This window comes from Condylostylus longicornis, unplaced genomic scaffold (genome assembly GCF_029603195.1).
Source record: "Condylostylus longicornis isolate FDR11 unplaced genomic scaffold, ASM2960319v2 ptg000152l, whole genome shotgun sequence".
Lineage (NCBI taxonomy): Eukaryota > Metazoa > Arthropoda > Insecta > Diptera > Dolichopodidae > Condylostylus > Condylostylus longicornis.
In genome coordinates, this window is record NW_026578120.1 from 642,201 (window position 1) to 714,289 (window position 72,089).

The 72,089-nt window shown below is 30.9% G+C and overlaps 1 protein-coding gene across 2 annotated transcripts; it reads right to left on the minus strand.

Annotated features, from left to right (window-relative positions):
- Positions 1 to 2,592: 2,592 nt before the first annotated feature.
- LOC129615851 (endoplasmic reticulum metallopeptidase 1-like) lies at positions 2,593 to 38,967 on the minus strand. 2 transcript variants are annotated; one of them, XM_055531234.1, is made up of 14 exons: positions 38,705 to 38,967; positions 27,844 to 28,526; positions 27,698 to 27,782; positions 24,008 to 24,283; positions 23,547 to 23,930; positions 23,266 to 23,449; positions 23,025 to 23,209; positions 22,809 to 22,949; positions 22,648 to 22,750; positions 14,966 to 15,059; positions 14,867 to 14,902; positions 14,683 to 14,809; positions 2,979 to 3,104; positions 2,593 to 2,914 (listed from the first exon to the last, which is right to left on the minus strand). In XM_055531234.1, exons 1-14 carry the CDS (start codon positions 38,717 to 38,719, stop codon positions 2,747 to 2,749), a joined length of 2,607 nt encoding a protein of 868 aa, XP_055387209.1. In that variant the 5' UTR covers positions 38,720 to 38,967; the 3' UTR covers positions 2,593 to 2,746. The 2 variants fall into 2 exon arrangements, with proteins under 2 accessions (XP_055387209.1, XP_055387210.1); XM_055531235.1 differs by lacking the exons at positions 2,593 to 2,914; positions 2,979 to 3,104 and adding an exon at positions 14,183 to 14,601.
- Positions 38,968 to 72,089: the final 33,122 nt, after the last annotated feature.

Below are 72,089 nucleotides of genomic sequence, written 5' to 3' on the forward strand. Positions count from 1 at the left end.
CGCACATTTCAATGGCGTGCAACTCAGCCCGAAACACACTCGGAAAAGGAGAATCCCATAGACTCTGACCCATCTGTGTACCATCTTATAACGTTTGTTCCCACTAGGCGACTCGGACATACGAATCGGACCACACGGATCGGACATACGAAGTACTGCCGGGAAAATGCGCCTCCGGGAGAAAAGCCCTTTGCTCCTCGTTCTCTGTGTAGCCGCCATCCGACCTCCTTAAAGAAGCAGTCACTGGCACCCTGTCTCTATCCAGAGCTCTATGCAGCCTCGCAGCGGACGGCGTCTCCGTTATGCTCCCGCAAAATGATCCAAAGCTTCTGCGATTAGCCCTGCGGAGCTCCTTGCTGTAGACTGTCAAGTTCATCTTGTACTCTTCCCAAGTACCTTCCCGCTTAGCCCTATTGAAAAGCCTGCGAACCCTGATCCTCAGGTTTTCCTATCGCGGGGTCCACCAAGGTGCATCTGTGAAATCCCTTGGCACACCAAAGGGGCAGTTCGAGTCACAAGTCTCGACTATAATTCCCCCGAGCTCCTCCAAACCCCTTTCCAATACCAGAGGCGGTTCTAACCGAGGCCCTCGACAATTTTGTCTCGAGGTCCTTTTTGTATCCCTCCCAGTTTGTCCGCCTCGGATTTCTCCCCCATCAACCCACCCAGACAAAACTGGTTGATTCATTGATCTGACATAGAAATCTCCGCTGATACCTTCCAGTCGCGTACCAGGAACCCCACATTCGGGCTGCCGAATGTGATATCCAGTACCTCCTCTCTAACCCTAGTTATAACAGTTGGAGAATTCCCTTTAACTACAAATTCTAATAGACTCATCTCTAGTGTTGGTGTCGCTGGTTCCACATGCAGCGTGATGTGCATTCGCATCACAGCCCATGATGCTTGCTTTATAACATTAATGTGGGCCCTGACAGGTGTGAGGTCCCTTGTCATGTACTCTGAAAGTGCAATAAAATTAATATTTTTTTCTAATTAGAATGTTGGTCCTGGGGCGGTCCTGCCCATAATCCAATATTACCTGTGCATCTTTAATTGACAGTCCTCTGATCTGCCCCTTGTATACCCAGGACTGCTGTATCATCCTTGCCAGAACAGCCGAAGCTGCTCTGGCGTGGTAGACATTCACCTGGGCGACCCTGGTGCCTTTGTTCCTCATTTGTTGAGTTGACTGGCAGGGTGATCTTCCCCTGCCATCGGGACGTCATTTTCTGGAAAGGACTCCCTAAGTCTCAGAAGGGTTAGCTCCAGGTCTTCCACCATCTCCTCTGTTGTTAATTAAGAGGGACGCCCCTCATCCGTGGTTTCATATCCTTCGGAAAGATCTCCCCCCCGGTCCACCAATTCCTTTTTGGGACCATTTACCTCCCGTGACGATTCTACCCAGCCCGTCGAGGATTCCACCCAACTCGTTCTTCCGGGTACGGCAGAATATAACCGCCCCGCTTGATGGCTTTCGCGGAAGAGTTATCGATCCCTATTCGGAGAACCTCTCCGCCACCGTCCTCTCGCTGCCCCATCAGCTTCCAGACCTGGGTGTGTATTCCCCCGTTTTGGGCCTGGAAAATGGCCAGTGTATTTTCCCAGGCTTCCCCGACGCTCCTGGGGACGAAGACGGTGATTTCACAAGGCTTAGAGATGTCATCCCCCTTCCTTGCCATCAATTCCGGTCCGCTCCGTGTGCCCAGAACTGGCGCCTGCTTGATCATCCATTTCGCTGTCTCCTCACCTGCACAATTGATGAATACCATCCCGGGCCTCAAGTGTACTCCTTCAAATTGGATGATGTTGTCCCAGCCCTTGGCTACCTCGTCGATTATCGCCTCCTCCAGCTGGATCAGCATTATGGAGGGGTATTCCCTCGACAAAACTGTCACCATCACAAGTTTGGCTGCCGCGGCATAGCTAGTGCCCGGTTCCGTATTCGAGGTGGAGGGTATAGGGTGCATTCCCATATTCCTATTTTCAGCCGTTTTCCTTCTTTCGGCCTGCTCTTCTTGGGGAGTCAAGGACTCACGTCTGCGCTTACCAGTGGAGGCACGTTTTGAATAGGCCTCTTCTTTTCTTCTGCCAGTTTCCTGGTCTCATCAGGTGATTTTCCCTGCTCCAGGCAGTCCTCGCCTCTTCGGTTCATCCAAGCCTCCAGGTTGACCCAGTGATGGTAGATAGGAGGGCTTCCAAGTTCTAGTATCATACTTATGCGTATATGATTACTAGAACAGTGCATAGACGTAATAGTATCACTTAATGTGATATTTGCATGCTATATGACTACCAGAATATGAATAATTATATAGATGCGTACATATTTCAGTGTGTATTATTTAAGGACTACATATGTTTACATATATATATCTATAAATACATGTGCAGGTGTATAGTTAGTTATTTGAATACGTTGAAAAATTTCCATGTGTATTAAAAAAGCACATAAAACCAAATTGTTCCAGCAAATTGCAATACTGGTGAAATACCATTATCTTGCACATTAGAATTAACGAGGAAACTATATGAAACCATTTTGAAAGCATCTTTATTGAAAATGAAATGATAAATACAAAACAATTTTGTCTAAAATTTTATTTACTACAATAATTTTTAGCAAATAAATTTCGGTCCATTAAATCATTGATAAAAATTATAAGTTTCTTAAATTACTTTCGTTAACAATAGAAATAAATATGTTATAATCTTTAAGATTCATGAAAAATACCAAAACTTCATCTTATGCTGTAAAGCTTTCGTATGAGCTCATCCATGCTGTTACGTATGTCCATTTTGGAAAACTGGCTAAGAATGTTCGAAATTCGTCAGTTCGGTATATTGAATGATGATCCAGATGTCCAGTAACCGCAACATTAAAGCACGGTGCGCTAAGTTTGTTAATATCTTTCTAAAATTTATTAAAAATAAGCATGGCATAAAAACTAAACGCAAGTGAAAGTGCATATACATACATCAAATTCAAGCCAAAACAATAGCGTTGTGTCCTCAGAGTTCGTTCCATAATGATATGATATATAAAAACTTTGTGAAAAAAGTGATGTATTTACATTGAATGACCAATTAACAAGTTTGCAGTTCTAATTTAAAAAGAAAAAAACATTGAAGAAAACCTGGCAAACTATTGCTGCAGTAATGTGGTTTCCTGGGAAACCAGTGCTGCAGATTCGAAAAACATATATAGTTTTGACTGTTACGTCTGTAGGGATGTTAAACAATATGTACAAAAAAATTTAAAAAAAAAAAAAAATAAAATTTCTCGTCCCTTGAGCATTTTACACAAGGGTGTTATTCTGTTTCAGTTACCTTTTTAGTTCACATTTAAACTTAATTTTAAATTATTGAGAACCTCACTCGTAGAATTCTACGAATTTCAAATTAATTTACGCGCAGACTTCTGAGTAATTATAAATCTCTTTGGTAGAGATTATGAATGTGCAATGGCAACATTATTTTTCGGAGTGTCAAAATCTAAATTTTATTACAGGTGTCAAGTGTCAATATTTAAATTTCTCGAATTTCATAGAAGACATTTAAAAAAATAACAGACATTTCAAAAAACAATATACAATCAAAAAAGAAAAGTTTAATTAGAATGAATTCGTTTTCCTTTAAGAAAACCTTTAAGAAAATTTTGATGAAATATAAATAAAATAAATTGTACTAAATACTTGCATTTCCTTCTTTTTCATAAAAAAAATTAAAAAATAAACAAACTTAAAAAAAATAACCGTTATCATTAATAAAATTTTGACATTATTTTCATTACGAGTGGGATTAAGAATTATGTATTCTATTACGAATTTCGGATTACAAATCGACCACTTGGGAATTCACAATATGAAGTTCGTAATTTCTCCATTTCAGTGCTACGAGTGAGATTTACATTGAGGGTGTATATTTTAAATTAAGTACTAATGTCAAAGCCTGGACTAATCCAATATATCAGACCACCAAGCTCAGAGAGTAAATTAAAAATAATTTCCAAATTTATATGGAGTTTCAATAAAAGGGGTGCCAGAAATTGTTTGTGTGAAGGAAATTGACTTATATTTTTAACTCCAATGATTTTATATATTTTAATCGGTTGGCTGATTCCGTCTGAATAATACAATAAAAAAGAGGGAAAAAATACGAATTTATTTAATCGAAATTATAGTTAAAATTTGGAGTTGAAATTTGAATTTGTTGCTCAGAAAATTTCAAATTTTATTTTAATTTTTAGGTTTTAGTCAATTTTTCTCCTAGAAAACTCAAAATGACAATAGGCAAAAATCATAATTTTTTTCAAAAAAAGAAAAAACGAGAAAAAATAGAGTTGACCTTGTCAACTCTTTGATACCCGTACAAATTTGTTATCCTATGTGCAAATAAATATGCCATAACTGACTGTGGGACAGACTATGGCTTTTTGCAGTATTACCATATTTCAGTACTATGTGTTTTTCAAAATACTTTGTGTGCCAAACCACTATTGAAGTTGTATGGCAGCTACCAGAAAGAGCCAAGAAATTTTAACGAATTTCATCAAGCACATCGGCCCTACTAATATATTCGCTTGTGTGAAATTTCAATACCATAGCTTTTATAATTCCTGAGATATAGCCAAATAACTTTTGAAGTTGTATGACAGGTATCAGAAGGAGTGAAGTGATTTCACCAACTTTTATCTAACACATTGGCCCTACTAATATATTGGCCCTACACATTGATATTTTTGCTATAACAAGGTACTAATTAAAGAGTAAAATTTTTAAACAAGAAACAAAAATTTTTAAAATTTGAGTCAAACCAATAGTTTGCAATGTAGCAATTTTCCCTTCAAGAACTGAAAATACTGCTGATAAAAACAATATACTACATTATTAAAATTAGTTTTATTTTTACACCAACATTTTTCAAAGATTGCATACATGTAGAATGAGGCAAAAAACAAAAAAAAATTAAAGAGGCGTTAATGTTCAAACTTGGGGGTTAGGTTAAGTTAGGTTCGGTTGTACGGCCCCTCGAAGGGTACACTTAGGCCACCTCTCTCCCTCATTAGAACCAGCCCGAGTTCTTCAGAAACTGGCCAAGGTCCCTAGCATTTACAGTCGCTAGGTCCGTAGCCCGCCCAAAAAAGTGGGACCCAAGAAACCTCCGCCTGAAGTTCGCCAATGCCGGACACGAGCACAGCAGGTGGGTCAACGTTTCCGCCTCCTCCTCGTCACAGCAGCTCCTACAGAGATCGTTTGCGGGGCGGCCCATACTCGTGGAATAATCGCCAATCAGACAGTGCCCAGTTAAAACCCTGGGCGTTAATTGAGGAAGAAAATTTAGAATTTATATTTTAAGCTGGTGAAAAAATCAATTTCGCAGAAGAATTTTTATAGGAAATATGGAAGTTTTAAAAAAAAAGCGTTCCAAAATTTTAGAAAGGTGATACATTTTTTTTTATACAGTGAATAAAAAAAATTGTGCCTAGCATATTCTTAAAAAAAAAAATAAATTTTTGATGCAAAATTTATTAAATAAATTTTTGATGCAAAATTTATTTTTTTCATATTAAAATAAAATTTAAAAAATATTTTAAATTAGATTTTAAGTTTTATAATTATAGTGCTTTATAATATATATCATTATTTTATTGATATATAACTTATTGTAAATAAACAAATAGATTTATAAAGAGTTTGTCTGGTATAAAACTTCAAACAACTTTAAAAAGAGAAAACAGTGACGTAATTTCTGGAAAAAACAATAAACCAAACAAAAAAGCTTTATAAATTGGTAGTTAACGTCAAATTTTAAAATACAGCAATCCCTCCTATAACGTAATTTTTGGGACCGAAAAATTTTTACGTAAGTGAAATTACATTATAGGAGGTCCAACTAAACTAATATGACTAATATGTATGTACATACATATGTATGTATGTACTTGATATTTGCCTAAACTAGTAAGTTGCCTGTTGGTAAAGAAAGAAATTTAAATGAAAAAAAAAATAGATTCTTGCATATTAAATTATTTTAAAATTAAGTAAAACGAGGTAAAAATTACATTAAGTGAAAATAGGTAGGAAAAATAAAATTTACATATATCGAAATTATATAGAAAGAGGTTACGTTATAGGAGGGATTGCTGTACTGTGTGTATAAATTTTTTTTTAGTTTTGAACGAAAATTAATTTTTTTTTTTACTGCGAGGAAGGGTTAAACCCCTCAAAAGACACTGCCAGACGAAAAGCAGTAGTGCGGAACTTTAATCCACTAAAAAACACTCTCCTTAGAATAAACTATAAAACTAGTCGGAAACGACTAACCAATAATTTTGCTCTAACCTTTTTGATTATTTACAAGCTTTTGATCTGGAACAATAGCGTACTAAGTACTCATTGTTCCAGATAAAAAACATTTAAACAAGCTCGAGATGTCACGTACGTTTAAGTCTCCTAACAAAGTTTTTATTGTCAACCAATCGAGCCGTCTCGATATTGACATGATTGGATAAACGCATTTTATGATTGGCTGCTTGCTTTTTAATTTCGTCTGTGACACTTAAGATCGTGAGATGCCTGTGTATATCGGCATTACGGACATACCAAGGGGCGTTAACAATATCCCGTAATACCTTATTTTGAAATGTTTGTATAGATTGGATATGAGTCTGCGCAGCGCAGCCCCATAACTGAACACCGTAAGCTCAAACAGGCTTAAATATTTGATTATATATCAAAACTTTGTTGTATATCGTCAATTTACAATGCCTCCTCTGTGTTTGAGATCTCATTTCTGGCCCTTTGCTATTTTTGCGTAGATTCATTTTCGTCCTATTGCGATAACTGCTGTATCATCAGCAAATGTAGCTGTTGTCAGTGCTTCCGATTCAGGAATATCACACGTGTATAGCAAGTATAATATCGGGCCCAATATACTTCCCAGTGACACCCCCGACCTGATATTCCTAAGCGAAGAGTACTCCTCTTCCTGTTTAACTCGAAATACCCTATTAGCCAGGTAAGATTCGAGCAGGACAACATACTGCCTTGGTAGTATTCGCCTTAGTTTTTTTATTAATCCACAATGCCAAACCTTATCGAAGGCCTGGGCTACGTCCAAAAATATGATAGAACATATTGTTTTTTCTTCCAGTGAATTTTCTATTAGGTCAGTTGTTCTATGAATCTGATCTATGGTTGAGTGGTTCCGGCGAAAACCAAATTGATGGTTCCGGCGAAAACCGAATTGATTAGGCTGAAGTCTTCTCAATAAAAGTTTCTCTAGCAGTTTTGAAATCATCGGCAACAATGAGATTGGTCTATAAGAAGTCGGCCTGTCTATAGGTTTGCCAGGTTTGTGCAGCATAATTATCTCTGCAACTTTCCAAATGTCAGGCACGTAATTGAACCTTATACACGCATTTCCTAGGCGCGTAAGCATCGTTATACCCCTTTTGGGTAATTCTTTCAAAATATCGGCCGTTATTAGGTCAAATCCTGGGGCCTTTTTATTTATTTATTTATTTCAATAATTTCTCAAAAGAGCTTTAAGCTCGAACAGAGTATATAATTCAGAAATTTACAAATGTTTTTAGTTAAAATTTGCCTAAATTGATAATATAATATCGCAGGAATAAACCATTCAACATTCGAAAAAAGAATATAAAAAAGATAACATAACTACATTATAAGTAATATAAAAAGATTAAAATTAATGTAATAAAAAATTAAACAATTAAATTAAAAACGTAAAAATAAAAATTCAAATTGTAAAAAGTAAAAATTAAAAATTAAAAAACTAAACAGAATTCAACAAAATCAAATACTAAAATATTTAGAAAAAAACAAAAGATTAATTGATTTTAAAGGTATTTACAATAAAGTGACAATGACATAATTAATATTTTTCTAAGTATTGTTTTCTCAAAGCATTTTTCAATACTCCTGTTGAAGATTTTTTTAGTGTTGCTGGCAACCTATTGTAAGATTTGACAGCTGAGTTAATGACTGGCTCAAGTCCATTTAGATTATTTACTGAATGACTGCGCATGTGAGTTGCCGTTCTGGTACTATAATTATGAAAATTATGAAATTTAGGTTTAAGAGTCCTGATTTCTTTTATAACATCTCTCTCCTTGACAATTGGAATAGTCACGCTATCCCCAACAAAAGCAGGTTCGTCCTTTTCATACACGCCCTGGCTGTCATGCGGGCAGAATATATCGGCCAAATGATCTGCAAACGCATTTGCCTTGTCCTTGTCAGTTTTTGCCCACGTTCCATCTTTGTTTTTAATAGGAGCGAGATGTTTGATAGGTTGCTTCATTTTTTTTGTTGCCCTACACAGTGAGTAATTTGTTTTCTCACACGCCGTCAAATTTTGAACATATTTGGAAACCGAATCCTTTTTGTCTTTTCTAATACAGCGTGTTAGTTGCTGCGATTCACGATTATATCTGGTTTTATCAGTAGGATCACGCGTTCGCTGCCACCTCTTTCTCGCCCGCTCGCTTCGTCCTACTTTTGCTAGTATATGTGGGGGACAGTTAATGCCAACTTCTAATAGCATTAAGTTTAGAACTACTCTAAACCGCGTTTTGAATAAATTTAGTAAAGTGCGGCCTCCTCATCTATGTGCTGGGTCGTTCTTATTCTTTTCCTTAGATCAATTTGTCGTTCAATCTCTAAGCAAAATCTTGACCAATCCGTAGTTCCATTTGTCAACGCAGGTTTCGCTCTTTTCATAACTTTATTTTCCTTAAGTTCAAGAATAACCACCGAATGATCGGTTAAGATCATAGTTATCATGTACCTCGATGAAATTTTTCGCAATCCGTTTTGTTATGAAATCTATTAAATCTGGGCACTTATTAACATCGGTTGGCCAATACGTTGGCTTCGCAGTAGAGTGAAAAAGGTACCCCGTGCCGCCCATTGCTGTCCTAGGTTCTCTTCCTCTAGTTGAAGTATGCCTTGAACCCTAATCAGTGGCTTGGCGTTAAGGTCACCCCCCAATATAAATCTATCGCCTAGGTCTGTCAGAACGTTTTGAAACATTTCTGCCGCAATTTTAAATCTGGGGTGAAAATATAATGCAGCCACTCTAAATTTTTAATCGAAGTGATCTGAACAGCCGTCATTTGCATTCACTCGGTTTGCATCTGGTGCAGATCGCAATGCACGACATTTTCTTTTATTATTATCGCCGTTCCGCCTTTCGCTATATTTCCAGGGTGGTTCGAGTTGTAAATTCTATAACCTAGAAACCGAATCCTGCTTCTTAAGGTCATATGTGTTTCAGTTACGAGGCACACGTCTATATTCTGTGTATGTAGAAAATCTTCAAGCATGTCCTTTTTATTAGCAATTCCATTGCAATTCCATATTGCTATTTTAAAATTACCTCGTGCCTTCATTTGCCAGATCTTTTGGTACTCGATTTTTTCCCTTAGCTCTCTAAAATGATCAATCTCTGAGAGATTTTGTCCATCATACCTAGCATGTTCTGCATCATATTTTGCATTTTATACAAAACATTCACGTCACTGGCCCTTGCTTTATTGCTCGTGCCACCGTCATCAGTTTTCGTTTGGAGAACGTCCTTGCATGTTACATCTTTTGAGACTATTCTCGAGGTGAATTGCCTCGGTGGCGGTTCAGAATTCTTCTTCAAGTTGTTGTTGCTGTTCTTATTTCTACATTTTTGCAGTTCCTTAGCTAGAAGGCATCCCCTATAGTTTGCTGGGTGGGCCTCCAAGCAATTGGAACACTTCGCTGCAGTATTCTTTGGCTTACTACAATCTGATGTTAAGTGCCTGCCTGCACATTTAACACAATTCGGTTCTCTCTGGCAAAATTGTTGTGTATGCCTATACCTTTGACACCTTTTAAACTGCGGAATGGTCCTATCCTTTCGAAGTGCCTCTATCCTAACTTTTATCTTGTTTATGTGATCGATTTCATAAATTTTTTTCATCTCCTCTTCATTTGAGAATGTTAACATAAAAAGCGGTAGAGGCACCATAATGTTTTCTCACTTTTTTTTATTTTTTTAATTTTATTGGTTACATCTAAGATCTTGTAACCCCAAGAGCTTAGGTCTTCTTTTATATCATCCGGTTTACAACTTTGGTGAAGATTTCTTACCATGACTTTTATTGGTCTGGCCTGCTTGTTTTCATAAGTATGCCATTCTACTCCAGATCCATTCATGGCCCTGGTAAGATTCCGGTAGTCCATTTCGGAATTAACAATAAGCTTAAATTGATTGTTATTCATCAATCATTCACAATGTTGACTCTATTTGAAAATGGTCAACCACATTAGTCAAAAGGAAAGAAAATTATGACGTTATACATTTTCTCATTGTTCAAAGTTTTTTTAAGTTTTGTAAAATAAAATATTCTGTTTTAAAAACTTTTAAAATTAGTGATTGGCTCCAGCAAGTGATTTGGACTATTGAGTGTTTGAATATTGACTAGTTCTGAGTATCGATATAAAATATATTTCAAATATAAAATATATTTGACTAGATCGACGAATATAAAATATATTTCAGTATCCAATATATTGAATAATATTTGTATTAATATATTAAAGAATATATTATATATTAAATTAAATTTGTATTAATACTTACAAAATTATACCTTATACTACTTATTTAGAATATTAAAATTTAAAACTCAACTTATAAAGTACTTAAACTAAATAAACTTAATTCCAGATAGAGCATACAAATGAAAATAAGACAAATTTATTTATAAATATTATGTATATATAAATAAACCTTTTTTTAGTTGTACTCTACTTTGCGACAAATCAATAATATTTTTATATTCATTAAAGTTAATAAGCATTTTATTTATTAGTTCGCATTTCTCACAATTTGTCGAATGAAAGACCTTATTAAATATATTTTTTGACCTTTTGGGAAGGGGACTTAAAGAATCATGCTAGTTTGGACCTAACAAAGTTTTTCTGAATCGCCTTAAATATTTTTTTACTCGAGTAATGAGAAATCCATTAAAGAAATCGGCAAATTGGAAAACTTTGAAAATGACTGAAACTATCACAGTTAATTCTAAAGGTATTGCTAGAACATTGAGCTTGAAAAATTTTGCCGAAAGAAATTTGTAATATCTATTGAATTATTAGAAAACAATCCCTTATAATTCATAAAAGATGGATACTGATCAGACTTTCTCTTGAAATTAACATAACAGTTTAAAGAGATATACAAGTACATTATTCCTATATCCATTTCTATGCCTTAAATACAAGTTCCTGTGCCCTGTTCTTATTGTTTCTCAATTTTTATACCCTGCACTTCGTGAAGGGTATATTAACTTTGGTATGGTCATCTGCGGTATGGACATATATATATATTCTTGCTCAGCGTAAAATTCTGCGTTGATTTAGACATGTCCGTCCGTCCGTCCGTCCGATCGCACGATAACTCAAAAACGAATAATGCAATCGACACCAAACTTTCACAAGTTGCTTCTTTTGTGCCAAGGACGAACCCTATTGTTATTGGACCAATTCGGACAACGGGTTCGGGTAGCTGCCATACAACTCAAAGAGTTTATTTTAATTATTTCAAAAACTAATAAAGGTATAAATATAAAATTTTGTATATATGTGTCCAATTATTTTCTACATATGCTCTAAAAATTTTAATGAGATAGCTGCACCGGTTCGGGTGGCTGCCATACAACTCCAAAAGCTTATTTTAAATATTTGGAAAAATAATAAAGTCAGATTCATGAAACTTGGCAGTTGTGTGTCCAATTATAGGTCAAAGATATTTGTGAAGTTTTGTAGGAATTGCTTGACAGGTTCGAGTGGCTCCCATACAAGTCCAAAAGCTTATTTTAAATATTTGGAAAAATAATAAAGTCAGATTCATGAAACTTGGCAGTTGTGTGTCCAATTATAGGTCAAAGATATTTGTGAAGTTTTGGTGGAATTGCTTGACAGGTTCGAGTGGCTCCCATACAAGTCCAAAAGCTTATTTTAAATATTTGGAAAAGTAATAAAGTTAGATTCATGAAACTTGGCAGTTGTGTGTCCAATTATAGATCAGATATATTAGCGAAGTTTTGGTGGAACTGCTTGACAGGTTCGAGTAGCTCCCATACAAGTCCAAAAGCTTAGTTTAAATATTTGAAAAAATAAAGAAGTTAGATTCATGAAACTTGGCAGTTGTGTGTCCAATTTTAGGTCAAAGATATTTCTGAAGTTTTGGTGGAATTGCTTGACAGGTTCGAGTGGCTCCCATACAAGTCCAAAAGCTTATTTTAAATATTTGGAAAAGTAATAAAGTTAGATTCATGAAACTTGGCAGTTGTGTGTCCAATTATAGATCAGATATATTAGCGAAGTTTTGGTGGAATTGCTTGACAGGTTCAAGTAGCTCCCATACAAGTCCAAAAGCTTACTTTAAATATTTGAAAATATAAAGAAGTTAGATTCTTGAAGGAAAATGCTTGACTGAGAACGATGTAAGAACTTCTCACCATTTCATCGAGGTCTAAATTAGAAAAAGAGAAACGAAATTCGAAAATAATTATTTAAAGATGTGAAGGTGGTTCATGAAAAGTTAGATTTGAAACAAGTATCCAATAAATTCTCACTCTTAAAATTATAAAAGTAAGAGCAACAAATTGGAGGATGACAATTATCGGTATACTAAAGTCATTAACTATTAAATTACATCAATTAGTACTAAAAATCCAGCTGTTTGTTTTGAAAATTAACTTTGTTAGAAATTTGTTGGGGGAAATTAAAGTTTAAACTATCTATAAAAATTGCTTCGGAATCATTTGCAATATGATCAGGTATTAAAAAATATTCCTCATCATAAGGCGTTCAGGAAATATTTGAAATATTAAAATTTCCAAACACAAGTAATTCCTTATCTGAACTTATGAGAGAGATAACATAATCAACAGCCTCAACATAGGTCTCAAATATTCAGCTAGGAGGAGTGCAGTAATTCCAAAAACGAATATTGCTGCAGATCTATTTGATTTGTATGGAAGGTATTTTTAATCAAAAATAGGACTCCCCCACCTTTTGTGATCAAAGCTCTATATACAAATAGTTCAAGAGGATCCTGTGACAAATATCACAATCTAGGACAACTGAATTGACAAAAACCTCAGATGTTTTAGTACGTGAGCCTCTAACATTTTGATAATGAATAGAAGCAGCAGTGGATTGAACATTTATGTTAGTTTATAGTTACTGTTATAGTACTATCTACGTTTACCGTGTTGTAGCTAGGAATGAAAATATTTGCTATGGTCTTCTCTGCTTAATTGAAAATGATTCATTCTCTTATTAGCAACATGACCACGGTAAGGCCTTGGATCCGTTTGGCTTTGGAACATACCCATTTTCTCATGGAACTTTATGTAGAAATGTTTTCAACTTTGAACATCATATGGCAATCCCTCCTGCTGCATCACGACCTTAACATTGGTCTTCGTTTCCCCATCAAAACAAACGTAAATGTCTCGGCCATGCAAGTAAGACAAAAATAGTCCAACGTTCTCATAAATCCTATGATCTCTTAGACGAGAAAATACGTACTTGTCATCACCCTCCTCAATTATTGAATAAAAATTATCACAAGTGTTTTTTTTTAAATTTAGGTTTTCACAAGTATTAAATTCCAATGGACTTACAATATATCAGATAGACCAAATATAAGAATACATGAAATTTTAAACTCATATCTATTGCTTTCATACAATAGAATGTTTTTACCTAACTTTTCATAAAAGTTATATAAAAATTGTTCATAAAATATGAAAAATAAAATATGTTTTCATTAAAATAAAAATAAGAAAAGTTTTACATAACTAATGAACTTACCTAACTTTTAATTTAATTTTTTTTGATTTCGCTATTTTTGATACCCTCGTTTGCTTACAATATTTTGCGCTTTTCTTGTTGACACAAGTCTTATTACCGTTTATTTCTGAACAAAAATGGAATATTTTGAGCATAGTGAAGTGAAATGCAAAAGAAAACTAATGGCTTGGAACGAGTCGAACTATTTCTTAAATAGATATACTTCGCTAAAAATGCTTGATGAAAATAAATAGCAAAAAGAAAAAAGATTGCTTTTATCATCAATATTTTCTTCAAGTCTTTTCATTCCTTACGTAATGCTTTAACGAAATATATTGGCACATAGTATACCTATGCATATATTCAACTTTACATAGTAAATTCATGATTTGTACAAGCATCAGATCAAAATACTTTATGTGGGGTATTAAAATTATATTTATCAACGACAAATATTTTGTGGTATTAATACTTAATCTTTTCCAGTCATTAGACTTGTACTGCTTAGAATTTAAAACTCATCATCTGCCTTTCGTATCTAGAAATTTACGTTACTTCACGTGGTGTTAAAATAATAAACTGCCATCAATTTCTATTCAATTTTCTTAGTGCATTTTAAAATTTAACCTACTTAGCATAAGGCCTAAATAATAATATTTGGGAAAATACTTAGTAATTAATCACCTTGTAAGTATAATGTGAGAATTGCTTTTTACTTACATTAATACCTTAGTAGCTATTTGGGAAACATTAATATTTATATTATTATATAAAACTTATTATATTATTTTATAAAATTAACATAAAGACAACTTACTGGGAGAGTTTTAATGAATAATTTCATATGATCTGGGCCGGTTAAAGAGTATTCATATCGAATCCTAGTAGCATTCTCATATTCACTTTTTACCAATTTCCTCGATTTTGTTTTCAAAAGTGGAACTCTGAAATATTGATACAATTAAATTCCAAGCATTTTTCAGTGTGTAAATATGTTTCACCTGATTAGTAATGGAGGATTAGCTGGTATCCATAAACTAAAATGAAAAAAAGTATGTAATATATTCGAATTGAAATGCGATCTTATTGAATTGGTTTACTCGTCTTTTTTAGGATAGTTTGGACTACCACAATTGATATGAGAATCGCAAAGTTTATCAGCCGTTTCTACAAAAGTCATATTTAAAACTGTGTCTGAAATGGAAGAATAATGATCATTTATTATCCAGTTTTATTTTTTCCAGTACTTATGATATTTTTCAACATTGGGTTAAAAACCTTACTGAAAATAAAATTCTGGCTGTTTTGAATTTAAACGTTATTAATAGAAATTAGTTTTTCTAAACTTTTTCAATGTTGCTTTTTTGAAATGTAACACATACTAAGCTGTTTGGGTGGTTCTATAAATATAAGAGATATGGGCACACACAGAGGTTTTGCCAGCGTCTAGCTCAATGTGTCAAGTGTGCTGGTCCTCATTTGAAGATAAATTGTAGTAAACAAAAAATTGATGCACCAAAGTGTGCAAATTGCTCTGAGGCTCATCCTGCGAATTACAGGGGTTGTATAGTCGGAAAGGAATTACAAAAACGGAAAAATAACCTTACAAAACAGAAACAAATAAAAATAATACCAAAAAATACTCCCAGAACTCCAAAAAGCCCAAAAACAACTACATTGAGTAAAAGAGTGCAAGGAATACAATATGCCCAAGTGCCGAGGGGTGAAACATAAACCATACCAAAGAACGGAAAGATCTACCACCTGAAAAACCTGCTGAAAGCAATATAAATACGAGTATAATGCAAAATAAGATAAAAGCTATGAAAAAAATCTCATTGGGATTGAACAGATTAGAAGACAAGCTTGATAATGTTTATATATGTACGCTAAAAAGAATAAAACATAACGGACGCAGATAAAACAAAAATTGCGACGTGGAACGCAAATGGCGTTCTTAATAGAAAGCCTATGTTAGAAATATTTCTAAGGACCCAAAATATTGATATATGTTTAGTAACAGAGACACATTTGAAACAGCAAACAGATATAAAAATAAATGGTTACATAGAATATAAAGAGGTGCATCCTAATAATGAATCAAAAGATGGTTGCGCAATTTTAATAAGGAATAATATAAAACATAATGAAATAAGTAAAGTAGAAAGAGACGATAGCCAATTTATTCTGGGAGATGATTGGGGTTCTAGATTGACCTCAACAAGAGAAACAGAGCTAAGAAAAGCTATTGAAGAGATTGATTGTCACTATCAATCCACTCGTAGACCAACATATTGGCCAAGTGATAGAGGTAAAATACCAGATCTGCTAGACTTCTTTATTGTCAAGAAAATCTCACGAAATTTTATTAATTTAGAAAATAATTATGACTTGGATTCTGATCATTCTGCAGCTATATTAAATTTAACTGAGACAGTTACCAAGAAACAAAATAAGCTCATGTTAATCAATAAATCCACTGACTGGATTAGTTTTAAAGAAGAGATAGAGAATAAAATGAACTTAAGAATCAAAGTACGAACCCAAAATGATTTGGATTCTGAGGTTGAGAATTTTAATAAAATCATACAAAGCGCTGCCTGGAATAATACAAAATAATATCAGCATAAATCCGTGGGTATGGCTTGCCCAAGAGAAATAATAAATATGATAAGCGAAAAGGGAAGAGCTAGATGCAGATGGCAAAACTCACGAGATCCGGCAGATAAAATTTGCACTCAATCGAATCACTCAGAATCTAAACTCACGCAGAATCTAAAAAGAAAAATAAGAAAAATTAAAGAAGATTCATTTGATAATTACATTAAAAATTTGTCAGCCGAACAAGAAAGTAATTATTTCTTATGGAGGGCTGCAAAAATATTAAAAAGCATATCTTACATATCCCCCTATTAAGGGAACGGATGGCAAATGGGCAATAGAAAATAAGGACAAGGCTAATATTTCAGCAGATCATCTTGAACAAATTTTTAGGCCAAAAGGCATACGTTTAAACATAAATATTGCAATGAAAAATGTGCAGAATTTCAAAAATGAGCAGAAAACGTTATCGCTCAATTTGCACAAAGAGAAATAGTGAAAAAAAAAGTTTAAAGTCAAAGAAAACACCGGGTTATGATTTATTTACCTCTGAGATACTGAAGCAATTACCAAAAAAGGGTAGAACAATGTTGACTTTTTTAATGAATTCTGCATTAAGATTAAAATATGTGCCTAATGCTTGGAAGGTGGCAGAAGTTATAATGACACCAAAACCTGGTAAACCATTAAATGATATCAAGTCTTATACACCAATTTCTCTGCTACCAATTTTGTCGAAACTTTAGGCCTTTTAATAAACACAGTATATCGCGATATATAGAGAGAACTGCGCTATATTTGTGTTCATAAACAAATGTTGGTAATCAAGTTTGTTCACAAACATTGTTAATCTATCATAAAAATATTTAAATTACCATGGCTAGCGCAGTTAAATCAGCTGTACTTTTTTTTTTATTAGTTTTGGTATTTCTTTTTTTAACATTTTTAATTGTTAATTGTTGTACTTAAATATAACAAAATTTCTATTTGTTTCAGTTTTCTTTTTTTGTTTTTCCAGAAATAGAATTTTTCACTATTTGACCCAAAATAAATGATTGTTTTTTGTTAACGACATTTTTTGTTCATGAACACAATACTGCAAATTCAAAACAACAAAAATTTTTATACAACTGTTAAAAATATATTGCGTATGTATCACATTACTGCTTTGCACTATCGAGTTTATGAAAATACCTTTTTTGAAAAGTTATTACTGAAAAGAATGGGACCTATAATTGAGGAGAGGTCATTAATTCCGAACCACCAATTTGGGTTTAGAGCAGAACAATCAATTACTGATCAAATTCATAAAATTACAAATATTATTGAGAAAGCCCTAGAGGAAAAGCAAATTTGTGCAACAACAATATGTAGATATTCTCTCTTCTTATTTAACCGACAGATCATTTAGAGTCAAACAGGAGGGGACTATTCCACACTTAGAGACTTAAGAGCTGGTGTGGCTCAGGACAATATTTTGGGTCAAATAATATATCTGCTCTTTACGAGAGATATGCCTCAAATAGAAAATACAATTGTGGCTACATATGCTAACGTTACTGCAGTTATGGCAGTAGCACCAAATATTGACAATCTATATTAAAGAAAATTTGATGGTTAGTCTAAGGGGACTAGTATCAGAATATAAGGAGGAGGTTTTTATGATAAAACACATAACTAACTATGGGTTAACAGGGAATGGCATGTTAGTAGCATTCATGCTTTCCTCCTTCCTTCGATGACAAAAAAAAAAATTTCATGCAAAATCTTGAATGGAAATGACCTTAATTCTTTATGTATTGATTAATTATTTATTGCTAACATAATTATGAAAAAAATATGAAACAGAATTTTATAACGTAAAATTTAAATCAAAAATGTTGTAAAAGGATTGACACAAAAATTTAAGAAGAAAAATTGAAAATGAAATTGACACAAAATTTTGGAACATAAATTGAAAACTGTAGAATGGCGAAGATTACACGCTCAGTGTTCATTGCGTTTCGAAATTTTCTTTAGTAATTAAGTATTCAGTTAAAACATAAAGTGTTACCATTTGACAGTTTTTCAACAGAAGCACTGAGCTTAAACCCTTCGTCAATGAATTTGCAATATTTATAATTTCTTATTCACTACAAATTTTCACATTAAAAATACGAACTATGCTTGCAATATTTTGTTTTTCTTTTATACCTTTCGAATTTCTGCAAAAAAAGTTTCATAATAGTTGGATATTATGTTAATAGTTAGAAAAATTTCATAATGTCTGCTGAAATGTCGAAGTTGATAGAAACTTTGACCACAAGCGGTTGTCACAAAAAGTAATTTTGCAGCAACAATGTGTGGTGTAGATCGTGAAAGGCGAGCCAAAAAAGTGCTATAATTAAAACGGTCGAAAGGTCGTTCTTACGATTACCAGAGAAGATAACGATTACTGGCAACCTTTTGCCCGTAAACTAAAAGCTTTTAGACATCGAACTTCAGTGGAATTAAGATATCCCATCTGAAAAGAAGGTCATATATGGCGCCTATGCTATAAAATTATTATTATTATTATTCGGCTCAAAATTCACACTAGTTTAACAGACTAGGAATTTGAGAACGGTTAGATTATTATTCTAAATACAGCCATATCTGACAAGATGAAGAATTAACGACCCCATTTTCTTACTAGAGTGAAAAAAATAACAGCAAAACTGCTGGGATGTCTGAGAACGTTAATCAGTATACTAATCAATAAAATTAAAGAAAAGGGGATTTTAAATAATTCAAATATGCACTAAAAGTTTTAAATCAAATCTCAAATGTCCTTTCACACATACAAATTAGAACTGAATTATCGAACTTGTACAAGTTAAATAAACTTGTTTTAAAAGTGTAAATAAACTTGTATTAATACAACTATGACCTCTTGAGAATGATTCCTTCCGACGGGTGGTGATCATGAAAGCCAAGGCAGTTTTACATATTATTACAGTATGAACATATTAGTTTTAGATCAGCTGAAAATAATTCAACGTCAAATGTATTCTGTACTACTTCAGAAAATCGTTAAGCAAATGGAGCAAATCTCTAAGTCGTTGTATATCTGGAGGCAGTTAATAGGTTGAAGATTTATTTTGCTTAATTTGTCTTGTTCTGATAGTAATGGCCTAAAATTCAATAGACTTACGATCCAAAATGCTTTGTTCTTCAAATCTATAAACTCTACGCACCCTCTGAAATAATTCAAATCTTGGCAGGTGAAAGCAAGCTAACAACAGCACTTCAGATGAACAAAATGTGAATATTTTTTTTCTTTAATACAGCTGTTGAAAATCATCGAAAGACAAACATAGGCGGACCCAAATTATCATTAGGCCTATCAATAGTGGGGAACTTTAACCCAACCTAAAACACAACTGGATTGTCATAAAGTTGCAAAACTACTCAAACTTGTTCTATCGTGTTTTCGCAGGAGGAAATCACGGTAGTGTTGTCACAAAACTTAAGGTTAAATCGAGAGGTCTCGTTTGCTTTAGTCTTTTTGTCTAAACCCCCTACCCTATAAGCCTCAACATTTACATGCCGTTCTAAACACACCTTATGTTTCATGGCGCAGTCCCTGATTTCCTCACTTACTAGGGGGACACCCAGATTCCTACAAATGCCGCTATTGCACACATGCCAGGTATTTTGTGTTTTGGATCGATATTATAACACTATTCAAATTCAATTTTGGTGAGTTTACTAAATTTTTGTTTGAAATTCGCATAAACAAATTTACATTTATTTAGCTTTATTTTCCATAAGTATGTCCATTTACGCATATTGTCAATTGCTTCCTCTAATTTTTTGTCCATTCGCCAACATTAGATCCTACTGCCAATATTGCCGTATAGTCGGCAAATGTAGTCACAGTAATATCCTCTAAATCGCGCATAGGACATGTATAATATAGAATCCAGAATATTGCCTGGAGTCACGCCAACCTTAATTTCCCTAAGCTTGGATACCTATCGTCCTGTTTGATACGAAAATGCGTGTCATATAAATATGATTCAAGTAACTCCAGGAATTGTAATGGTAATATCAAAGTTTAAATAGTAAACCGTCGTGCCAAATCTTATTGAAGGCTTGGACTCAACTTTTATCCTCATGTGCTGAAGATGTTATCCTCTACAAATTTCATGTCTTCGCTATAATCGAAGGACAACATGAAAAGGAGCAATTTTTAGTTTTTCTAGAACTTTTAGTTTTTCTCCTCTTTGAGTTTATTTTTTTTTTAAGAATCCAATCCGTTTCTCTAACCAACTGTTCGTCATCTGTTTCGAACGCGACGCCATCTATTTTGTCTTTTTCGGTGCCATTTGAAATTGCATTTTGCTGTCTCAATAATGTTAAGTTCCCCGGTGGGTTTGGGAGTAGAAATTCTCACAGCAGATATGCTTGTATGCAAACAAAGTCCGATATAAATGCGGTAGGGAAGCCTATCAAAAAGTCGACGGAAACAACGGCTACCGACGAGGATTTAATTGAATGTTTAAAACCTTCAGAGAAATCGGCAGTAGAAAAAAATTTCTTAGCGAAATGACAATATTGCTGTTTGGCAAGATTACAAAGGTTGTAAAGTCTGCTCTTATGGGTGAAGTTCGATATCATCACAGAAGTGGCTAAGAATATTACTATAGCAAAGAAGGAAAATGATCTAACCGAGGTTAATCCACAAACCACCTTCCCACCAGATTTTGAAAAGACTTAGTCAATGTGCTCCAAGTAGTTCTTAGATAACAGTTTTCCTGAGCCTCATCCAAACTAAAGCAAATAAGATGTATCCCTGTTTAAGCTTCTTAACATTCATGCAGAACTATGGCGTAGCGCACTACCCTTTCCCTAGTTCGTGGGATCAAACATAAATACAGAGAAACAAAACAAAACGCAAGAAACACCAGGACGAGAAAACACCGTCACGAAAAGTGACAAGGTTGCAAGGGAAATTGGGATTAACCTGCGTGATGCTTCCTTCAGTAATGAAAAAAGGATAGGAAAAAAATATCAACGCATGTGACCGTTGGCGGAAGTAAGCCTTCCTTGGTCAGATGCTACCTGCGTTTTTTGGAGCAGAGAAAATCACCTGACGAGGCCAGGAATCTGGTGATAAACGGAGGAGGTCTATTGGAGACGTACCACCACCGGCTCAAGGGGCAAGCGCGGATGTGAGTCTCTGACACTCCAAGAAAGGCAGGTCTCAACGAAACTCGGGACAAGTTATTTTTGCTGAGGAAATACTTGTAATGTTGACGAAGCAGGAACTCACGGTTGGAAGAGGCGATAATCGGCGAGCTAGCCAAGGACTGAAACCAAGAGTGAGATAAGGGATAAGAGGGGCTGTTGGCACTTTCCAAATCTTTAAGAGGCCGGAAAAGGATAAGGTTTCGTCAGAAAATTGCCTTTCTTAATAAGAATATTTAGGAGCAGCTTGGTTCTTGGGTGCAGTATCCTAGGGATGCGCGTAGATAGGATAAATGACTTATTAACTAATGAATAATTTTTCCACTTAAATTGTTTGTGGATTAACAACATACGTTTCAGTGCTTTATTATGATCAGCGAAGCGAATGAAATTTTCGGCGAATATAAATTTTTGGTATTATGAATTAAAATTCTGTGTGGCAAGCTTGGCGAATGTAACCAAAAATCAAATTAATATGTAAGTGTTTTCTTTTTATTTAATGTTATAGTGATATAATGAAGAAATCTAAACCATCTGTAAAGTAAGTTCGTTAAATTCTACAAATAATTGTTAAAAACAATTGATTGTTTAATATTAATTTAAGCGTAAAAAAAACGAACAGAAAACAATTCGAGCATTCAAATAAATTAATAGACAACAATCCCGCAATTGTTAAAGGATAGAAAAGTTCAATTGTTTTTGCAAAAAAGCAAAAAAGCAAAAACAATGTACATATGTGTGGTGTTTAACCTTATTGTTTTCGGTAGTTCTTCTGGTGTCTTGTGGTAGCAACATTTTGGATCTGGCGAATGAAAGCATTCGGCGATCATAATTTAAAATATCAATCGATTCGCCCAGTCTATTCGACTCGTCTAGCCATTTGTTTCGCCGATCATAATAAGGGTAATAACTTAAGAGTTTCGAACGAAACTATTCGAAAAAATGCTATATTTCAGTAGGTTTGTAATACCTTTAATTGTTCGAGTGCCTCTTCGGTCTAGAGATTGTATTAAATAACCAGATTCGTTAGTCATTATTTTATTGTTTCGATCACGAAAAATTCGTGTGGTGTGCTTAAAAAAAAAAAAATTTACTTTGTTGGACGCAAAAAAAGACAAAATAAAACCTTACTATAACATCAAATCTTTGAAATGATGATTTTGTATATGGAAATCCAATAGGAGTAATTGTGCATATTATAAAAATCACACTCGTAATAGCAAAAATAGAAACCAAAATTTCAGATTTACGAAAAACGAAAAGCAAAGGAATCTGAAAATAACATTTTAATTAATTAAGAAAAAATAGGTAATTAACGCCATTTAGGCAGTAAAATATCTAAAATACCAAAAATCCTCCTATAAGAAATGCAAAGACAAATGATATTGCTGATATAAGCAGCTCCGGATTCGAATTACTAAAGCTCCTTCCGGTCATTGGAATAAAAGTTGTCAAAATGATGATTACCAAGTATGTGTAAAACATGAATGGTAAAATTTGTGATAAAACAGGAAAAACAATCCACGAAAGAGCTGTTGACGATTTTTAAAATTTAAACTATGTTTTTAATTTGAATAATTTTTCTTACATTTTCCTTGTAAAGTTGTTATTACGTTTAAAATTACAGCTATTGTGTAAAAAAGTATAGATAGCATAACAAGAAATCCTGAATGAATTTTCACAGCTGTTAAAATAAGTAGAAATATAACTTGGAGCAAACAATGTGAGTGCATGAACATTTGAATCTTATAATTAAGAGGAAAAAATTCATTCTGAAAAATAACGAAAGAATATTTCACAAATTAAGTTCAATTAGGAATATTGTTTGTTCAATAAAATTTAGTATTAATATGTATATAAAGAACATACCTCTTCAGTTAATTTTATGTAAATTAATGGCACTAAACTAAGTCCAAAAAATATTGTACAAAAATAAAGTCCTAATATTAACCAACTTTGTGAATACCAAGCCATAGAACAACCAATTATATCTAAAAAAAACGCAACTCCGATACCCAAACCAAAAGCGATCAAAACTGAAGCAACTTGTATAAGTAAAATTATAATAAACCTTGTTAGAATCCTTCGGCAGAATAACCCAGAACTTTTCTTCATTAAGCAAAATGATAAAATAATAGTAACAATAGCAATTGCCGATACACAAAAATTTATGATAAATGCTTCTGTTTCAGTGTAATTAATCAAAAACAGACCTAAAACATCATAGAAGATTGCTTGACTTGGATGTTCAATCTATAAATATTTTGTTAAATTCATTAACATGATAGATGAAATAACTTCTAAATTTTTTACATGGTAGTATTACTTACGGTAGGGTCTTTTAATTCATTCGAATTAGTAATAGCCATTACAATCGCCAATATGTTGTCACCTGTATTTTGTAGTGTACCTCTTGGAATTGAACTAATTTTATCATATGCTGTGTGATATACATAACCATTTTGTGAATGAGCGAAATCAAGTCCAGGGATGTTTCCAAAATCTCTGAAGATTCGAAAATCTGTATCTGACGGTATGAGACCGTTCTGAAACATTTCTTCAGCAATAGTTGATGCAAATGGGTGTTTAGCGACATTTCCATAATGCTAATTTAACAAAAATATATGTTAACTGTTTATGTATATTAAATACAAGACGATTCTTTAAAAAAAAAGTGCTCATTTTATTGATTTGCCTTTTCAAAAATTTTCTTTTGAAGGTCGAAGGGTTTCCTTTTAAAAAATTTTCTTTTTCTTGGAACGGAAAATACAAACAAAATACTTGGAATGGTAGAACTTTATGAAATTTTCTCGCATTCCAAAAACCGTTTGAGAGCTAATTTTAAGCAAAATCTTTACTTATTTTCCATATTCTAAAATCGTGTTGCTCAACCTGGGGACTGCGGCGCTTTCAGTCTTATAAAGGATTTTCCGTGTAATTATATATTTAAATAAAAATAAAAATATATACAAACTGAAACGTATGTATTATTATTTAATTAATACTCAGGCCTTAAAGCTGGAGGAAGGTGGGAGTAGTATTCATACCGAAGGCCAATCACATCGTTTCTTTTGAAGTTGATGGAGAAGATGCTGGATGTGCACATGAGGGCCACACTCGAAGGGGCCTCACCATTGCACGCAAAGCAAGTCACTTACCGGGCGGGAATGTCTACCGAAATTACTCTGCATCGCGTCACTCAGGAGATAGAAAGGACGTTGGAGACCAAACAGGTGGCCTTTGGGGCCCTCCTGGATATGGAGGGGCCATCGACAGTACGTCTTTTGGATCAATAATGAGGGCGGCTGCAAGAAAGGGAATTGAGGCACCCACCTTTTGATGAATTGGGACCATGCTGCGCTTCCGAAAAATTACGGCCAGTACGGGGGGCGCCAGCATTACTATCCGGGCCATGCGTGATTTCCCGCAGGTGTGGTCTTGTCTTCTTTCCTCTGGTGCATGGTGATGGATGGTCTGCTGTACAACCTGTCTCATAGCGGGTATAATATGCAAGGCTACGTTGATGATTTGGTCGCTATTATGAGCAGATGGAAGATTATTAAGAACTGGAGGCAAGCTGAGGGCCTTGGCATTAACGCGGGAATGGCAGTTATTGTACCATTTACTAGACGGTGGAAATTTAATTTGCGTCCGACATCGCCTGGGGGGCACAATCATTGAGCCCTCCAGGGAGGTCAAATATCTGGGAGTAAAATTCGATCAGCGACTGAGCTGAGGGCCCCATTTTGATGAAGTCATCGGTAGAGCCATCCGGATTCTATAGGCTTCGACGAAGTTGTATGGAAAAAAGAGGGGTCTTAGAGCTAAAATGGTCTACTGAGAGACTAAGAAGATCTAAAAATTTTAGTCCGAGGGAGAGAAAAATAGTAAAGCCTTACGTTGTGCATCTACTTGAAAGGCAGACCCCGTGTAGGATTTCGCAGTTTGATGATGCCTATCTGCGGTTTATTTTGGGGGTATGTATAGGGCTAATGCAGATGGGGATGAAAATCAGAAAATATCCTATGGGTCGACGTGAGAAGGACCTTAGGGTTTTGGTCCCGGGGAAAAAGAGAAAAATGTATTATTATGACAACATATCAATGTGATAATATACATACATAAACAGATATTGGACGATTTACTATAATATGTGATATTTGGAAGTAGTAAATGTTATGCGTTATAACAAAAATAAACATAATATGCAAAAGCTATGGTAAAAAGTGTGGTATAAGATATCAATCGCCTTCAAAATGGTAGCTAAAAAAATACCTAAAAACTCTTTTGTATAAAATTTTCTGTGTAATATATTTATATCTAACAAATCCCAATGATAAGACAGAAACTTGAAAACGCGACCTTATTTTATATGGGTTTTTTTTTTAAATTGAAAAGGTTATTTTTTGAAAAGAAATAAAATAAAGCAATAATTATTATAAAGTAGGTGAAATTCCGAAGTTGTATTTCAAATATGTATCTATTAAATATAATATTTTAATTCATAATTATTTAAAATTCCTAAAATACATCTACAAAAAAAAGCGGAAAAACTACCTCTGGCTTCAACATTTACGTGGTACTGAAAGCATTTCATTATTTTTAAGTGAATAGCCTTTTTTCTTAAAGGGTAAGTTAATTCAAGATATGACATGTAATTGTAATGTCAAGTTCAAAATATAATTAAAAAAAGAATTATTAAATATTTATTATTAATTATCAATAATAAAGAAACTTTACATTTTTGCATTAGAAAAAATAGAAGTTTTTTATTTTTAGGGAATTAGAAAATAATATCTAAAATAAAATTAAATATTATTTTACCAATACAAATTTGAGAAATTTCAAAACTTAAACCAATTACTTAGGTAAAAAACAAATTTTAAATGTTTTGAAAAATATAATCATATATTTTTACGACTTGTTTTGTTGATATTTTTTTTATTTTTGAAATAGCAAAAAATAGCCTAATAGTCTCATAGCTGATGACTCAAAAAGTTCGATTGCAAAATGACGGGTACTTATAAAAAATTTTGTCCGATTGCGTTTAGAATTAAAGTAGATCACACAATTACTTGTGAAAATATACACACATATACATTTTGTAAATAGATAACTCCCCTTTACTTGTTAAGAAAATTTATTAACAGGTTTCCTTCATATTTAATATGAAAGAAGAACACAAATAAATTTTGCAAGTGCAAAATATAATATGTACAAAAAAAATTGTTTATAAGTAGGTACATACATATGTATATATTTATTTTTAATAATTTAAAAACTAATTGAAATTATTTGAAAAAATTCTATAAGTATCGCTCAAATAACTGAAAGGTGTAATAACTGAAATTGCTGAAATGTACTGCGTTATATTACTTTCACTACCATTCTTGTTAACAGACAGTACTTAAATTACTTTATTGAAAAATACAAGATGCCCATAGAAAAATCATACATCCCTCCTTATTAATATTTGAAACCATACTGAAATATGAAGATGAAAAATTTTTTCTTTCTTCCTATCTTTGTTTTTCTCGTTCAACAGAATTTGAATAGGAAGCTTTTTAAAAAATGTGTATAAAATTTTTTTTTATTTAATAAAAGAAAAAACTAAAAAGAAATATGACACGATCAATGGAATTTAAAAACAAACGCAAGAACGAAGGGAATACTTCAACAGGGCAATCGGAATACTTAGTAAAAAAGATTAAGCGTTAGGACTTGTTAGATATAAAGACATTATTCTATATTTAAAAAAAAAGACGTTAAAGCTTTTTTAAGTAGATATCTTAAAGCAAATTTTATTGGCGGGTTTGTTTATTATAATATTTTAGTTCGTGTATAAGTGTTAAATGGGTGGCACAAATGACTTGAAATGAAACAATTAGGTTCTAAAAGTTGGTATGTAACAAAGTTTTTGGTTTGTTTGGTCAAAATTTGAATGCTTATTAATGAGTCTTCTTGTATAAATAAAAATTTGAATAAACTCATAACTTTAAAATTTAAAAATAAAATTATACTTTAATCAACCACGGAGCTGCCGGTCCTGATTGAAATAGAATTTCTCTACCTCCGTTTCCAGCCGAATCTAGGTTTATAAAAGCTCTAAAAAATTTTTTTGAGAATCAAAAAAAAATATTACAAAATATATGGTATGACGTCTTACTTAACATCTTTTGCCCAAACATGTTGTGTTATGAATGCATGAGACGCTTGCAAGCCAGTTTCTTCGGCACCATTAAATAAAAAAATAATTGGATGTTTTAATAATTCTTGACTATGTATTAAAACTCTTAATATTTCTAGCATGACAACGACCATTGTACCATCATCACCGGCGCCCGGACTTCCAGGTCGACTGTCAAAATGGCTATTTATTAATAAAGCTGAAGTACTTGTTGAATTAACTGGTGTTAATTTTACTATTATATTTTGAATGTTGCGATAAATATTGACAAAACCAAAAATGTAAAAGCTTCCATTGCCGAGTTGCTTGTTTACCTCGATTTTGAACTTGTTTGAAGCGGATATTTTAATTTTTTCAATTGCATCTAATAAAAGTTTTACAGTAGCTTGTTCATTATTTGCACTACCCACAACTCTCGGACCAATTCTAACCAAATCTTGAAGTCGCCTTTCAGCTCTTTCAGCTATAAATTCATTTTGCAAGCTTGTTTCATTGTTGATTGAGTAGGGTTTCGGTAAAATATTTTTTAAATGCCACCACACAAGGAAAATCAAAAAACCCCACAAGGTGAAATACAAACCTGACCAAAAGAAATTTAATTTGTTTTTTGAATACGTAATTTTAAGGGTTTTATATTTTGGCGCGAAAGTTGATGATGATCCCTAAAATAAAAATAATATAATTTTTTATGAATTTTTATGCGTGCTATGAATTAAATTACAAATATTGTTAAATCACAAAAAATATTATTACAATTAATATGAAAGTTACACTTAGTAATTCAGTTAAAATTAGCGACAGAATAGAACAGCTTTACACATAATTTTCATAGAAAAAGGACTTCAATAAGGCGCTTACGACATAAACTTTACAAAGTATCACATTCCAAAAATTTTACTAAAAGCTCTTAACATTGTACACTTTTCCTAAATGCGTTCTATACGTAGTTGGGTATCATGTCATATTCTTTTCTTTTTTTTACGTAAAAAAGAGTTTAATATTTTAAAAAATCTCAGGATATTATACACATTTTTTGAAAAGCTTCCCATTTAAATTCTGTTGCACGAAAAAGAAAGAAAGGTGGGAGGAAAGAAAAAATAAAAAAAAATTTCAAATTCATATTTCGGTATGGTTTCAAATGTAAATGAGGAAGGATGTATGATTTTTCATACACATGTTACCCAATAAGGTAAGTTGAGTAGTGTCGGCTAACAAAAATGTTAATAAAAGTAATATAGGTTGACACATTTCAACAATTTGAATTATCTCATTTCGGTTATTTATACGTTACTTATAAAATTGTTTCAAATAATTTCAGTTAGTTTTTAAGTTATTAAAAATAAATATGTATGTACATACTTCCAATAATTTTTTTTTAAATAATTATTTTAAAACTATTTCAAACATGTTATATTGAGTGCTTCCAAAATTTTGTTGCGCCCTTCTTTCATATTTTATTAGCAGGTAAACAAGAGCAATGTATTTATAAAATGGCCCTGCCTGAGTCTTAATAGTAAACGCAAACGGACAAAAATTGACATCAGTACCTACTACCTGTCATTTTACAATCGGAGTTTTTGAGTCAAGTTTTAAAATTTTTTTTCACAAATAGAGGTAAAATTTAAAAGTGTATATAAAATTTGTATTTAAAAAATAATATTTGATTGTATTTTAGATATGATTTTCCAATCCCCTCTTCAAATTTTTTCTTTACAATGTATTCATATCAATATTTAATAATTATCTTTCATTAATTATATTTTCAACTTGACACCACAGTTACTTCCCATATCTTGAGTTAACTTACCCTATGAGAAAAAAAAGCTTTTCACTTAAAAATAATGAAATGCTTTCAGTAACATATAAAACGTTTAAGTGGAAAGTTGTGCTTGTTGTTTTTGCGCTGTTTCAAGAATTTTAAAATAATTATGAATGAAAATATTAATATATTTTATTGATTTTTCAAATATATTTTCGAAATTTTATAATATAAATTCGAATAAGTGTGAATTTATTTTAATATTTCTTCTCAAAAAATAGCCACTTCGATTTAAAAAAAATCCATATAAAGTAAGGTCGTGCTTTCAAGTTTCTCTCTGAGCATTGGGATTATAAAGACATTACATGTCATATAAATGTTGCCAAAAATAACCAAACGAATGAACTAGCACATATTTTCAGCAATAAAGAGTTTCATTTGAAAACGTTGACCTTGTCAACTCTGTGATACCCGTACGAATTTGTTATCCTATGTGCGAATAACTAATGTGCCATAACTAACTATGGGGCAGACTATGACTTTAAGTTGCCGTATTACCATATTAATTTATGCAAAATTTCAGTACTATGTGTTTTTCAAAATACTGATTGTGCCAAACTACTATTGAAGTTGTATGGCAGCTACCAGAAAGAGCCAACAAATTTTGGCGAATTTTATCAAGCACATCAGCCCTACTAATATATTTACTTGTGTGAAATCTCAATATCACAGCTTTTATAGTTTCTGAGATATAGCCAAATAACTTTTGAAGTTGTATGGCATATACCAGAAGGAGCCAAGTAATTTCAACGACTTTTATGAGACACATTGGCCCTCCTAATATATTCGTTTGTGTGAAATTTCAATACAATAGCTTTAATAGTTTCTGAAATATAATCAAATAACTTTTGAAGTTTTATGGCAGGTACCTGAAGGAGTCAAGTAATTTCAACGACTTTTATGAGACACATTGGCCCTACTAATATATTCGTTTATGAAATTTCAATACCACAACTTTTATAGTTTCTGAGATATAGCCAAATAAATTTTGAAGTTGTATGGCAGCTACCCGAACCGGTACCCCGATCATGTCCAATTTAAATAGGGTTCTGGCACTTACTACAATAAATCATTTGTGAAAATTTGGTGAACTTAGCTGAATTAGTTTTTGAGTTATCGTTCGGACGGACGGACGGACGGACAGACGGACAGACAAAGCTAAATTAACTCAGAATTTGACGCTGATCAGAAACATACACTTGAGTCTATATCTAACACCGTTATTTCTTAGCGTTACAAACGGTAAGGCAAATTTAGTACACCCTTCGAACATACGTTCGTACGGGTATAATGACAGTCATATGCAAAAACAACTAATTATGTATTGTCAGCTTATGTACGAGTACTATAATTTATAAATAAAAAATACTTTTTCCAAAAAGCGATAGTCATTGGACTTAAATGACAATGAAAAACAAGAATTCATGACCTAGCGTTAAAAAGTATTAGAATTCATGATCTTTACAAATGCCATATATATCTCAGAGAGAACCTTAAAAATAAATTTCAAATTTATGTATATGTTTAAATAGAAGGGGTGTCGAAAATTATTTGTATGAAGGAAATTGATTAATACTTTTAGCTCCACTAGTTCCACATATTTTTTTTTAATTTAAAAATTAAATTTCAAAAAAATCGGTTTGTAAATTCTATCTTACAAATGCATTAAAAAAAATTGCAATTTTAAGCATGTATCACGGCTGACAGAAATACAGGCCTGGACCCTAAAAGAGAATGACACTTTACAGCCAACTAATTTACACGTATTCTTATGAGATTTATAGGGGGCCCTTTTTAACATCATAAATCTCCGACAAAATCAACTTTTCCAAATTTTTAATTAGAAAAACTTAATATTCAATCGTTTTCTACTTTACTAGTGCTTATATTTTTAAAGCTCTGTGTTATTAGAACATTAAAAAAATTTATTTAAAAAAACCTTTCAGGCTCTGTTCATTTTTTAAGATCTCAATAAATGCTACACTACAAGAAAAAACAGTGCGTCTTTTCGAAGAATTAAGTTGATTTTTGTGAATTTTTTAAAATTTGAGAAAATGTACATTTAATATTCACAAATTTGCTAATTAGGTATGAAATGTTTCCCACAATGCGTACTTCTTATATAATCACATATATATTTATATATTTTCCATGTGTATTATATTAATTAAATCGATATGCTTCATAATTCATAAAATTGCCAACTATTGCAACAAGTACCTGTCGATTCGATAGGCAGTAGGAGTAATCTTACCAAACGTACTCCACCAGAAAAAACAACCAATGCTAAAAGTGAAAAATATATTGCACTAGAAAAAAAAGTAAAAGAAAATGAAGAAGTAATAAAAAATTTACTCAACGAAATAAAAGAACTAAAAGCTGCTAACATGAAACTACAAGAGTCGATGACCAATGCAAATAATGAAAAAAAACCCAAAAACATTATTAGAACAATATCAACAAGTGAAGAGGACTTCTCAGGATTTGATACAGATCCTGATTTAGTGTGAAAAACTAAAACACAAAAATATAACTCAAAAAAAAAGGAAAGCTAATTCATCTCCGGACGTCAATATTATTACAGAGCCTGTCAAGCCAACTTACAACATGCAAATTAGTAATGAAAAAGAGCCTGCTCATATGAGAACAAGAAAACCGCCTCCTATAAACATTACTGGGATAGATGAATATAAACAGATCCAAGACTTAGTATCATCGGCTATCAAAGAATTCAAGATAGTGTCTCTAAGTAATAACAACTGGAAAATTAACCTACAACAACCAGATGACTACCGTGCTCTAGTTAAAAAATTAGAAACAGCTAAAATATCATGGTATACCTATGAAGATAAAAATGATAGATACATAAAAGTAACGGCCAGAGGCTTACACGGCTCTTGTGGCAAAAATGAAATAATTAAAGATCTAGAAGCCCAAGGTCTAGACATAAAAGATGCTGTCAATATCCTAAAAAAAGAAAAAGCACAAGATAAAAATGGCAATCAAATAACATATAATCGAAAACTACCTCTATTCATGCTTATCTTTGGCAAAAATGAAAATATTCAAAAAATATACAACATAAAATCAATTCTAAACTTAATAATCAGAATTGAACCCATACGAAAAAAACCAAACGAAATACCACAATGCAAAAAATGTCAAGGTTTCAACCACACAAGATCCTATTGCAATAGGGAACCTAAATGTGTTAAATGTGGAGGAAAACACCATAGCACGGAATGTAAAATAAGCAAAGACACTCCCCCAAAGTGTGCAAATTGTGACGGCGTTCATCCCGCAAACTATAGGGGCTGTGAAGTTGCAAAAGAATTTCAAAAAAAGAGGAACCAATCAATGAAAGATAGAAATAAGAATGTGCGCTTTCCAAATAAAGATGCTGTGATAAGAAACGAAAATAAACAACCTGTGATACAACCTGTGATAACCAAAAATAATAACCCAACTGTGATAACCCAAAGTGCAATAAATGATAAAAAATCAAATTTGAATAAAAAACCCCTATATGCTGATGTTGCTAAAACTGATGCGCGGTCAAGAACTTTAGAAAACACACTTGAATTGATCCTAACAAAACTAGAAGAGCAAAAAACTAACCATTTACAACTATGTTTAAGAATAGACAGATTAGAAAATATAATTAGCACAAACACATTTAAAAAATGAATCAAACACTAAGAATTATGACATGGAATGCTAATGGCTTGTTAAAACAAAAACAAGAGCTAGAAGTTATTCTAAACGAAGAAAAAATAGATATATGCCTGATTTCAGAGTCACATTTTACTTCTGAAAGTTACCTGGAAATAAAAAATTTTAAATGCTTCAAGGCCGTGCACCCAGAAAACCGAGCCCATGGAGGCTATTGCAGCTATATATATCCCTCCAAAACATAACCTAAAGACAGATGATTACCAATCAATGCTTGAAAACCTGGGTCACAACTTCATAATAGGAGGAGACTTCAATTCAAAAAACACATTCTGGGGATCCAGATTAACAACTCCAAAAGGGAGAGCATTATACGAAGCTGGTTTAAAAATGAAGTGTGATTTCCATTCATCAGGTAGACCTACATTCTGGCCAAGCGACCCTAATAGATTACCGGATCTTGTAGATTTTTTTATCACCAAGGGTATTTCTAGAAACTACATCGGCATATCTGAAAATTGTGATATCTACTCAGATCACACGCCTGTAGTAATGACTTTTAGTGAATCTTTATTACTGAGGCAAGAACCACCTAAGTTGGGTAATAACAATACAAATTGGGATCAAGTAAGGATAGTGTTAGATGAAAAAATTAATCTGCAAACTCCACTGCAAGATATATTCCAAGTAGAAAATAAAGTTGATATATTCGTTAACGACATCCATAGTACAATATGTACCAACACGCCGGATTCCCAGAATAGTACATTTAAAAATAATGTAACATGCACTTTGGAAATTAGAAAACTATTAAAAGAAAAAAGGAAAATAAGAAAAGTGTGGCAGCACTCCAGACATCCTGATGACAAAACCAAACTTAATCAGTTAAGTAACAGATTAAAGAACCTCATCAAGTCTACTAAAAATGCAAACATATCAAACAAATTACAAAATCCAACAGCGTCCAAAGATAGTGATTACTCCTTATGGAAGCTAACCAAAAGCATATGTCGTCCTAAGTTAGAAATACCTCCCTTACAATCACAGGATTTAAGTTGGATTATCTCTGACCAAGATAAGGCAGATTCTTTTGCTAATTATCTAGAAAAAGTCTTCGTACCATTACCTAGGCAAACATGGCAAGAAAATATTATCTATAGAGGTGAAGAATCTACTGGAATTGAAAGAATTAACAAAATAAAAATGGGTGAATTAAAATTAGAAATAAAAAATACAAAGAATGATAAGGCCCCTGGTTAAGACCTAATTACAGAAAGGATATTAAAAGAATTACCATCTAAAGCCATTAAAAAATTACTATGTATATACAACGCCATGTTACGGTTACGTTTTGTACCTAGGCAGTGGAAAGTGGCGAAAGTACTAATGATTCTTCAACCGTCAAAACCTGCTACCAAAATAGTTCATACAGACCAATATCATTGCTTCCCATATTGTCTAAAATATTTGAAAGATTGTTGCTCAACCGAATCGCACCTATAATAAATGATAAGAGGCTGATACCCGATCACCAATTTGGTTTTCGTCGTCATCATTCAACAATTGATCAAGTTTAGAAGAAAAAGAAATCTGTTTAGTTGTATTCCTAGATGTTTCCCAGGCTTTTGATAAGGTTTGGCACAAGGGTCTGTTATTCAAAATTAAGAGAGACTTACCGAAGCCGTATTATGAAATACTAGCCTCCTATTTAACAGAAAGACATTTTAGAGTGAAGCAAAATAATGAATTTTCGGCTTTCAAAGAAATAAAGGCAGGAGTGCCCCAGGGTAGCGTCCTAGGTCCTATATTATATTTATTATACACCAATGACATTCCAAGAGATGATACCACTCTCATGGGAACATTTGCAGACGACACAGCTATCATGGCTACTGGCATCACCTCTGCTGAGTGTGTAGAAAAGCTGCAATCGAGCCTAGACAAAATTGAGCTATGGACCAAGAAGTGGAGAATTAAATTAAATGGAAATAAGTCAATGCATGTATTTTTTACTAATCGAGAGTTTCAACCGATAAACGTACACTTAAGCAATGTAATAATTCCTATTTCCAACAACGCTAAATACCTAGGCATGAATTTAGATGCAAAGTTAAAATGGAAAAAACATATAAAAAAAAAAAAAAGAACAAATAAACTTAAAAGCACGACAACTAAACTGGCTTATTGGAAGAAATTCAGAAATCAATCTACATAATAAACTTTTGATATATAAACAAGTAATCAAACCCATTTGGACCTATGGTATTCAACTGTGGGGATGCCCGAAAAAAACAAACACACATATCATCCAACGATGCCAAAACAAAATTTTAAGAACCATCACCAATGTACCATGGTTTATCCGTAACGATACTTTACATAGAGACCTGGGAATAACCACAGTAGAAGAAGAAATTAAAATCAATGCTACAAAGCACCGAAATAGACTTCAAAATCATCAAAACATTAATATGATCCAGATTATCAATGAGAACAATGAAATTATGAGAAGACTAAAAAGAACAAAGCCACTGGACTTAGCGCTTTAACTAAATGAAAGTTTAACAACTTACCTACATTGGGACAGCTCATCAATGGATGGAATCCCACAAACCGTGATATAATTTTAAGAAAACTAAATTGCTAGATAAACCCTTTGGGCTTAGTTGCAGTATACATATATAATTAAAAAAAAAAAAAAAAAACTAACTTTTCAATCGTGTATTCTAGACCAAAATATTAAACAGCAAAATTATTTTTCAGAAATGTCATTTCGCCAAAAATACATATGCAATTTTAACAAATACATTCACAGAAAACCAGATAAAGAGGCACATAACCAACCGGAATGTATATTGTCTAGCTTAGTAAAAGTATTCCAAAAGATTATGAAAATGCATCTTAAACTCTTCTTTACAATTTTAATAAGCTTACAATTTACTAACAAGCTTTTAATTAACATATCTAGAAAAATGTGAATTTGACTAGAGTTTCAGTTTGTTTAACAAGCACTGATCTTTCGTAAAAGCTTTTAGATTCATTGTTTTAACATCTCGAATTTAAATAATAATTTTAATGAAATAGTTTGATTATTTTTCTTTATATACGCAATAATGTATATTTGGCCCATAGTAAACGTCCAGTTGCTGACACCTGATTTCTTAAAAAAGTTGGGCGGTTTTGCGTACTGTCAAATGAAGCTTGTATTAAAATTTCAAGTCAATTTGTTACATATTTTCTTCAGAATAATCAAAAATGTAAAACACGCCTGTTAAAGGGTCCACTATATTTTCTATTCTATACTTTTCATATTCTACCTTTTATACATATGAATACATATATTCATATCATTTCATTACAAAATTATGTTCAGAACTTGTTCTTAAAATTAAAAATATTGCGCAAAAATATAACATTGTCTTCGTAAACAAAATTTCATATGAAATCCATTTTAAACAAAACTGAATTCAAAAAGCGTGTCAATTTTTGAACGACAGGTTAGATAAGACCTTTTATCTTTTATACAAATGTAGTAAAGGAGTGTGAATGCATTTTTAGCGGAATGTCTATTCCAGAGCACTTTTTTCGAAAGTTAAGTTTTTTTTTTCATAAAAAAGTTGACGGAGATCCAAAAATATGTTTTTATGTAAATTTTTCTGTTTTTCTGAAATTCAAAATTATTTTCCCAAAAAGTTTATGTTGTTAATTTTTGAGTTCGCGCTTTACATAATATGTGAATTGACAAAAATCAGATAAATTTAACATTAGAAAAAAAAAACAAGCAACAAATAGAAAAAAATATATCTACCGTTGCCAAAGGCCAAAATATCAATACGTTGCGCAGACGCGTAAGTCATTTGCGTGACCTGATTTTACATGTACGGGCCTAAAAACATTTTTGTACAAGCACTTCCTGCTACGCCTCTATTTAGTCAAATGCCTTTTGTTTGTTTGTTTTTCATGTTAACCCGCTAAAGCTCTCAAATTAAAGCAAATTAGCACGCTAAAGCTCTCCACACCACTTTTTTGAGACAAAATGCTACTGAAAAGCAAGTTGAAATTAACACTGCAATCGAGTCAACTTCGACATAATTCGTATGTTTTTCCTCAATTAATTTTGTATTGAAATTATTTTCTAGTTTGAAAAATTCTTCTTGTTCTTTTATAACTCTACAGTCCGGGATGGACCTTGGCTTCCTTCACTTTCTCTTCCAATATTTCAAACTTGAAATATTTTTGTTTCATATATAAACAAAATTTTTAACAATGCTTTAGAAATTTAGAATACATACAACGATTTTTGAACGTACTTTTTCTTATCAAACATCCTATTTTTGCAGATTTAAAGTTTTAATTTGTCGTATATTAATTTTAAGTTAACAGTTAACACTGATTATTTAAAATACCCAATGTTTTCATCAATATAAGTATACAAAAAAATTTCAGTAAAATTTCCTAATAAAAGCAAAATTTGTTTAGAATTTGGTGAATTTACCCTATAAAAATTTAAAATTTATTTTTATTTTTTTTTTCGTAATTTTACTCTAGGCACTATACTTATTAATTAAAGCAACTACACGTTGTATCAGCAATTCAGTTTATTTGTATTGCATAATTTTAATGCAGAAAGAAATAAGAAAAAATATAAAATGTATATCAATTACCAATTGTAAATAAAAAATGTACATATATGCAGTAATTTTTTTTAATAACCCTAAAAAAGAATTAGAATTTATAGTGAACGATGAAAGATTCATTTTTAAGGAAGCGAACTAATCATCTAAGTTGTGTGAAGTGATTCGTTCTTTAAGATTAGTTCGTTCGCGAATGACAAATATTTAACTCCAAATGTTTTTTAAAGTACCTTTTTAAATTTCAATGGGGAAGGCCTGTATCGATAGGTTTTCTATAAATTTTAGGACATATATTTTTAATAAAATTTATGTTTAATGCAAAATCCCTTCTTTCGACAATTTTACAAACAGCAAAATAAAGCTTCCAAATTTATTTAAATAAAAATATTTTTAGATGTAAGTTTCCAGTTTATCATCATGTAACATTTTTTTACTATTTTTTGTTTAGATCCAAATTACCAATCTATCTCGTGTATACCTAACATTTTAAATTGTCTAATTTATACCTTACCTTACGTTATTCAAACATGTACATATGTACATAACCACATATGTATGTATATAACTTTTCTGATTTTTCATAATTTGCCTTTTGTATAACACCACTATTTTTTATAATGCAAAAATGAGAGTCAGATGCTGAACATTTTGAAATAGCGTAGACTCCTATAATGTCTGTGGAAATAGGCTTTAAGGGAAAAATATTTTTATTTACCTTTGTAAATTCCATTTAAACCCAACTCAATTTCGCATCAATAAACATCGGAAGTTCAATTGCTGTATGCGCGTTGTGTTCTTCTCGAAAAAGGTAACTAAGAATTTTCTATTATGAGTCAGTGATATCTATTTTCTTCAAATCAATGCGGTTAAGTGTCGATAACCTCACAATAATCCACTATATATGTGTGTATGTACATATATAATATCTTCCTCTTACTTTTATTTTCATACAAAAATTAAGCATTTTTCGCAATTGTCAATATACATACATATGTATTTAACTTTAAACAAAATTACAAAATTATGTTATGTATGTACATACAATGTATATATGTAATTTGTGATGCATATATACATAAATATATGTAAATTTATTATTTACTTTTATAGTAATATATATACACACACACATATATATATATATATATATATATATATATATATATATATATATATGTATGTATGTAGCCGCATTAAATTATGAAAATTTGTATTTTGAGCACATGTATGTACATATATTATTAACTTCTCATAAAATTTTTTTTATATAATATTCATGAAACACATTGTTTACTCTTTTTTTTGTAAATTGCACCTAATTAAAATTAAAAAATTTAAAAAGCAGAACTTTTTTGTAAATTGCACTTAATTTAATTAAAAATATTTAAAAAGCTGTCACAACGCTGGATAAATCCGTTACAAGCACAACATATAGTTTACAAAAATAACTAATATTTTAGTTTTTAATGATAAAAATTATATACACCTTTGCAACATACATTATTCTTCAACAGCTATGCTAATGAAATGTGTAAAAGACCTACATACTCAAATTGAAATGATCTTGTCTTATTTGTTGAGTGTTGTCAGATGTGCAACATTGTAAAAATGATGGAATTTTTCTTATTTATTCCCACAATACAAAATCTTCCCATATAAAAAAAATAGATCTAAATACATATTTATGTTTATGCTTTTGTTTAACGCCATTTTAAACTAAAAAAGAAAGCAAACTCTTAAAATCAATACAAAAAATATCAAAAAGTACATGATATGGGTTTTTGCTTTAGATGCATTGTTATTTTAATAGCTTACCCATTAAAACTCAGTGGCATGCAAAACAGGGACTAATTAGGATAAGTAATTCATTATGCATTATTATAGATCTGTCTGGTATGTATAAGAAATTTTTAAAAACGTGGAAGAACTTCAAGTTTTATTAAACAAAGCGTCATCATTTTCACAATACAAAATAAGACGCTTTGCATAATAAACTATAACTGCCTTGTCCCTTTGTGCTTTAATAACTTCTAAAATCATAAAGCTGTCAAAAAACATGTTTGTCTGGGTTACATCAAAAGGTTTTAGTTTTCAAAAAACTGTTTTTCGTCAACCATAAATTTTTACAACAACTGCATTTAAAATTCGTTCTTTGCTCGATATGTTTGTTTCATATAAATTTCACACTTTTTTAACCCAAAATTAAAACTTTTGTTTTTTGGCATAACTAAAAAATATTTGTTTACGTTTGATAAATATTTTCAGTTTTGACGTTTATTGGCTAATTTACGTACATTTTTGAAAGTGTTTTCAAGTTTTCGGTCTGTTTTATATTTTTTGAAATGAGAATTCTTTTTCTCCTGCCGACATGTGATTTGTTGTCTCTCTTTTTAACATTTTTTCAAATATTTGACTAGAGAGATCTAATGAAAAACGTTTAGTGTAGAAATGTAAATAACAACAAAATTTTCTCAATAAATTTTTATAAAAGAAAAATAAAGTCATATAAAAAATTAATGTCTTTATATTTAACAAGTCCCAATGCTCGATTTAAAAAAACCCATATTTTATATGGGTTTTTTTAAATCGAAGTGGCTATTTTTTGAGAAGAAATATTAAAATAAATTCACACTTATTCGAATTTATATTATAAAATTTCGAAAATATATTTGAAAAATCAAGAAAATATATTAATATTTTCATTTATAATTATTTTAAAATTCTTGAAACAGCGGAAAAACAACAAGCACAACTTTCCACTTAAACGTTTTATATGTTACTGAAAGCATTTCATTATTTTTCAGTGAAGAGCTTTTTTGTCTCATAGGGTCAGTTAACTCAAGATATGGGAAGTAACTCTAGAGTCAAGTTGAAAATATAATTAATGAAAGATAATTATTAAATATTGATATGAATATATATCTGACCATTGGTGCAGTGGTTATGGCACCGGTCCTTTAACCGAAGGGTCTCGGGTTCAAACCCCGGTCAGGTCACTATAAAAACTATATTCAATATTATTATAACTTAATATACAATACTAATAAATATTATACAAGTAATTTTCAAATATTCGTAATATTCGATATTAAAAACCTAAGAAAAATAAACAGTAAATATTAATAACCTCAAATAATTAATATAAATAAAACTCCGGCAGGCTAGTCACCTACCTAGTTAAACTCTATGACGCTATGAAACTAGTGCATTTTTTTTTTCCTTATTCACTAGGAGTGAATAAGGAAAAAAAAAAATATGAATATATAGTAAAGAAAAAATTTGAAGATGGAATTAGAAAATAATATCTAAAATACATTCAAATATTGTTTTTTAAATACAAATTTTATATACACTTCAAAATTTTACCACTATTTTTGAGAAAAATTTTTAAAACTTAATATACATATTATCTAAGTGAAAAAATATTTAAAAGGTTTTGTAAAAGACAATAATATATTCTTTTAACCGGATTCGAATATCTTTTTCATTTTTGAAATAAATATTATCTTAGCAAATGTCTCAAAAACTCCGATTGTAAAATGACAGCTAGTAGGTACTGATGTCAATTTTTGTCCGTTTGCGTTTACTACTAAGCTCAGGCAGGACCATTTTATAAATACATTGCTCTTGTTTACCTGCCAATAAAATATGAAAGAAGAGCACAACAAAATTTTTGAAGCACTCAATATAACATGTTTTAAATAGTTTTAAAATAATTATTTAAAAAAAATTGATCGGAAGTAGGTACATACATATTTATTTTTAATAACTTAAAAGCTAACTGAAATTATTTGAAACAATTTTATAAGTAACGTATAAATAATCGAAATGAGATAATTCAAATTGTTGAAATGTGTCAACCTATATTACTTTTATTAACATTTTTGTTAGCCGACACTACTCAACTTACCTTATTGGGAAATACAAAATGTACATGAAAAATCATACAAAATGTATATGACATTTGCTAAGATAATATTTATTTCAAAAATGAAAAAGATATTCGAATCCGGTTAAAAGAATATATTATTGTCTTTTACAAAACCTTTTAAATATTTTTTCACTTAGATAATATATTAGATTTAAAAATTTTTCTCACAAATAGAGGTAAAATTTAGAAGCGTATATAAAATTTATATTTAAAAAGTAATATTTGGTTGTATTTTAGATATTATTTTCTAATTCCCTCTTCAAATTTTTTCTTTATTATGCATTTATATCAATATTTAATAATTATCTTTCATTAATTATATTTTCAACTTGACACCACAGTTACTTCCCATATCTCGAGTTAACTTACCCTATGAGAAAAAAAGCTGTTCTAATGTCTTTATATCTAACAAGTCCCAATACTCAATTTTTTTTACGAAATGTTACGAATTTTTGGCCTCGTTGTTGGTTTTTTCTTTAAATGCCACTGATCGTGTCATATTTTTTATTATTTTTTTCTTTTTTTTTACGTAAAAAAGAGATTAATATTTTAAAAAATCTCAGGATATTATACACATTTTTTTAAAAAGCTCCCCATTTAAATTCTATTGCACGAAAAAGAAAGAAAGGTAGGAGGAAAGAAAAAATGAAAAAAAATTTCAAATTCATATTTCAGTATGGTTTCAAATGTTAATGAGGAAGGATGTATGATTTTTTATGCACATTTTGTATTTCCCAATAAGGTAAGTTGAGTAGTGTCGGCTAACAAAAATGTTATTAAAAGTAATTGGGTTGACACATTTCAACAATTTGAATTATCTCATTTCGATTATTCATACGTTACTTATAAAATTGTTTCAAATAATTTCAGTTAGTTTTTAAGTTATTAAAAATAAATATGTATGTACCTACTTCCAATAAATTTTTTTTTAAATAATTATTTTAAAACTATTTCAAACATGTTATATTGAGTGCTTCAAAAATTTTGCTATGCTCTTTTTTCATATTTTATTAGCAGGTAAACAAGAGCAATCTATTTATAAAATGTCCCTGCATGTGTATGTATGACCTATCTTAATTCTAAACGGAAAGAATTTTAAAATACCTGAACAAAAATTTTAAAATACCTGTTATTTTACAGTCGGAATTTTCGAGTCATTTGTTAAAATACCATTTATTTCAAAAATAGAAAAATATTCAAATCCGGTCATAAAAAAATATGATTGTTTTTTCCAAACATTTTAAATATTTTTTTTTCTTAGGTAATTGATATAAATGATAGTAAGTTTTTAATATTTTTTCAAATAAAAATAGAGGTAAAATTTTGAAGTTTATATAAAATTTGTATTTAACAAATAATATTTGATTGTATTTTAGATATTATTTTCTAATTCCCTCTTCAAATTTTTTCTTTACTATGTATTTATATCAATATTTAAGAATTATCTTTCATTAATTATATTTTCAACTTGACACCACAGGTACTTCCCATATCTTGCGTTAACTTACCCTATGAGAAAAAAAAGCTGTTCACTTAAAAATAATGAAATGCTTTCAGTAACAAATAAAACGTTGAAGGCGAAGGTTGTGTTTGTTGTTTTTCCGCTTTTTTTTAAATTTTAAAATAATTATCAATGAAAATATTAATGTATTTTTTTGATTTTTCAAATATATGTTCTAAATTTTACCTGCTTTATAATAAGTGTGAATTTATTTTAATATTTCTTCTCAAAAAATAGCCACTTCGATTTAAAAAAGGCCATATAAAATAAGGTGTGCTTTCAAGTTTCTCTCTGAGCATTGGGACTTGTTAGATATAAAGACATTAGCTGTTCACTTAAAAAAATGAAATGCTTTCAGTAACATGTAAAACTTTTAAGGGGAAAGTTGTGCTTGTTGTTTTTCCGCTGTTTTATATGTATTTCAAGAATTTTAAAATAAATATGAATGAAAATATTAATATACATATTTTCTTGATTTTTCAAATATATTTTCGAAATTTTACCTGCTTTATAAAAAGTGTGAATTTATTTTAATATTTCTTCTCAAAAAATAGTCACTTCGATTTAACAAAACCCATATAAAATAAGGTCGTGCTTTCAAGTTTCTCTCTTAGCATTGGGACTTGTTAGATACAAAGACATTATTACATAGAGCGAGTCATATAATTATGTCAAACAGCTAATTGCGGTTAACAGCAAAATACATTATACATATTTTTCATGTACATACATTATACATATTTTCATTAATAGTTTAAGGCTTTTTTTGGAACCATAACATTTTTACACATTCCTTTTCAAGATGAATTCATGTAAATGAATGTAATGAGAGTGCAGTTTTACAAAAGAATTTTATCTTACAGACACAAATATTTATGCATGTAAATGTTGTTTGCGAAATTTGTGAGGAAATTGTTAAATCTTTTCATAGGTTATTATTAGGTTTAAAGAAAAATCAACTTAATTTTAAATAGTTATCTTTAATATTAATGATAAAAATTAGTTTATATATTGGAAAAAAAACTGTAAGCTTGACATTCAATAGGGTTAGATGTATGAAAAATAGAGTTCCCTAAAATGCCTACCTTAACATGTGTGTAATTGAATTTTTTCAATACTTTGAATATTCTATATTCTATATAATGCTATAATAATAGAGCAATAGTTATGAAGTATGTTGTAAAACAGAAATTGAAAGAAATTGAAACAAAAGAAAATTTAAAAAAAAATATGAAATTTTGACAAATTGCATTTGTAAATTTTGGACCACTTTTGGAAAAAAGAAATCAGTGCACCACTTGCATATTTTCAATGCAAAAACACATTTTCTATTTGTATTACAACCAAAATATTAGATTTTGGGGAACTAAAAAGTTATATTCGCATATTATAATTGAGCTGTTTTCAGGTGAAATGCAACAAAATTTAATTCTGTCGAAAACGAATGCGTATATTCAAAAACATAATACCTCGTTTATATGACGGCTTCAGTACGCAACTTGATATCATTTCGAGACTCCACTGCTATTATGTAAACTTGAAAACCCAAAAATGACGTTTAGCTATTACATTTTTTATTAGCCATTATTATCATTTCAAGTTAAGTAAGCAAAATTTTTTGATTGATTGGGTAAAAAACGCCTTTAAGTCAAGTAATGTTTATACGGACATACAACAGGCTTTAAGTATGTTTGAAGCTGCCGTATAAATGTGATAAATGTTTGATGAACTACTGCGCTACGTTCGAAAATGATCTAAGGTAAAAATGTTGATATTTAAAAAGTGTCTCCGTACTAGATTGGGTTATCATTTTACTTCAATTCAGATAGAATCCACATTTTGATAAAAATTTCAAGCAATCAATAAGTGACAGCTTTGAATTTTTATCCGAATAATAGACTGGGTGTGAATTTTGAACTTTTCGCTGCAGTGTTTATTGAGAAACAAAACACAATTTTAAATTTATTGTGTTAATATTGAGCAACAAAACTAAAAAATGTGTTTCAAAAGTTTTGGTAAGAATTTTATTTTGTATTTTAAATTAAGCAAGCATTAAGTAAGTAAACAAGCATTATGTTAAAGGCTGTGTACTCATATATGTACATATGTACATTAAAAAACGATTTTTTGTAAATATATGTACTTTTATACATAAATAAGTCACATTTTCAAACTTGATACATGGTTAGTTTTTTTTAATTAGGAAATCTTGCCTTGTTATTTTTCCAATAGTATGTTTATTAACAACTTACAAGCATATGTAGTAGTGTACAAGCTCTAAATATTCAAAATATTCTAGGGACAGAATTACATTAAAATTCCAAAAGTAATATTTGTCTTTATCTCATTTATTCTTATTAAAGGTTACCTAAAATGTATCCATGTCAACATTGAAATCTTTTGTACCATACTTATCGAATTTAACGTCTGATGAAGAAATATTAAATAAAACATTTAACTACATCTGAATTTAAAATAGTATGCAATGGAAATTGAGTATAGTATCTATTTTAACTGTTTTTTTCCGACGACTGTTTATTTTCTTAAGCATTTCTACATATATTATCCAACATAATTTAAACAACTTCCTATTGTTCTTTAATATTGGTGCAAATTTTCTTAAATTAGCCCATAATTTTGTTACTTCATACAAATTTCAATAACTTTTTAAATTTTGAAATTTGTGCAACATTTGTCATTTTAGGTGCTCAACGCATTAGTGGGTTATTCAACAGTTTTTGCAAAAGTTATTATGTTATTTGCAAAAGTTGAGTTATTGTGTTTAATAGAGCTGTAATGGACCAAAAAATTGTTCTATATTTTCAAAATACATACCTAGTTTACTCCTCTTTTCACTCTATTCTAACATAAGTTTTCTTTTGTAAGTAAGCCATTAATGCACTGAGAATTCCTCAAGAACGTATTAAATTGTGGTTTAATTATCTTGACAAACAATAATAAACGTGATTTTCTTTTATCTATAAACATTTATTACAAACATTTTTTTTCATTTTTTTATTTTAAATAATTCATTTATTTTCAAATTTAATCTTATACTATAAAAATAATTCACTATAAATTTTAATCAAATATACAGAGTAACACTTACTCTAACAATATAAGAAAATAAGAATTTGAAAACAAGTTAGGTGATTTATTTTTTCACAAGTCGTATTAATTTTAACACACATTTTGACTTTGACGAAAAATAGCTGAGTTAGTTTTTAATGGATTTATTTTAAAATTAGCCTTGAATATAATTGAGCTATTTTTTAGCTTTTGTTTCGTGGAGGGATCCAATAAGAACCAAACTTACATAAGTTAATAAATTCCTGAAGAAAAAAACTTAGAAAATTATTGGCAGTCTTCTACTTTCTTAAAAAAAAAATCATTAGCCCTCTCGTTTTCAAAACTTCCAAAGATGCACTTGAACATTTAACAATACTGGAAAAAAAATACGCTACTATGAGATTAAATTTGAGCGTACGAAATAAAGAAGTAACTTAATTTTTCTTATTTTGAAGCTGCTGGCTGTCAAAAAACGACTACATACGTATATTACGAAATCACTAGTTATATTCTGGTAGTCATTTCGTATTCAATAATAGCTTTGTTTTTAAGTCCTATTCTGATAGACGTAGACGTGCGATAGCTAAACTGATAACACTTTTGGCACTAATGTTAAAATCATCACGAGTGCTATTTCTGTAAAACTTTTAAAAGAAGAATCAGTTTGACCATTCCTATGTTGCCAAAGATTTACGGGACATTCAAAGAAGTATTTGGAAGTTGCTTGCAAAGTTCACAAGCAAAATTTGGACCATTTTTTAATATTCTTAAATATAGCAATCCCTTGCTTAACGTAATTTTCGGGGTCGAAAAACGTTAGGAGGTCAAGCACAGCTAATGCTTGATAATAACCTAAACTAATAAATTGTATGTTGATAGAGGGAAGTTAAATGTAACACAAAATTAGATTATTGCATATTAAATGATTAATACAGTGAACATTTTTAAAACAAAAACTATTCAATGTGTCAAAAAATTAAAATGAAATATATATTACATGCAGTGTTTTAATATTAGGTCGATAATTGTGGTAGATTAGACGAAATTTCAAAAATTAAAAAAACAAATAATTTTCGTTTTATTTCACTTACAATCTATAGGTACCTAAATAAATTCAACGATATTTTTAGTCTTAATATTTAAAATGAGAAATAAGTTTAAAAAATTCGAATCAATGGCAATTTTTGAATAAACTAAAAGTGATACAAGATGGAACTTCTAGAATTTTTAATGCTTTTTTAAAACATAGACACCGAAAATGCACTTGGCACAATCTTTTAAAAACTCAATGCAAAACAAAATCTATTATTCCAAATTTGCCATTAAAAACGTTAATATGCCAACACTGATTACATGTACAAAAACTAGATAAAACCACAGACATCTTTATATGTATAAGACAGCAACTTTATGCAATTATTTAAATTGTAAGTTTTTTATTAATTTATATAATATATGTACATGTATGGAATAACATATTCGGTAAATGGCCTCAACAACTTTGCCAGCACATACGCACTCTTTAGTTGAAATTTTCCAAGATTGTTTTGCATAAATGTAGCTGAATTTCGTTGATACAGCGCTCAATTTCCTCCTTCAAGGGGTGGGTGGTCGTGGACTTGATTTTTAAAATTTCAAAATTTCCCAAAGAAAAAATCCAACGACGTAAAATCTTATGATCTGGGCGGCCCATTCTGATCACCAAAATGGGAAATTACACGACCAGGAAATGAATCATGTAGTAATTATTTTTCGAGCTGTATGGCATATGTCACAGTCTTGTTGAAACCACATGCCTTCTATCTTGTAATTTTCATTTAAAAACTGGATTATCATGTCGCGGTAGCAAAAACCATTAAGCCTTATTGTCTGATCAACTGCATTTTCGAAAAAAATATTCCAATGATGATCCAACCCAAAATCTGCACCAAACAGCAAGATGTTGTGGACGCATTTGCTTGTATACAATCACTTTGAATATTCCGAACCCAAAATGCGACAATTTTTTCGATTAACAAAACAATCAAAATGAAAATGAGCCTGAAGATGATTTTCAGCGCTGTCACGCTGTATTTTTTTTTTTGGTTGGCAACACGTTACCGCACAAATGGCGCAGAATTCAAATCCTACGTGAATTTTGGAACACCCTTTTTAAGACTCAGGAATACACAATTTTCTAGTATATACATACGGTGCATTGAAAATTGATCATCATACTTTTTATTAAGAAAAAAATTAGGTATTTGGGAATAAATTAGAAATATTCATGGTGATTTGGGATCTTTGAAAAAATAAATACTATTAAGTACAAAATACATACATATACAGTGGAGTCCGCTTATAGTCACACAAAAAATTTCATAAAAATGTGTGACCATAAGCATCATATGCCTATAAGCGCCAGTAGAAAAAAAAATTTATAAATAAAACTCAAAACTTTATTTTTTTTTTAAATTTAATGTTAAATTAAGTACTTATATAATTATGTACATAAATAAAAATCGTCTTTTTGAATTGAAAATTAAATTAATGACAAATTTTTGTTGTGGAAATAATGTACCTATGTATGTACATACACAAAAGTGACGAAAAAAAATATTTAAGTTAATTTGTAATTAAACTATTTGCCGTAAAGTAGGTAGTAAAACTACTTACCGCTTTAAAAAAAAAAGGCGTTCAGAGTATGTGACTATAAGCGACGTCAAATATATGAATTAAGCAATATGGTTCACAAAAAATACGATCCAATAACCGTATGTGACTATAAACGTTTGTGACTATAAACAAATGAAAATACATGAAAATATAATAAAAAAGATGTTGACAACGAAATTGTTGACTGTAACATGCTGTAACCGAATTATGACTATAAACAGTAGTGACTATAAGCGGATTCCACTGTATACAGAAATATTTTTTTTTTATTTAAACAACAAAATGAAACTTCACGTACTTACAAACTAGAGTAACAGTATTATGAATTTAACTAATACAACATGCAGTTGTGAAATAAATAAGTAATGTGATTATTACACTAATAATTTTAACTTAATGGAAATTTCTTCATATAACTGCAGAACAGATGGATGACGTAATCAAAGGAACGAGTTAAAGGCAGAAAAATTAAAAAATTTTTCTCCTAGAACTGGACTCTTGCCAGTGACCTACCGTTTTCTCGGCGGACGATCTTGTAACTGAGCTACAGAGGTATGAAAAAATTGCCGACGAAATGTTCTTGGCATTGCTTTATACTGTAATTCACATGATTACTAAGTATTTGTTTACATTGAGTTGCAACATGCAATCTACTATTTGATACACACAATCACAAGAACATATATATAAATAGGTATTGTGCCTATTACGCTAATTATATTGTGAGTTTAACTAATACAACATGTAGGTGAAATTAATAAGTAATCTCCTTATTACACTTATAATCTTACCTTAATGGAAATTTGTTCATACAACTGCAGAACAGATGGCTGGCGTAATCAAAGGAACGAGTTAAAGTAGAAAAATAAAAAAAATTTTTCTCGAACTGGATTCAAACCAGTCCCTCACCGCTTTCTAGGCGGGCGCTCTACCAACTGAGACAGATTACAGGTTTGATCAAATTAAAACATTGTTTGAACCATTTTTGTTTTACTTGAAAATGTTTCAAAATATTTGCACTCATTTTTGTTCTATAATTAATTTTAAAATAGTTAAAAGTGCATACCATATCGCTTACAAGAACATGTTTGTTTTTCATTTCTTGTCTTATTAAGATTTCCTTACTTTGTGCATCTGGTGTTTTTCTGCTAGACATTTTTTTTTGAATGTGAACGTCCCGGAAAAACTGAAGGTACCGTTAGACAATTTTGATCCCGACAATTCATACGGCGTTTTTTAATTGTGTGCAATTAATTTATGTTGTACGCCTTCTGGCCGAAAATGTCGAATGCAAATCGCCGAATATTTTACTGATGTCCATTTCCTTTTCCCTAATGCTTGTATCTATTTATCACTGATGATCTCTTTCCTTGGAAAAATAGGATTAGGCATAGCATTTACGTCCTCCTTTCCTCGTAGACTATTGCTTCTGCTCCCTTCCGCGCAACACCTTCGACGCATTTCTATTTATATGAGGACATTCAAATATATTATTATATTTTATATAATAACATATTTAAAACGATTAAGACCTCTTATACATTATAGCAGTTTATGGTAAAACTTATAAAAGGTAAGGGGTTACGTTATACGAGTGATTGCTGCAGTTTATAAATTTAAAAAACAAAATGCGTTCTATTTTAGTATTTGAACATATGGGAAATATTAAAAGAGTTCAAAGGGATTGGATCTGATTCTGATATGTTGTGTCATGATTTTACAACATTTTTTAAGGTCACGTGACGTGATAAACTCACACTCGGCGTAATTAGATAGCAATTTCCAATTGTTTGATTTTGAAGTGCATCTATACATCCTTTAAGTTGAATTCTTCGTAGCTTTTTGTACGTTACAAAGTTATTTGCTTCAAATTACAAAAGTTCATGAATAATTCTTAACTAAAAACAACAGCATCGAACTCAGGTATTTGTGTAAATCCAGGTTTAGTTATAACTTCTTTTTTTGCTCAATAGTCACGTTTTACATTAATATTGTTGTTGAAGGTAGCTTTTATAAATCAAACAAACGATTTAGTTTTTTAGATTTCTACGGTTTAGTTTGAAATGACCAAAATTTTAAACATAATTGATTCGTAAACACCCAATCAAATCAAACTAAATTGCGTGAAGAAATAGAATTTTATCAAATTTTCCATTCAATTTTTTGGCAGTTAAAACAAATAAAAATAGTACCAACATTTTTCTAGTGCTGTAAGTGTGATCAGCTTATTTTTATTTTGTTTTAATTACAATAATGAAAAAACAACCAGAGTAACAGAAAATTTGAAGAAATCACATTTGGTTTGTAAATACTAATTCGATTAGTTATACAATTTGGTTGTCCAATTTTATTTGATTTGTAAACGTTAAAACTATTTTTTAAGCATAGCACGAAAATTAATAAGTTGCGTTAATTATAAGGTGTTCATTTGCGAACGAAATTAGATTATCTCGAAAAAAACAGTGAAGCTATAAACTATAAGTCTCTTTCTTACTCTTCAAGTAATTTTAAGTATAAGTTCGTGCCTGTGTAAGACAGGCGCATTATTGAATATGATTTGGAATTCATCTAAAGAGATTCGTGACCAAACACATGACCATTTATTAAAAAATCTAAAGTCTGGAATGGTCAATTAATTGGCGAACAAAAAGGCATTGGAAGTGGTGTATTGTATACTCAAAATGCAAGATTTGTAAGATTTGCGAGGAAATGAACAAACTTTTGGTGGTGCGATTTTATTGTATGGCGATTTTTGAAAACTAATGCTGTACAACTATAGCACAATGTAACCCCGAACGTTCCGAAAAACATTTGCTTTATAGTAGGCAGTAAATTCTTGTTAATTTTTGTAATAGAATGGATGTGAACCATAGGATATAAAGTGTGAAGTTATCTAGAGGATATATAAAAATATGAATTTATGTCTTTCGTTAAAAACGCACTTGGAAAAGGATTTGAAAGTACCAGGTTATAGATGCTATAGGGTGACTCAGTCCTGTAACCATTCAAAGGGAGGTAGTGTTATTTAAATTAGGGAAACCATAAAGCCTAATGAGGAATCCAAAATAGAAACGGAGAGGGTTTGAGTCTACCAAAAAAATTGAGTCTACCAAACAAAATTTCAATGTTGGTTCGGTATATTTTCCACTAAGATGTAACATAAAAAGGGATATTTTTTGTGGATCTCCTGTGCGCAAGAGGAAATAGATTCTACGAGGTGACTATAATGCCAAACATATGGATTGGGGCTCTAGATTGACTTTAACCAGGGACAGAAAACTGAGAAAAGCCATTTGGGAGTTAGGCAGTCCGATTTGTGAACCTACTGTTGCTAACAAAGTCCCGGATCTTATTGATTTTTTTTATGTCTAAAAGGATTTTAGCAAATTTTTTGAACTTGGGAGATGATTTGCATTTGAATTTCGATCACTCTGTTTTAATATTAACCTCTAGTGAGAAAATTGCTAAAAAACGAAATGTACCCACATTAGTCAATAAAGCCATGTTATTAGAAATACAAGTCCTCATGCTGAACTGCGGACTAAAGACCAACCAGATTCTTAAGTTGAGGTTTTAATCAAATTGATATAGAAAACCGCCTGGAAGAATACAATATTCTCATAAGTAATTACCCTAAGGATATAACTGATTTAATAGTACAAAAAAGAAGGGCTAGACGCAAATGGCAAAAGTCGCGTCCCCAGACAATAAAATAATCGTGAATAGACTTTCCCAAACACTCAAACGAAAAATAGATAATTTTAATTCAGTATGATAGAAGAATTACATACGGGGCGTATCGGCAACCAAAGAAACCAATTATTCGTTGTGGAAAGCACGAAGAGTACCAAGAAACCGACAAAAACAAATTGCTCCACTGAAAAGAAATAGATGTATCATGGACAAAAAGGAATAGGGATAAATCTGAACTATTTGCTGATCACTTGGAAGGAATTTTTCATTCAAATGAACTGAATTCTAGTGTTTGTGTATTAGAAGATTTTGGTATTTTGGATGAAAGCACTATGGGCTTATTTAATGAGAAAGAAATTTGAAAAATAAAGTCGCTTAAACTGAATGAGGCCCAAGGTTTTGATTTGATTACTGCTGATCTATTAAGAGAATTTCCGAGAAAGGCTATGAGAATTGTGAAAAAATTGATAGATGCGGCACTTAACCTGAGGTATGTTCCTAGTGCTTGATTGGTTGCAGAACTTATTATGATAGGAAAACCCTTGAATGAAAGTCATATACATCGAGGCCCAGTCATATAGACCAATTATATTTTATATATAGTTTATAATTTAAACTTAAGAAATTAATGCCTTTGCAATTCGTGGAGTTACTTGAATCATATTTATCTGACAGGCTTTTCCGAATTAAACAAGACGACGAGTACTTTACGTTTAGGGATATTAGGGCTGGTGTGCCTCAAGGGTCTGGGTCCTATATTATACGGGCTTTATACAAGCGATTTGGTAGATTTAGAAGGTGCAACTTTCGCTACAATTTTTGGTTATATTGATGCAGTAATATTGGCAGTAGGATCAAATGTTGAAGAATCGACAAAAAAGTTACAGGATGCAAGTAACAATATAAGTAAATGGACGTTAATCTATACTTGTAAATTTTGCAAACATGTTTGAATTTGAGTGTTGTTAAAGTATCAATCCAAAATAAAGCAGCGAAGTACTTTGATATGACAAAAAATTCTTCAATGGTTGATAATTTTTCTGAAATATAGGATTTTTAGGTATATGAAAACCCCCTTTTATTCGGAATAAAATACTTTTCATTTTTGCTAATATATTTCGTGCGCTACAATACATTTATGAAACAAAACACATAATTACGAAAGATAACTTAAATGTTTTAAAAGAGGTAAAAGGAAAAGGAGAGAAGTACAGGAAAGAAGTTCATGAAAGCATGCAGATATACAAATCAAACAAGGACAGTCTACTAAACACAGGCAAAGGTAACGCGGCTACTTGGTTGTTCTGTGCTAAAGGAACCCGCCAAGAAAAGGAAGAAACACCTGAATATATTGAAGCTATCGAACTCTTCAATTTCTCCTTTTCACAACACAATTTTTCACAAAATAATTAGATCTGCAGTATTTATTTTGTCGAACAAATCATACATAAAACTCTTAGTTTTCATTTTATCTTAATGCAAAAATCAAATATCACTCAATAAAAAACACATTGTTTCATTTGTTCATTTCAGTTCATTTATTCGCAATGAAGTTAATATTCACTATTATGAATTAATGTCTATTGTCTGTACATGTTATTATAAATGTACGAAGCAACACTTTTTTATCTTAATAAAATGTATATTTGTAAAAGAAATCATTCCTTTTTAACAAATTTCGACTTTATATTATTTTATAATTGAATACAATTTAACAAAAACTAATGTTTTAAGAAATTAGAATTTAATACTTAAATAAAATTGAATTTAAGTTAAACTTTAGTAAAAAAAAATTATGATGATGCTCGCTGGCTGACTACCCGTTTTCAAATGAATTCTGGAAAAAACCGTCCTTGCTTCTTATAATGTTTAAAATAGTGGTATCTTTTTGCCTCCAAATATTGCCATCATCGTACCTTTTCTTGTTAATTTGCCTTTTATTAAATATACCGCAATCTGCTATTGCAATACTCTTTTTACCTTAATTCATAATGCTACAATACATACATATGTGTGTATACAATCGAGTGCTACATTAACAATTAGTGCGTTGACCTATTTATATACTTTACATGGTCATATGTTCAATATCTATATTATATTTTATCTATATTATATTTTACAAGATTTTTCCAGTTCATGAACAGGTATACATATAATCTAATAAATAAGAAAAACAAAAAAATGAAAATAGCAAAAGAGAATACTGGGTAGATACATTACTCAATTGATTATACATACTGTAAAACAAAAACAAAAAATGAAAAGCGAAAAGCGAAAGAGAATAAAAAAAGAGTAGTAATATTTTTTTTGTTTTTTTGCTTTACTACCATAAACAAAAATAAAAAGCAAAAGGAAGCGAAATATTTTAAATGAGTTAAGTAAGAGTCAAATAATTTTTTGTTGTTGTATTTAATATGGAATGGAATTAAAAAAAATAAAACTAAAAATTGTGAGAGATATTATAACACGAATAATGTTACTAATGTCTTTATATCTAACAAGTCCCAATACTCAATTTTTTTTACGAAATGTTACGAATTTTTGGCCTGGTTGTTGGTTTTTTCTTTAAATGCCACTGATCGTGTCATATTTTTTATTATTTTTTTCTTTTTTTTTACGTAAAAAAGAGATTAATATTTTAAAAAATCTCAGGATATTATACACATTTTTTAAAAAGCTTCCCATTTAAATTCTATTGCACGAAAAAGAAAGAAAGGTAGGAGGAAAGAAAAAATGAAAAAAAATTTCAAATTCATATTTCAGTATGGTTTCAAATGTTAATGAGGAAGGATGTATGATTTTTTATGCACATTTTGTATTTCCCAATAAGGTCAGTTGAGTAGTGTCGGCTAACAAAAATGTTATTAAAAGTAATATAGGTTGACACATTTCAACAATTTGAATTACATATCTCATTTCGATTATTCATACGTTACTTATAAAATTGTTTCAAATAATTTCAGTTAGTTTTTAAATTATTAAAAATAAATATGTATGTACCTACTTCCAATAAATTTTTTTTTAAATAATTATTTTAAAACTATTTCAAACATGTTATATTGAGTGCTTCAAAAATTTTTGCTGTGATCTTTTTTCATATTTTATTACCAGTTAAACAAGAGCAATCTATTTATAAAATGTCCCTGCATGTGTATGTATGACCTATCTTAATTCTAAACGGAAAGAATTTTAAAATACCTGAACAAAAATTTTAAAATACCTGTTATTTTACAGTCGGAATTTTCGAGTCATTTGGTAAAATACCATTTATTTCAAAAATAGAAAAATATTCAAATCCGGTCATAAAAATATATGATTGTTTTTTCCAAACATTTTAAATATTTTTTTTTCTTAGGTAATTGATATAAATGATAGTAAGTTTTTAATATTTTTTATTTATTATTTAATAAATAAAAATAGAGGTAAAATTTTGAAGTTTATATAAAATTTGTATTTAACAAATAATATTTGATTGTATTTTAGATATTATTTTCTAATTCCCTCTTCAAATTTTTTCTTTACTATGTATTTATATCAATATTTAAGAATTATCTTCATTAATTATATTTTCAACTTGACACCACAGTTACTTCCCATATCTCGAGTTAACTTACCCTATGAGAAAAAAAGCTGTTCACTTAAAAAAATGATATGCTTTCAGTAACATGTAAAACTTTTAAGGGGAAAGTTGTGTTTGTTGTTTTTCCGCTTTTTTTTAAATTTTAAAATAATTATCAATGAAAATATTAATGTATTTTTTTGATTTTTCAAATATATGTTCTAAATTTTACCTGCTTTATAATAAGTGTGAATTTATTTTAATATTTCTTCTCAAAAAATAGCCACTTCGATTTAAAAAAGGCCATATAAAATAAGGTGTGCTTTCAAGTTTCTCTCTGAGCATTGGGACTTGTTAGATATAAAGACATTAAATGTTACGTTACGTACTTATCTAGATAACGTTGTTTAGAAGGAAATTTTTCGTTCTTAATTGTTAACTAATTCTTAAATTGAACTTTAATCATATCTATGTAATTAACAGTGACACATATTACATCTTAAAATTTATTAAATTAAAAATATTGCCATTACTTTTATTTATCATTAGTATTCAAACCAATATGATATTTATGCATATACAAGTATATACCTGCATATGTATGCCATAATATTTACAAATTTTTCTAAACTTATTTTAAAATTGATTGCCACAATCCTGTTTTTACAACAGATAATGCTGCTTTCTTTTTTAACAGCATAACTTTCTGTTATGTTATTACGCATGACCTTTTAGTTCTGCCAATCTGTTATTATCATCTTAACAGAGTATTAATACATGACTATTTTTATCCGAATTCCCAGTGACCCAATTATTTTGACAATTAGTAAACAAAATAAACTTTCGAAGCAGATGGATAATATTTTATTTGGTAAGTATAATATTTTATTTTTAAATTCTAATGCCATGGTTATTTATTATATCTTTCTTTTTACAAGAAATCAAAGATGATTATTTATTATATCTTTCCTTTTACAAGAAATCAAAGATGACTAATTGAATAATGTTTTAAAGCAGAGATGGTTTGCTAAGCAGCAAGTGGATACCAAATTTCATCGCAGGTAACTTGATTTCCAATTAAATTTTTGCATTAATATTGCATTAAAATATAGGTATGAAAGTATTAATACAGATTCGAGAACCAAATAGGCTTTTATTGTTGTTCAGATATGTATTCCATATTTTTAATTCTGTAAGGGTATATTTCTTTGTGCTTTTTTTATCTCATTTTAGGTACAGGTGAAGCCGAATCATGGTTCTTTAAAATAATTATTTGAACAGTTTTAAGGTTTAAGACAGGTATAGTTTTAGTTTGTAATTAATAATAAAAAAAATTAAGTTTTAGATTAAGTCAGGGTAGATAATTAGATTTAGTCAGGTATAATATTTCTAATTTTAATAGATTTTAATTTTATTTTTAGCAAAAATAAAATTTACTTATTTATTGAAATATATATATTAGCAAAATATATAGTTATAATTATTACATATTAAAATATATCACCAAAAATAAAAAGTGTTTTATTCCGAATAAAAGGGAGTTTTCTTTTCATACACCTAAAAAAAACTTAGGTATGACTTTGGATGACAAGCCCATATGAAAAGTATATAATGTATACGGTTTATTATAATGTATAAGGATTTTATGTAACATCCGTATTAGTTTTTAAATAAAACAGCCAGTCTTACCAGCTTTGGACAAGCCAACACGCCCTCTCCAATTAGCCTAGAGTGCTGTAACTGTACTTTTGTGCTTTCCAGAAAGTAGAAACAAAAACACAATATAGCAAAATTATTGATTACGATCATCTAAGTGCGTTTTAGGTTGAGTTTAAGTTCCTTATTTTTGAAAATTTTTGTCTTTCGATGGTTTTCAAAAAAAAAAATTAACTTAAATGGAACGAAGGAACTCAGCAAAATACTTAGGAATGACTTTAGATGTTAGCTAAGGTGGAAAGAGCTTATAAAGAAGAAACACATAGAATTAGAAAATAAATAACATATGAAGAAAATGATTGGCTCCTAGGTCGTAAGTCCTATTTGGCAATTGATAATAAGGTACTAATTTGTAACAGTGACATCCGCAGTGACTTAGGAATTTCTTTGGTTGTAGATGAAATTAGGAGTTGTGCTAATAATTTCCTTATGTATAGAAAAATGAAGTTAGCGCAGAAGTTGGTCTGTAGGACCAGTTTTATTCGTTCAGAGTTTAGGTGATTTTTTAGGGTAAGACTCACGCTCTGTATTAGGTATTTCACTTTCGGAAATAAATGGCAGATAGCGCCGTCCTTCTTCGCCTTTCGAAATTTTTTCAACTAGTAGAGGAAAAAAATTAAAAAAAAAAACAAAAAAATGTGAACTATTATTGTACAGGTTTCAACCTTTATATAAGAATATAATTTTGTTTTTACGTTTCTAGAAAATTTAGTTTTAGTTCTAAAATTGGAAGAATTTTAATGAATAAAGACATTTGTGAAATATTATTATAACTAGTATTCTTTACATTTTGGTTGGAGAAATAGCAACGCGAATTTTATATTTTTAAGATATTTCAAGTGAAAAACTTATTTTTAATTTTTTTTTTAAATTTATTGATTTATTGTAGTGCATATAAATTAAATTTGAATTTAAATTGAAATGTTACATATATGTTGTATAAAACAAAAGTGAATTTTGGTTATAAACTGATTTTAAATACAAACTATTTTGTTTAAAAAAAAGTTGCCTAGATTGACAATACAAAAAATATTTTCCGCCCGAAATTTAAAAGCGCCTGAGTTCCATTGCTACAAGAAATTTTTCTCACTAAATGAATTAGTTTTATTACGAGTCCACTAAAATCCGAACAAAATCCAGGCACGTTTGAACCAGAATGGCTTCCTGATCTGCGTCTTATCCCAGAGGGACGGCAGTAGAGAAAACCTGACTGGGCTAGCAACCACTTACCTTATTACTGAATATGAAATATCCAATATTAAGAATATAAATGCGAGAAAGATTATAAAGAAAGAAAGCCTGAAGAAACCAACCAAAGTAAAACCACTGAAGGTAATGTAAAAAGCCCGTTACGTCAGGAAAGAGGACTAGTGATCGATTCGCGTATAAGCGATATGTTAAACTTGTGTAAGGGGCTGAAAGAAGGGATTTGCATTCTCAAGGCAGAAAATCTAAGATTATTAGTACAGTAGAATGCAGTTTTAAATGGCGCCGAAAAGGACAAAATAGGTGTGATCGTGTATGAAACAGATAAGGAAGAGTTGACTAGAGAAACCGAATGAATTTTTAAAATCAAAAGAAGAGAAAAGCGACAAGTTTATTAGAAAATGAAGAGTCACTGGAAATGAATTGCACTAAAGTAGAGAAATCTCCACAAAGGAAAAATGCTCAACTTAAAAAACAGAAACATCCGCCGTTAATAGTGATCAATGTAACTAATTACACACAGTTGATAAGGATCCTCAAAGAGGAAAGTATTAACGTGAAGGTAAACATGATGAGCAATGATCAATTAAAAATAAATGTTGAAAATGAAAATAAATAAAGATAATTAACTAAAGTTGTTAATAAAGCCTAATTGGTATGGCATGCTTATGAAAAAAAATAGACGAGGCCAGTTACAGTAATGGTCAAAAACCTACATTTATCATGTGGACCTCAGGATATTAAGAATGAACTTATCCAAAAGGGATTCAAATGCGTCGGTGTCATAAATAAAATTAAAAAAATAAAAGAAAATGGCGTAAGTGCTATTAAAAAATTTCTTCTTTGACTATACTGAAGACAAATAAAATATATAAAATAGAATATCTTCAGCACAATAGAGTAGAAATTGAGTGTCTTAGAACTGGCCTAGGCTAGAAATGTTTGATTAGGTTTGGCACAACGATTTATTATTTTATTTAAACTTAGATATTAATATTTTTGTAATTCGTGGAATTACTTGAATCATATTTATTTGAGAGGCTTTTTCGAATCAAACAGGACGAGGTGTACTTCACATTTAGGGCTGGTGTGCCTCGAGACAGTATTCTGGGTGCTATATTGCATGTGCTTTATACAAGCGATATGCCTGAATTGGACTTTGTTACTGTAGTTAAATTAGCAGACTATACGGCAATATTGGCAGTGGAATCTAATGTTAAAGAATTGACAAAAATATTAAGAAAGTAAGTAATACTATAAGTATACATGGACAAATACATGGAAAACAAAGCTAAAAAAAAGTAAATCTGTACATATAAATTTCACAAACAAAAAGATGTGACTTTGGACTTCAAACTCAGATGAAAAGATAACATGTAAAGAATAAAATAGTATAATTAGAAAATAAATTTAGAGAAAACTATTGGCTACATAATACATTCAATAAAAGATCTGGGTGTCCCCCAAGTAAGTGAGGATATCAGGAAATATGCCATGAAACATCGGGCGTGTTTGGTACAACATGGGAATGTCGAGGCCTCTCGACGAATAGGGGAGAAGGTTTGAAAAAATAGATTTCATGGAATATAGTCTCAAAAAACGATAGAGCAAAACTAATGGTTAGTCAGTTTGACTAGTTTTATGAGTTTATGACTGTTAAGTGCGTTTTTGGTTCGGTTAAAGCCGCTATTGACTGGTGTTTAATACAGAAGTTACAATTTACAATTGTTAACACCTGTATTAAAAAAAATGTAAATAATATTGTGACAATAAAAATTAATATTAGAAAAACTTATAATTAATATTAAGGAAATTAGAAAGCACATATTTAAAAAAGTGAAATAGCTATTTGAAACATAAACATAAAGCGCTGTGGTGAAAACTGTAGAGTTTATAAAAAATTTTCCTTACATAGCTAAATAATATATAATGTGTGCATATAAACAGAGTTTTTTCTGAATACACTTTACTTAAATTATTTAGAGTTCAAAATGAAAACTTTCAATGAATTAGTTTCCTAGTGACATATTCTTATAAAAAATTGGATTCAGAAAATAAATTGTGTGGAATTAATAACTTTTAGAAAATAACATAATAATTTTGTTTTGCGAAAAACAAAAAAGGATTCGATTAAAAATTTTCGAAACTTGAAAATATTTTTACTCGACTTTAGGAGCAAAAAAAAAATTAAATGTTAAAAAATTAAATCTTCCCAAATTTATGACGTTGGCCAATCTAAAAGTGTGTAAGTTCTCTGAGGAATTTTATTTAAAGATCCCACTTTTCTTAAAACAGAAAGGTTCACATAGTTTTCACAAAATCTTAGTACACTAAGTCCTCGAGATTTGGAATTTTTGGTTCCAGAAATTTATGTCGTAACTCGAATTGTCGTTTGAGAAGGAAAAAAAATGTATGGAAACAAAAAGTGATTTAGACAAACTATTTTATAATATAATTGATCCATTTTTAAAAAAAAAGGTAACAAAGCTTAAAAAAAACAACAAAATATAATAACGAAACCAAAAATACTCAATTTTGTGACAAATTGAATACTCAATTTTGTGACAAGTTTTTAAACTCAAATCAGAATCATAAATATTTTTAATTGGATGTTCTAATAAGATTACTCAGTTTTTCAATTGGATGTTTGCATTTTTCTCAAATTATCGGAATGTTTCACTTTCAAAAACTAAGCGAAAAACCTTTGTAGACAATTAAAAAAAACGAGATACGCAATCGAAATAATTTTTCTCACTCGAAAACTACATTATACAAGTATTTGATAGTTACTCACTTTTTTCTCACTTTCCGAGTAAAATAGCGAGATAGTCGATCAGACCCTTAACCACTTTCAATTCGCAGAGATATTATACTATATAGATTATTTTACATTGTAGTTTCGATGTCAGCCAGCTATCACGATCACTATCATCGTGTTTGTGGTTTTGTATTATTTTTATATTCACATATTTACTCAATTTTTCCTTTATATCATTTCTTTAGAGAAAAAATTTCTTGAGAAAAATATTAAAATCTAACCATTTTTAAAACGTACCATGGAAATGGTACGTTTGGCAGCACTATGGTCAAAATCAATTGGGTAAAATTTCTTTAAATTTAATACGAAAGTTAAGTTTAGTTTATTCAGGCGACCTTTTTTTCTCTCATTTTTGTAGTTATTATTGACACCCAATTTTCAAATAAGGCGTAAAAAAAGCAAAGTCACATGGTCCAATTTACAAACCTAAAAATATTGACAATGTCATATGATTCATGTTGCATTTTTCAGGTTTTAAGAGCAAACGCTCCTGGCGCAAATTAATGTTTTTTAGTTTGCATTCTTCGGTTGAAGTGTTGTTGAAACTTGAAAAAATGGGAAAGTAATATGGTTTTTCAGAGCATATGGATTTTAGCATGTCATGTAATATCTGCCAATATAAAATAAATGTGTATTCAACTATAGTATATCCTATTGGAAATAAACAATATAATTTATAAACATAGTTTTCGTGCTTTTAATGTTTTCCCAGACATTCTAAAATGGCTAAAGAAAACATCTTTCTGATAATCAGCAACAGTTTTGATGAAACTCACAACTCTGGATATTCTTATCCCTTTTTTTAGTTTTAATGTTGCCACTGTCGTTCATTTTTCCTTTTTTTTTAATTTTAAAGTTTTTGAAATTATTTTAGATTTTGAAGACGCATCAAAATCTAAAATGAAATCCATCAATAGCGTTCCTTCCATTTTATTATATAGTAGAAATATTTTTTGAATTCAATCCATGATAACTGTCAGAAAAAAATGATATTACACTAATAACTATAACGTAAATCGTAAAGTTCAAATTCTGATCCAAAATATAAATTATAAGCAATGTTTAAAGATTGCTTTCAAGCGCTTTACTAGCGCTAGGTTGGCGATTATATTTGCAAGGCATGCTTTAATTCAAAACTAAAATCAATAGAAAATATTGTGTATTTTTATCATAAAAAAGAAAAGTAAATTATTTTAATGTAAAAACTGTATAATTTTTTCCGAAAATAGCTTATCTGTTTCCGCAAATACAAATTAACTCAAAACAATTAGTAAAAAAGTTTTATGTCATCTATGCAAATATAGCATCCAGCAATGCTGGAAAATCCACACTCTTCAGAGGCTGGTCTTATGGATTCTGGGAGAGACCATTGTTGTATAGTAGATCGGCTTTGATGGACCCATTTAGAAGGAAATCGGGGGGGGTCATGCGATCACATCCATTAGTGATTGCCGATAAAAATGGCAAAGTTAAGGATGATAACTCTGAGAAAAAGTCTAATAATTCTGCAGAAGACAAAAAAAGCAAAACCCAAGAGGGTGATATGAGAAAGCATCTTATACAGGAGAGTAAGGTGGATACTCAGGATTCAAGAATAACCGAGTTAGAGAGTTTTTGTAAGGTGCTACAAAACGGGACGTGCAAATTACAAGCAGGGAATGTAAATTTAAAAAATCAAATAAAATCTGCGTCAACAGGAAAGAAGAAAAAAGATGCGGAAGTTACTGTATATGAAACCGACGAGGAAGAACTGGCAAGAGAAACTGACTGGATTAGGATAAACAGAATAATGCAAAGGAGCGAAAAATGGAAAAATCTCCTAAAATAAATTCAAGCAGACATTATGCAAATGATGCACAGTATGTTGATTGGAATTGACGAGATCTCTAAAAGATTATTAAAAATAGAAAAAAGATGCGCGGAGGTGTAAACGGGGCACCAAAGAAATTAAGAAAAGATGTACGAAAATGAGAAACGTGTAGTAACTTGCAATGCTAATGTTGTTCTTAATAAGAAACAAGAATTAAGATTTTTCTCAAAACGAGAAATATAGATATTTGTTTGCTGTCGAAAGCTCATTTGATATACATATAATACGGCTCTTAAAATAAAAGGAATGATTGCTGTAAAGCGGCACATCCCAGCAGTCAGCCGATATGAGTAGTGCAGTTCTAATAAAAGAAAGTATAAAGCATAATGAGGAACTAAAAATAGAAACAGCTGAAATTCAGCTTATTGCTATAAAAATTAAGTCTACTAAACAGGACCTTAGTGTTGGTGCTATATGCTATCGCCCAAATTGTAGCATTAAGAAAAATACTTTTAAAGATAAACATGGATGGAAATGGAAGAAAGATAAACATGGATGAAAAGATTTAAACATGAATATAAATGTCTAATAGGAGGTGATAATACCTATCATACAAATTGGGGCTTTTGAATCACCTCAACTCTGCTCTCATATTAAAACTAAGTGGAAAGATAATTAGAACATTATTTAGAACCACTTTGAAAAATAACACTACAGATTGGGCGAGCTTTAAATACGAAATAATGAACAATATTGACATAAACATTAATAAACGATCAAAAGAACAATTAGATCTCAAGTTAGAAGGATTTATTAAAATCATACAAAAAGATGCATGGAACAATACAAAAATGTCAAAGTAGGAACCGTCAGCAAATAGCTATCCTAAAGAAATAACGAATTTAATAGGTGAAAAGAGAAAGGCCAGACGTTTTCGTCACAATGATGATAAAACAGTTTTAAACAGACTTTCCCAGGTGTTTAAAAGAAAAATCCCAGAATTTAAATCGGCAACATATGAAAATTATATAAAGAACTTGTCAGCCACGAAGGAAACGGATTATTTCTTATGGAAGGCGGCAAAGAGCAAAAAGAAGCCGATTAAGCGCGCTCCGCCACTGATGAAAGCAAACTGCAGTCGGGCGAGGACTAATATAGAGAAATCTGAATTATTTGCTGATCACTTAGAAAGCATATTCACTTCAAACGAAATTACATCAGTGGTGAGTTTAGTAGTCCATCTTGAAGGAGGTAGATTAGGTTCGCGAATTAGAACCAATGAGTCCCTTGCTAAATTATATTTTGGTTGTTGCCACTTCTTACGTGCTTGCAGTCCAAGTAGGTATTCATTTGACTATTATTTCCAAAAATGCTAATTCATTTATTCTACAAGTTGCCATCGTTTGCTTGCATATTCGTTATGTTTTTGGTAGGTACATTGAATAGTTTCTAACTGTCTACCAAAAGTGCTCTGGTGTTAACGCTTCTATATCATCTGCGTCTTCTGTAAATGGTGTAAATTGACGGGAATTTAAATTAATTAAAACTTTTGCTTGAAGGGTTCCTAATTCTTCAAATGTGAGTTTAGTGTCGCCAATAGTTTTTGATAGATGACGTTTTATCGATTTTACTCCAGCTTCCCAAAGTGCACCAAAATGGAGAAGGGAAGAACAAAATGAGTGGAATAGTTTGTACTATTGTCACTGTAAATATGCGCCACATTTCCTTGTCTTGCAATTAATCGCTGTAATGCGGCAATTAAGGTCTCGCTGGATAGGGGTGATACGGCTTCAAGATGAAACGCTTTAATTACGAAGCAAATAAATACACAAATGTAACCTTTTGTTATCTTGACACACTGCTATTCATTTTTTAACTTCATGGAGTTCGTTGTTAATCCAAAATTTTTCCAGGATCCATGACATGGCTTAATCGTTAAAGTGTTTTTTGGTGCTTACCTAACCTAAAATAGGATGTTTGGAATTGTCGTCGATATTTGCTCTTCGTAATCTGCCTCTGATTCTTAAGATACCATCTTACAAAAATGGACGAAGCTCTAGTATCTTGCTACTAGCAGGCTGTAATTAGTTTTTTAGTAGGCAGGTAATTTCTGTATTATACACACTTTGATTATGAAATACAGTGCGATTGCTGGTCTTTTAGGTTCTTTTTGAGTTGCTTCAACTTGCTATAGTATTCAGTTTTGAAATATGCGTAATCAGTGTTCGCACTCCAAAAACTCTTTTATTATTAAGTCGTTGGTATTACACGGCTTCCATAGTTTGTTGGTATTAAACTACTAACTGCAGTTGTTGGCATTAAACTGCTTCGATGGTTCCTGGCGGCTACATATTCTGCTGTCTTTCTTAAAGCCAGATCTTTCTTAAAGTTAATCAGTAACTTATCCATGTCTTTTCTTAACTCCTTCTGTTTGGTAGCAGTTTCATTCAGATATTTTAATTTTGTGACATTTCTTTGCATTTTTTGGTTGAGCCCCAAAATGTTACATAGTTTAATTGAAAAACTTCTTGTTGCTTGGTTTGAAGTTAATTAATTTATTGAAAGTCTGACGTATTTATAGAAAAATTATATTAATTAAAATTAATAATTTCCCACAGAAATAGACTAGTAAGCAATTTTTTACGTTTATAAAATTGATAAGTTTCCCATGTTTGCCTACGTATCGTATTGGTTTCTACTTTACTTAAGGTAAAATTAATAAACAAAAAACATGTAATTTGACTTACTAAAATATTTAAATGAAGTTAGAATTGATTACAAATTAGAATTGTAGCAATTTTGGTAATTTAAATAAATGGGAAAATAATAATAAAAAATATAGAATTTAGAATAATTGTTTTTACACAACATCGTTGACGTATACATAAATTATGTATACCTACCACACTATCATACCTACTACATATTATGTAAATTGCTTTTAGAAGCACTGTTTTCACTTGCTGAAGGGAAAAGCGCTACATTACAAACCATTGGTTTGAACCAACTTTATTTACTCTCAATTCTCTAAGGCATGCTGCCAGAAAGAATTCGAAGATATATTTATTTAAAACTATACTTAAAATTTTGAGTTGAAATTTAAATTTTTGATATGATGCTCAGAAAATTTCAAATTTCGTTTTAATATAAAAATTGTTAGGTTTTAGTCAATGTTTTTCATAGAAAATTCGAAATAAAAGCAGGCAATACCATTATTTTTGCAAAAAAAGGAAAGAAAAAGATGATCCAAAGATGTTATTTTGCTATAAATACATTCGCAGTTTCAACACATATTCATAAAAAGCTGTCAAGCTGTTCACTTACTAAGAAAAAAATGTTTGCAATTTTTCAGAAAAAGTACCTAAATATATCTGTCAAAACAAAAAAGCACTTAATTGAGTAAAAATTAATAAATAAAAAAATAAAAAAATTTGGTGTTGAAATTTTTCTGTACTTGAATGAAATTTTGTATTTATGCGTATTGCACTTACCCGAGCTAATTCATGAGAACTATACACGAATGGTACATAGGAACTAAAAAATCGTTTGCTTAGGCGAGATTTGAATTTATCCGAGTTGCTAAAATTTATTGCTTTCTCAGCGCAATATTTTTTACACTACGAAAACAACAAGTAAAGATCTGATTTGGTAAGCCCATAACCGACCGCAATATATATTGTCTAGATTAGTAAAAGTATTCCAGAAGAATATGAAAATGCGTTTTAAACACTTCTTTACAAATTTAAGGACACTAATAACATTCTGGTAGCAACTAAGATTCAAATATTAAATTTCAAAAAATTCCATCAATCCGTTCCGTAGATATGGTAAAAGATGTAAAATCGGCCTTCAGATCAGTTTACGAGTAATCTTTCAAAAAAAAACTTATAGATTAATTGTTTTGACACCTCGAATTTAAATTTTAATTTTCAATGAATTCGGTTGATTATTTCTCTTTATGTACACAAAAATGTATATTTGGCCCCTGGCAACCTCCAGTTGCGGACACCTCATTTCTCCAAAAGTTAAGAGGTTCCACGAGCGGCCGAATGAAGCTTACATGTATTAATTTCAAGTAAATCAGTTGAATATTCTCTTCAAAATTATCAAAAATATAGAACAGGCCCGTTAAAAGGTCCAGTTTCCGAGACCTGATATGTCCCAAAAGTTAACTATTCCGTGATATAGTCGATATAAACTTACATATAAAATTTCATCAAAATAGTTTCAGTCTAACTTGAGATAAACGCGTGCACACACAGATCTACAGAGCGATAAGTTGCTAAAAATAGTTTGTTTACACTTCCCTACTAAGGAGAAGTGCATTCCTACCGGAAACACAACATCCAAAATTTGGTACCGTTACATAACCTACCTTATTGTATACACAATGCAGTCGGTAAAAAAGTTAATTCTGCCCTTTTCCAAAACAGTATGTTTGCTTTTTTTAACTTAACAAAGAAAACATGTTGAGAGAGGATATAGTATACAACAAAATTGAGCATGAAAAGTTGAAGCAAAATCAATTAGAAAACCAAATTGAAATATGTGGTTTTTCTCAGGAGACTTCAGATCCAGTTCCTATTGTGAAAAAAATCGGTTGTGTGGTAGATATTAAATTGGAGCATCAGCTATGTATTCAAAAACCCAAAAAGACCTGTAAAATCACATGAGCCTAACAATTTAACAGTCGAGCTTGTTGATATAGTTACAAAAACTTAATTTATGAAGGCAGTTAAGCTTAAAAAATTTCTATGAATATTTTTAAATTTAATGATGATGATAATCCAGAAAATGGTCCCTTATTTGTAAATGAAAGGTTACCTAATACTTTAGCTTATTATATAGGAAAGCTATAAAGAAAAAAAGGAAGCAAAAGCACTGTGAATTACAAAATTTATGTGTGAAGGATAGGGAAATCATTTATAAGTGAAACTTCTAAAATTGTTACTACAAGAGTCGGAGAAAATGTTTAATAATATTTCTTATGATTTACCATTATGCTCATGCTCATGATAATGGTAAATCATAAGAAATACTCATGAACAAATAAGTTTGCTCATACTCATTAACAAATAAACTAATTTTATATAAGTGAAATAAACTTTATTAACACAAATTCACTAAAAATTAAGTTAAGTATTTTCTCGTATTTGAAATAATGCCAAAGGTTTAATAAAAAATTTGGGTGACTTAAATTTCTTGCTAGAAACATGTAATTGCCTTTTGCACATATTAATTATAACTGAAACTTGGTTATTAACTATTTAACTATTCGATTTTGAAAAATGCAGAGTGCATATAAAATACTTCTTGAAAGTGCTGTCTTCTAGAAAAAAGCAGATTTTTATAATCATATTTCGATTTAACAGATCATATTTGAATTTAATTTGTTATTTAGGTTGAACTAGTAATTTGTTTTTAATATGAACTAAGGTTAGATTTTAAAATAACGAAAAAAAAATAAATTTCAGTTGTAATGTGTAACTATATTATTTATTATCTATAATAGATACATTTTATCTATGTATCTATATCAAAATGTAATTATGCTTTAATTTTATGTTTTGTTAGAAGAAATTGAACAGAAGAAATGTTTTGTTAGAGTAGAAGAACTAAAGGATAGGACCATTCCGCAGTGTAAAAGGTGTCAAAGGTATGGCCACACACAAAAATTTTGCCAGAGAGAACCGAATTGTGTTAAATGTGCAGGCAGGCGCTTAACATCAGATTGTAGTAAGCCAAAGAGTACTGCAGCAAAGTGTTCAAATTGCTTGGAGGCCCACCCAGCAAACTATAGGGGATGCCTTGTAGCTAAGGAACTGCAAAAATGTAGAAATAAGAACAGCAACAACAACTTGAAGAAGAATTCTGAACGGCCACCGAGGCAATTCACCTCGAGATTAGTCTCAAAAGATGTAACATACAAGGACGTTCTCCAAACGAAAACTGATGACGGTGGCACGAGCAATAAAGCAAGGGCCAGTGACGTGAATGTTTTGTATAAAATGCAAAATATGATGCAGAACATGCTAGATATGATGGACAAAATCTCTCAGAGATTGATCATTTTAGAGAGCGAAGGAAAAAAATCGAGTACCAAAAGATCTGGCAAATGAAGGCACGAGGTAATTTTAAAATAGCAATATCGAATTGCAATGGAATTGCAAATGAAAAGGACATGCTTGAAGTTTTTCTACATACACAGAATATAGACGTGTGTCTCGTAACTGAAACACATATGACCTTAAGAAGCAGGATCCGGTTTCCAGGTTATAGAATTTACAACTCGAACCACCCTGGAAATATAGCGAAGGGCGGAACGGCGGAGTGAATGCAAATGACGGCTGTTCAGATCACTTCGATTAAGCACAAATTTAGAGTGGCTGCATTACATTATCACCCCAGATTTAAAATTACGGCAGAAATGTTTCAAAACGTTCTGACAGACCTAGGCGATAGATTTATATTGGGGGGGTGACTTTAACACCAAGCACACTGATTGGGGTTCAAGGCATACTTCAACTAGGACAGCAATTGGCAGCACGGGGTGCCTTTTTCACTCTACTGCGAAGCCAACGTATTGGCCAACCGATGTTAATAAGTGTCCAGATTTAATAGATTTCTTCATAACAAAACGGATTGCGAAAAATTTCATCGACGTACATGATAACTATGATCTTAACTCCGATCATTCGGTGGTTATTCTTGAACTTAAGGAAAATATAGTTATGAAAAGAGCGAAACCTGCGCTGACAAATGGAACTACAGATTGGTCAAGATTTCGCTTAGAAATTGAACGACAAATTGATCTAAGGAAAAGAATAAGAACGACCCAGCACATAGATGAGGAGGCCGAAAACTTTCCTAAAATTATTCAAAATGCGGCTTGGAGTAGTTACAAAATTAGTGCTATTAGAAGGGGGGCATTAAGTATTACCCACATATACTAGCAAAAGTAAGACAAAGCAGGCCTGCGAGATAGAGGCGGCAGCAAACGCGTGATTCGGTTGCTAATTATGTTCAAAATTTGACGGCGTGTGAGAAAACCAATTACTCACTGTGGAGGTCACAAACATCTCGCTCCTATCAAAAACAAAGATGGAACGGGGGTAAAAACTGACAAGGACAAGGCAAATGCGTTGGCAGATCATTAGGCCGATATATTCTGTCGGCATGACAGCCAGAGCGTGGATGATAATGAGGAATATACTTTTGTTGGGGATAGCGTGACTATTCCAATTGTCAAGGAAAGAGAGGTCATAGAAGAAATCAGGACTCTTAAACCTAAAAAGGCCCCAGGATTTGACCTTATAACGGCCGCTATTTTGAAAAAATTAGCCAAAAGAGGTATAACGATGCTTACGCGCCTAATAAATGCGTGTAAAAGGTTTAATTACGTGCCTGAAATTTGGAAAGTTGGAGAGATAATCATGCGGCACAAAAAAGCAAACCTATAGTCAGGCCGACTTCTTATAGACCAATTTCATTGTTGCCGATGATTTCAAAACTGCTAGAGAAACTTTTATTGAGAAGACTGCAGCCTATAATTGAAAGTAAAAGGTTAATCCCGAATCATCAATTTGGTTTTCGAAACCACTCAACCATAGATCAGATTCATAGAATAACTGACCTAATAGAAAATTCACTGGAAGAAAAAACAATATGTTCTATCATATTTTTGGACGTAGCCCAGGCCTTCGATAAGGTTTGGCATTGTGGATTAATAAAAAAACTTAGGCGATTACTACCACGGCAGTATGTTGACCTGCTCGAATCTTACCTGACTAATAGGGTATTTCGAGTTAAACAGGAAGAGGAGTACTCTTCGCTTAGGGATATCAGGTCGGGAGTACCACAGGGGAGTATATTGGGCCCTATACTATACTTGCTATACACGTGTGATATTCCTGAATCGGAAGGAGTGACAACAGCTACATTTGCTGACGATACAGCAGTTATCGCAATAGGACGAAATGAAAATGAATCTACACAAAAATTGCAAGGGGCCAGTGATGAGATCTCAAAATGGACTAGAAAGTGGAATATAAAACTTAACGAGGTGAAGTCAATACACGTAAATTTCACTAATAGGAAAGTTGACAATTCATTTTCGGTTCGAATAAATGGCGTCTTGGT

Excerpts from the sequence above, each read along its gene's own strand:
- LOC129615851 (XM_055531234.1), bottom strand. Across the intron at positions 23,931-24,007 it reads ATGAATTAAAAGACCCTACC|ATTGAACATCCAAGTCAAGC; the intron begins GTAAGTAATACT and ends AAATATTTATAG. Across the intron at positions 22,751-22,808 it reads TTCAAAGATTTGATGTTATA|CACACCACACGAATTTTTCG; the intron begins GTAAGGTTTTAT and ends TTTTTTTTTAAG.